At 45.8% G+C, this 72,089-nt stretch overlaps 1 protein-coding gene across 1 annotated transcript; it reads right to left on the bottom strand.

Annotated features, from left to right (window-relative positions):
* Positions 1 to 39,410: 39,410 nt before the first annotated feature.
* On the bottom strand, positions 39,411 to 60,332 carry LOC144753974 (lymphotoxin-alpha-like). The gene is made up of 4 exons (XM_078641494.1): positions 59,695 to 60,332; positions 57,374 to 57,419; positions 52,714 to 52,779; positions 39,411 to 40,224 (listed from the first exon to the last, which is right to left on the bottom strand). Exons 1-4 carry the CDS (start codon positions 59,854 to 59,856, stop codon positions 39,791 to 39,793), a joined length of 708 nt encoding a protein of 235 aa, XP_078497620.1. The 5' UTR covers positions 59,857 to 60,332; the 3' UTR covers positions 39,411 to 39,790.
* Positions 60,333 to 72,089: the final 11,757 nt, after the last annotated feature.

The following is a 72,089-nucleotide window of genomic DNA, read 5'->3' as shown; positions in this document are numbered from 1 at the left end:
GATGCCAAGGAGGCAGTCTCCGCTGGTGTCAGAGATGTCACTGCAGCAGTTATAAGTGAAGACACACCAAGAAGGCAGTCTCTGTCGGTGTGAGAGATGTCACTGTAGCAGTTATAAGTGAAGAGATGCCAAGGAGGCAGTCTCAGCTGGTGTGAGAGATGTCACTGCACCAGTTACAACAAAAGAGATGCCAAGGAGGCAGTCTCCGCTGGTGTCAGAGATGTCACTGCAGCAGTTATAAGTGAAGAAACACCAAGAAGGCAGTCTCTGTCGGTGTGAGAGATGTCACTGTAGCAGTTATAAGTGAAGAGATGCCAAGGAGGCAGTCTCTGCTGGTGTGAGAGATGTCACTGCAGCAGTTATAAGTGAAGAGACACCAATAAGGCAGTCTCTGCTGGTGTGAGAGATGTCACTGCAGCAGTTATAAGTGAAGAGACACCAATAAGGCAGTCTCTGCTGGTGTGAGAGATGTCACTGCAGGAGTTATAAGTGAAGAGATGCCAAGGAGGCAGTCTCAGCTGATGTGAGAGATGTCACTGCACCAGTTACAACAAAAGAGATGCCAAGGAGGCAGTCTCTGCTGGTGTCAGAGATGTTACTTCACCAGTTACAACAAAAAAAGACACCAAGGAGGCAGTCTCTGTTGGTGGGAGAGATGTCACTGCAGCAGTTATAAGTGAAGAGATGCCAAGGAGGCAGCCTCTGCTGGTGTGAGAGAGGTCACTGCAGCAGTTATAAGTGAAGAGATGCCAAGAAGGCAGTCTCTGCTGGTGTGAGAGATGTCACTGCAGCAGTTATAAGTGAAGACACACCAAGGAGGCAGTCTCTGTTGGTGTGAGAGATGTCACTGCAGCGGTTACAACAAAAGAGACACCATGGAGGCAGTCTCTGTTGGTGTGAGAGATGTCACTTCCGCAGTTACAACAAAAGAGACTCCATGGAGGCAGTCTTTGCTGGTGTGAGAGATGTCACTGCAGCAGTTACAACAAAAGAGACTCCATGGAGGCAGTCTCTGCTGGTGTGAGAGATGTCAGGTATAACTGAAGAGATGCCATGGAGGCAGTCTCTGCTGGTGTGAGAGATGTCACTGCAGCAGTTATAAGTGAAGAGTCACCAAGAAGGCAGTCTCTGTCGGTGTGAGAGATGTCACTGTAGCAGTTATAAGTGAAGAGATGCCAAGGAGGCAGTCTCTGCTGGTGTCAGAGATGTCACTGCCGCAGTTATAAGTGAAGACACACCAAGGAGGCAGTCTCTGTCGGTGTGAGAGATGTCACTGCAGCAGTTATAAGTGAAGAGATGCCAAGGAGGCAGTCCCTGCTGGTGTGAGAGATGTCACTGCACCAGTTACAACAAAAGAGACACCAAGGAGGCAGTCTCTGTTGGTGTGAGAGATGTCACTGCAGCAGTTATAAGTGAAGAGATGCCAAGGAGGCAGTCTCTGCTGGTGTGAGAGATGTCACTGCCGCAGTTATAAGTGAAGACACACCAAGGAGGCAGTCTCTGTCGGTGTGAGAGATGTCACTGCAGCAGTTATAAGTGAAGAGATGCCAAGGAGGCAGTCTCTGCTGGTGTGAGAGGTGTCACTGCAGCAGTTATAAGTGAAGAGATGCCAAGAAGGCAGTCTCTGCTGGTGTGAGAGATGTCACTGCAGCAGTTATAAGTGAAGAGATGCCAAGGAGACAGTCTCTGCTGGTGTGAGAGATGTCACTGCAGCAGTTATAAGTGAAGAGATGCCAAGGAGGCAGTCTCTGCTGGTGTGAGAGATGTCACTGCAGCAGTTATAAGTGAAGAGATGCCAAGAAGGCAGCCTCTGCTGGTGTGAGAGATGTCACTGCAGCAGTTATAAGTGAAGAGATGCCAAGGAGGCAGTCTCTGCTGGTGTGAGAGATGTCACTGCAGCAGTTATAAGTGAAGAGATGCCAAGGAGGCAGTCTCTGCTGGTGTGAGAGATGTCACTGCAGCAGTTATAAGTGAAGACACACCAATAAGGCAGTCTCTGCTGGTGTGAGAGATGTCACTGCAGCAGTTATAAGTGAAGAGATGCCAAGGAGGCAGTCTCAGCTGGTGTGAAGGATGTCACTGCACCAGTCACAACAAAAGAGATGCCAAGGAGGCAGTCTCCGCTGGTGTCAGAGATGTCACTGCAGCAGTTATAAGTGAAGACACACCAAGAAGGCAGTCTCTGTTGGTGTGAGAGATGTCACTTCAGCAGTTATAAGTGAAGAAACACCAAGAAGGCAGTCTCTGTCGGTGTGAGAGATGTCACTGTAGCAGTTATAACTGAAGAGATGCCATGGAGGCAGTCTCTGCTGGTGTGAAGGATGTCACTGCAGCAGTTATAAGTGAAGAGACACCAATAAGGCAGTCTCTGCTGGTGTGAGAGATGTCACTGCACCAGTTAAAGGTGAAGAGACACCAATAAGGCAGTCTCTGCTGGTGTGAGAGATGTCACTGCAGCAGTTATAAGTGAAGAGACACCAATAAGGCAGTCTCTGCTGGTGTGAGAGATGTCACTGCAGGAGTTATAAGTGAAGAGATGCCAAGGAGGCAGTCTCAGCTGGTGTGAAGGATGTCACTGCACCAGTTATAACAAAAGAGATGCCAAGGAGGCAGTCTCCGCTGGTGTCAGAGATGTCACTGCAGCAGTTAAAGGTGAAGAGACACCAATAAGGCAGTCTCTGCTGGTGTGAGAGATGTCACTGGAGCAGTTATAAGTGAAGACACACCAAGAAGGCAGTCTCTGTTGGTTTGAGAGATGTAACTGCCGCAGTTATAAGTGAAGAGATGCCTAGGAGGCAGTCTCTGCTGGTGTCAGAGATGTTACTTCACCAGTTACAACAAACAAAAGACACCAAGGAGGCAGTCTCTGTTGGTGGGAGAGATGTCACTGCAGCAGTTATAAGTGAAGAGATGCCAAGAAGGCAGTCTCTGCTGGTGTGAAGGATGTCATTGCAGCAGTTATAAGTGAAGACACACCAAGGAGGCAGTCTCTGTTGGTGTGAGAGATGTCACTGCAGCGGTTACAACAAAAGAGACACCATGTAGGCAGTCTCTGTTGGTGTGAGAGATGTCACTGCAGCAGGTACAACAAAAGAGACTCCATGGAGGCAGTCTTTGCTGGTGTGAGAGATGTCACTGCAGCAGTTACAACAAAAGAGACTCCATGGAGGCAGTCTCTGCTGGTGTGAGAGATGTCACTGCAGCAGTTATAAGTGAAGAGTCACCAAGAAGGCAGTCTGTCGGTGTGAGAGATGTCACTGTAGCAGTTATAAGTGAAGAGATGCCAAGGAGGCAGTCTCTGCTGGTGTCAGAGATGTTACTTCACCAGTTACAACAAAAGAGACACCAAGGAGGCAGTCTCTGTTGGTGTGAGAGATGTCACTGCCGCAGTTATAAGTGAAGACACACCAAGGAGGCAGTCTCTGCTGGTGTGAGAGATGTCACTGCAGCAGTTGTAAGTGAAGAGACACCAATAAGGCAGTCTCTGCTGGTGTGAGAGATGTCACTGCAGGAGTTATAAGTGAAGAGATGCCAAGGAGGCAGTCTCAGCTGGTGTGAAGGATGTCACTGCACCAGTTACAACAAAAGAGATGCCAAGGAGGCAGTCTCTGCTGGTGTCAGAGATGTTACTTCACCAGTTACAACAACAAAAAAGACACCAAGGAGGCAGTCTCTGTTGGTGTGAGAGATGTCACTGCAGCAGTTATAAGTGAAGAGATGCCAAGAAGGCAGTCTCTGCTGGTGTGAGAGATGTCACTGCAGCAGTTATAAGTGAAGACACACCAAGGAGGCAGTCTCTGTTGGTGTGAGAGATGTCACTGCAGCGGTTACAACAAAAGAGACACCATGGAGGCAGTCTCTGTTGGTGTGAGAGATGTCACTGCAGCAGGTACAACAAAAGAGACTCCATGGAGGCAGTCTTTGCTGGTGTGAGAGATGTCACTGCAGCAGTTACAACAAAAGAGACTCCATGGAGGCAGTCTCTGCTGGTGTGAGAGATGTCAGGTATAACTGAAGAGATGCCATGGAGGCAGTCTCTGCTGGTGTGAGAGATGTCACTGCAGCAGTTATAAGTGAAGAGTCACCAAGAAGGCAGTCTCTGTCGGTGTGAGAGATGTCACTGTAGCAGTTATAAGTGAAGAGACACCATGGAGGCAGTCTCTGCTGGTGTGAGAGATGTTACTGCACCAGTTACAACAAAAGAGACACCAAGGAGGCAGTCTCTGTTGGTGTTTCTAGATGTCACTGCCGCAGTTATAAGTGAAGACACACCAAGGAGGCAGTCTCTGCTGGTGTGAGAGATGTCACTGCAGCAGTTGTAAGTGAAGAGATGCCAAGAAGGCAGTCTCTGCTGGTGTGAGAGATGTCACTGCAGCAGTTATAAGTGAAGAGATGCCAAGGAGGCAGTCTCTGCTGGTGTGAGAGATGTCACTGCAGCAGTTATAAGTGAAGAGATGCCAAGGAGGCAGTCTCTGCTGGTGTGAGAGATGTCACTGCAGCAGTTATAAGTGAAGAGATGCCAAGAAGGCAGTCTCTGCTGGTGTGTGAGATGTCACTGCAGCAGTTATAAGTGAAGAGATGCCAAGGAGGCAGTCTCTGCTGGTGTGAGAGATGTCACTGCAGCAGTTATAAGTAAAGAGATGCCAAGGAGGCAGCCTCTGCTGGTGTGAGAGATGTCACTGCAGCAGTTATAAGTGAAGAGATGCCAAGGAGGCAGTCTCTGCTGGTGTGAGAGATGTCACTGCAGCAGTTATAAGTGAAGAGATGCCAAGGAGGCAGTCTCTGCTGGTGTGAGAGATGTCACTGCAGCAGTTATAAGTGAAGAGATGCCAAGAAGGCAGTCTCTGCTGGTGTCAGAGATGTTACTTCACCAGTTACAACAAAAAAAGACACCAAGGAGGCAGTCTCAGTTGGTGTGAGAGATGTCACTGCAGCAGTTACAACAAAAGAGACACCATGGAGGCAGTCTCTGTTGGTGTGAGAGATGTCACTGCAGCAGTTACAACAAAAGAGACTCCATGGAGGCAGTCTTTGCTGGTGTGAGAGATGTCACTGGAGCAGTTATAAGTGAAGAGATGCCAAGAAGGCAGTCTCTGCTGGTGTGAGAGATGTCAGGTATAACTGAAGAGATGCCATGGAGGCAGTCTCTGCTGGTGTGAGAGATGTCACTGCAGCAGTTATAAGTGAAGAGACAACAATAAGGCAATCTCTGCTGGTGTGAGAGATGTCACTGCAGCAGGTATAAGTGAAGAGATGCCAAGGAGGCAGTCCCTGCTGGTGTGAGAGATGTCACTGCAGCAGTTACAACAAAAGAGACACCATGGAGGCAGTCTCTGCTGGTGTGAGAGATGTCACTGCAGCAGTTATAAGTGAAGACACACCAATAAGGCAGTCTCTGCTGGTGTGAGAGATGTCACTGCAGCAGGTATAAGTGAAGAGATGCCAAGGAGGCAGTCTCTGCTGGTGTGAGAGATGTCACTGCAGCAGTTATAAGTGAAGAGATGCCAATAAGGCAGTCTCTGCTGGTGTGAGAGATGTCACTGCAGCAGGTATAAGTGAAGAGATGCCAAGGAGGCAGTCCCTGCTGGTGTGAGAAATTCAACTTTCCCCGTTACTAGTCAGTATATGCAGTTGGCTGTCTCTTATCGTGTAAGATATCTCTAATTTTATACTCACTGGGGCTGGGAACAGTAGTCTGTCTCTTGTATGTCAAAGTATCAATAACAAAAATATTGTGTAAAATAAATATTGTGGCTAAAATGTTTACAAAAATATCTCTCCATTGGGTATAGATTTTCGATGATTAACTCTATTGGGGAAATATTTTTGTAAACGATATTCAGGACACAATATTTGTCAGAATATTTTATCCTCGAGTGGTGTCAAAATTATCCCTATATGTCATTTATGAACAGATTGGAGATATGCATTTGTTTGACTTTACCTTAGTAAAAAAATAAACAGATAAGGAAGGTCATTCTTCAAAAATATTGTTTATTATCAAATAATAAATAAGTAATAAAATATAAATAAACATCAATGTAATTTTCATTTTGTAATAACAACTTCCAGTGTGCATTATACTCAGCTCATTCCCCTCTCATTATCTTTTTGTGGAATTTTGCAGCTCTCATTTTATTGCCCCTGTTGCTGAAATGAAGAAATCTGATTGGCTGAGGACTTTCCAATCATCCTCCAATGCTTTGGCTGGAGGACTGAGTAAGATCAACACATCTTGGAAACCCAAAAGTATTTCACAAATATTATTGTCATGCTCCTTGCTTGAGGAATGAGAATGACATATTAGCTTAATTCAGTTTTTCAGTACATTCAGAATACTTGTGTAATGTTCAACTCTTCCACAGGGGAAACAACCTTTACAACGTGTTTTTTTACCTCGTCGTGCCTTTACCACGCATTTTTAGCATGCACATTTTTACTGTGAATCTCCCCCCCACAAATACTTTGTTTTTAAATCTAAAAACAATGCATGGTACTGGCATGCGTTGTAAATGCATATTCGCGGTAAAAACATGTGTGCAAAAAAATGCACGGCAAAGGCACATAATGTATTTACATACGTTGTACCATCGTTCAAAACTTCCACAGTGGTAGCTTATCTCACGTGATGCGGAACACACCTGCACGTCTCTGTTGGTGGGAGAGATGTCACTGCAGCAGTTATAAGTGAAGAGATGCCAAGGAGGCAGCCTCTGCTGGTGTGAGAGAGGTCACTGCAGCAGTTATAAGTGAAGAGATGCCAAGAAGGCAGTCTCTGCTGGTGTGAGAGATGTCACTGCAGCAGTTATAAGTGAAGACACACCAAGGAGGCAGTCTCTGTTGGTGTGAGAGATGTCACTGCAGCGGTTACAACAAAAGAGACACCATGGAGGCAGTCTCTGCTGGTGTGAGAGATGTCACTGCAGCAGTTATAAGTGAAGACACACCAAGGAGGCAGTCTCTGTTGGTGTGAGAGATGTCACTGCAGCGGTTACAACAAAAGAGACACCATGGAGGCAGTCTCTGTTGGTGTGAGAGATGTCACTGCAGCAGTTACAACAAAAGAGACTCCATGGAGGCAGTCTTTGCTGGTGTGAGAGATGTCACTGCAGCAGTTACAACAAAAGAGACTCCATGGAGGCAGTCTCTGCTGGTGTGAGAGATGTCAGGTATAACTGAAGAGATGCCATGGAGGCAGTCTCTGCTGGTGTGAGAGATGTCACTGCAGCAGTTATAAGTGAAGAGTCACCAAGAAGGCAGTCTCTGTCGGTGTGAGAGATGTCACTGTAGCAGTTATAAGTGAAGAGATGCCAAGGAGGCAGTCTCTGCTGGTGTCAGAGATGTCACTGCCGCAGTTATAAGTGAAGACACACCAAGGAGGCAGTCTCTGTCGGTGTGAGAGATGTCACTGCAGCAGTTATAAGTGAAGAGATGCCAAGGAGGCAGTCCCTGCTGGTGTGAGAGATGTCACTGCACCAGTTACAACAAAAGAGACACCAAGGAGGCAGTCTCTGTTGGTGTGAGAGATGTCACTGCAGCAGTTATAAGTGAAGACACACCAAGGAGGCAGTCTCTGTCGGTGTGAGAGATGTCACTGCAGCAGTTATAAGTGAAGAGATGCCAAGGAGGCAGTCTCTGCTGGTGTGAGAGATGTCACTGCAGCAGTTATAAGTGAAGAGATGCCAAGAAGGCAGTCTCTGCTGGTGTGAGAGATGTCACTGCAGCAGTTATAAGTGAAGAGATGCCAAGGAGGCAGTCTCTGCTGGTGTGAGAGATGTCACTGCAGCAGTTATAAGTGAAGAGATGCCAAGGAGGCAGTCTCTGCTGGTGTGAGAGATGTCACTGCAGCAGTTATAAGTGAAGAGATGCCAAGGAGGCAGCCTCTGCTGGTGTGAGAGATGTCACTGCAGCAGTTATAAGTGAAGAGATGCCAAGGAGGCAGTCTCTGCTGGTGTGAGAGATGTCACTGCAGCAGTTATAAGTGAAGAGATGCCAAGAAGGCAGTCTCTGCTGGTGTCAGAGATGTTACTTCACCAGTTACAACAAAAAAAGACACCAAGGAGGCAGTCTCTGCTGGTGTGAGAGATGTCACTGCAGCAGTTATAAGTGAAGAGACACCATGGAGGCAGTCTCTGCTGGTGTGAGAGATGTCACTGCAGCAGTTATAAGTGAAGACACACCAATAAGGCAGTCTCTGCTGGTGTGAGAGATGTCACTGCAGCAGTTATAAGTGAAGAGATGCCAAGGAGGCAGTCTCAGCTGGTGTGAAGGATGTCACTGCACCAGTCACAACAAAAGAGATGCCAAGGAGGCAGTCTCCGCTGGTGTCAGAGATGTCACTGCAGCAGTTATAAGTGAAGACACACCAAGAAGGCAGTCTCTGTTGGTGTGAGAGATGTCACTTCAGCAGTTATAAGTGAAGAAACACCAAGAAGGCAGTCTCTGTCGGTGTGAGAGATGTCACTGTAGCAGTTATAACTGAAGAGATGCCATGGAGGCAGTCTCTGCTGGTGTGAAGGATGTCACTGCAGCAGTTATAAGTGAAGAGACACCAATAAGGCAGTATCTGCTGGTGTGAGAGATGTCACTGCACCAGTTAAAGGTGAAGAGACACCAATAAGGCAGTCTCTGCTGGTGTGAGAGATGTCACTGCAGCAGTTATAAGTGAAGAGACACCAATAAGGCAGTCTCTGCTGGTGTGAGAGATGTCACTGCAGGAGTTATAAGTGAAGAGATGCCAAGGAGGCAGTCTCAGCTGGTGTGAAGGATGTCACTGCACCAGTTATAACAAAAGAGATGCCAAGGAGGCAGTCTCCGCTGGTGTCAGAGATGTCACTGCAGCAGTTAAAGGTGAAGAGACACCAATAAGGCAGTCTCTGCTGGTGTGAGAGATGTCACTGGAGCAGTTATAAGTGAAGACACACCAAGAAGGCAGTCTCTGTTGGTTTGAGAGATGTAACTGCCGCAGTTATAAGTGAAGAGATGCCTAGGAGGCAGTCTCTGCTGGTGTCAGAGATGTTACTTCACCAGTTACAACAAACAAAAGACACCAAGGAGGCAGTCTCTGTTGGTGGGAGAGATGTCACTGCAGCAGTTATAAGTGAAGAGATGCCAAGAAGGCAGTCTCTGCTGGTGTGAAGGATGTCACTGCAGCAGTTATAAGTGAAGACACACCAAGGAGGCAGTCTCTGTTGGTGTGAGAGATGTCACTGCAGCGGTTACAACAAAAGAGACACCATGGAGGCAGTCTCTGTTGGTGTGAGAGATGTCACTGCAGCAGGTACAACAAAAGAGACTCCATGGAGGCAGTCTTTGCTGGTGTGAGAGATGTCACTGCAGCAGTTACAACAAAAGAGACTCCATGGAGGCAGTCTCTGCTGGTGTGAGAGATGTCACTGCAGCAGTTATAAGTGAAGAGTCACCAAGAAGGCAGTCTGTCGGTGTGAGAGATGTCACTGTAGCAGTTATAAGTGAAGAGATGCCAAGGAGGCAGTCTCTGCTGGTGTCAGAGATGTTACTTCACCAGTTACAATAAAAGAGACACCAAGGAGGCAGTCTCTGTTGGTGTGAGAGATGTCAGGGCCGCAGTTATAAGTGAAGACACACCAAGGAGGCAGTCTCTGCTGGTGTGAGAGATGTCACTGCAGCAGTTGTAAGTGAAGAGACACCAATAAGGCAGTCTCTGCTGGTGTGAGAGATGTCACTGCAGGAGCTATAAGTGAAGAGATGCCAAGGAGGCAGTCTCAGCTGGCGTGAAGGATGTCACTGCACCAGTTACAACAAAAGAGATGCCAAGGAGGCAGTCTCTGCTGGTGTCAGAGATGTTACTTCACCAGTTACAACAAAAAAAGACACCAAGGAGGCAGTCTCTGTTGGTGTGAGAGATGTCACTGCAGCAGTTATAAGTGAAGAGATGCCAAGAAGGCAGTCTCTGCTGGTGTGAGAGATGTCACTGCAGCAGTTATAAGTGAAGACACACCAAGGAGGCAGTCTCTGTTGGTGTGAGAGATGTCACTGCAGCGGTTACAACAAAAGAGACACCATGGAGGCAGTCTCTGTTGGTGTGAGAGATGTCACTGCAGCAGGTACAACAAAAGAGACTCCATGGAGGCAGTCTTTGCTGGTGTGAGAGATGTCAATGCAGCAGTTACAACAAAAGAGACTCCATGGAGGCAGTCTCTGCTGGTGTGAGAGATGTCAGGTATAACTGAAGAGATGCCATGGAGGCAGTCTCTGCTGGTGTGAGAGATGTCACTGCAGCAGTTATAAGTGAAGAGTCACCAAGAAGGCAGTCTCTGTCGGTGTGAGAGATGTCACTGTAGCAGTTATAAGTGAAGAGACACCATGGAGGCAGTCTCTGCTGGTGTGAGAGATGTTACTGCACCAGTTACAACAAAAGAGACACCAAGGAGGCAGTCTCTGTTGGTGTTTCTAGATGTCACTGCCGCAGTTATAAGTGAAGACACACCAAGGAGGCAGTCTCTGCTGGTGTGAGAGATGTCACTGCAGCAGTTGTAAGTGAAGAGATGCCAAGAAGGCAGTCTCTGCTGGTGTGAGAGATGTCACTGCAGCAGTTATAAGTGAAGAGATGTCAAGAAGGCAGTCTCTGCTGGTGTGAGAGATGTCACTGCAGCAGTTATAAGTGAAGAGATGCCAAGGAGGCAGTCTCTGCTGGTGCGAGAGATGTCACTGCAGCAGTTATAAGTGAAGAGATGCCAAGGAGGCAGTCTCTGCTGGTGTGAGAGATGTCACTGCAGCAGTTATAAGTGAAGAGATGCCAAGAAGGCAGTCTCTGCTGGTGTGAGAGATGTCACTGCAGCAGTTATAAGTGAAGAGATGCCAAGGGGGCAGTCTCTGCTGGTGTGAGAGATGTCACTGCAGCAGTTATAAGTAAAGAGATGCCAAGGAGGCAGCCTCTGCTGGTGTGAGAGATGTCACTGCAGCAGTTATAAGTGAAGAGATGCCAAGGAGGCAGTCTCTGCTGGTGTGAGAGATGTCACTGCAGCAGTTATAAGTGAAGAGATGCCAAGGAGGCAGTCTCTGCTGGTGTGAGAGATGTCACTGCAGCAGTTATAAGTGAAGAGATGCCAAGAAGGCAGTCTCTGCTGGTGTCAGAGATGTTACTTCACCAGTTACAACAAAAAAAGACACCAAGGAGGCAGTCTCAGTTGGTGTGAGAGATGTCACTGCAGCAGTTACAACAAAAGAGACACCATGGAGGCAGTCTCTGTTGGTGTGAGAGATGTCACTGCAGCAGTTACAACAAAAGAGACTCCATGGAGGCAGTCTTTGCTGGTGTGAGAGATGTCACTGGAGCAGTTATAAGTGAAGAGATGCCAAGAAGGCAGTCTCTGCTGGTGTGAGAGATGTCAGGTATAACTGAAGAGATGCCATGGAGGCAGTCTCTGCTGGTGTGAGAGATGTCACTGCAGCAGTTATAAGTGAAGAGACAACAATAAGGCAATCTCTGCTGGTGTGAGAGATGTCACTGCAGCAGGTATAAGTGAAGAGATGCCAAGGAGGCAGTCCCTGCTGGTGTGAGAGATGTCACTGCAGCAGTTACAACAAAAGAGACACCATGGAGGCAGTCTCTGCTGGTGTGAGAGATGTCACTGCAGCAGTTATAAGTGAAGAGACACCATGGAGGCAGTCTCTGCTGGTGTGAGAGATGCCACTGCAGCAGTTATAAGTGAAGACACACCAATAAGGCAGTCTCTGCTGGTGTGAGAGATGTCACTGCAGCAGGTATAAGTGAAGAGATGCCAAGGAGGCAGTCTCTGCTGGTGTGAGAGATGTCACTGCAGCAGTTATAAGTGAAGAGATGCCAAGAAGGCAGTCTCTGCTGGTGTGAGAGATGTCACTGCAGCAGGTATAAGTGAAGAGATGCCAAGGAGGCAGTCCCTGCTGGTGTGAGAAATTCAACTTTCCCCGTTACTAGTCAGTATATGCAGTTGGCTGTCTCTTATCGTGTAAGATATCTCTAATTTTATACTCACTGGGGCTGGGAACAGTAGTCTGTCTCTTGTATGTCAAAGTATCAATAACAAAAATATTGTGTAAAATAAATATTGTGGCTAAAATGTTTACAAAAATATCTCTCCATTGGGTATAGATTTTCGATGATTAACTCTATTGGGGAAATATTTTTGTAAACGATATTCAGGACACAATATTTATGTCAGAATATTTTATCCTCGAGTGGTGTCAAAATTATCCCCATATGTCATTTATGAACAGATTGGAGATATGCATTTGTTTGACTTTACCTTAGTAAAAAAATAAACAGATAAGGAAGGTCATTCTTCAAAAATATTGTTTATTATCAAATAATAAATAAGTAATAAAATATAAATAAACATCAATGTAATTTTCATTTTGTAATAACAACTTCCAGTGTGCATTATACTCAGCTCATTCCCCTCTCATTATCTTTTTGTGGAATTTTGCAGCTCTCATTTTATTGCCCCTGTTGCTGAAATGAAGAAATCTGATTGGCTGAGGACTTTCCAATCATCCTCCAATGCTTTGGCTGGAGGACTGAGTAAGATCAACACATCTTGGAAACCCAAAAGTATTTCACAAATATTATTGTCATGCTCCTTGCTTGAGGAATGAGAATGACATATTAGCTTAATTCAGTTTTTCAGTACATTCAGAATACTTGTGTAATGTTCAACTCTTCCACAGGGGAAACAACCTTTACAACGTGTTTTTTACCTCGTCGTGCCTTTACCACGCATTTTTAGCATGCACATTTTTACTGTGAATCTCCCCCCCACAAATACTTTGTTTTTAAATCTAAAAACAATGCATGGTACTGGCATGCGTTGTAAATGCATATTCGCGGTAAAAACATGTGTGCAAAAAAATGCACGGCAAAGGCACATAATGTATTTACATACGTTGTACCATCGTTCAAAACTTCCACAGTGGTAGCTTATCTCACGTGATGCGGAACACACCTGCACGTCTCTGTTGGTGGGAGAGATGTCACTGCAGCAGTTATAAGTGAAGAGATGCCAAGGAGGCAGCCTCTGCTGGTGTGAGAGAGGTCACTGCAGCAGTTATAAGTGAAGAGATGCCAAGAAGGCAGTCTCTGCTGGTGTGAGAGATGTCACTGCAGCAGTTATAAGTGAAGACACACCAAGGAGGCAGTCTCTGTTGGTGTGAGAGATGTCACTGCAGCGGTTACAACAAAAGAGACACCATGGAGGCAGTCTCTGTTGGTGTGAGAGATGTCACTGCAGCAGTTACAACAAAAGAGACTCCATGGAGGCAGTCTTTGCTGGTGTGAGAGATGTCACTGCAGCAGTTACAACAAAAGAGACTCCATGGAGGCAGTCTCTGCTGGTGTGAGAGATGTCAGGTATAACTGAAGAGATGCCATGGAGGCAGTCTCTGCTGGTGTGAGAGATGTCACTGCAGCAGTTATAAGTGAAGAGTCACCAAGAAGGCAGTCTCTGTCGGTGTGAGAGATGTCACTGTAGCAGTTATAAGTGAAGAGATGCCAAGGAGGCAGTCTCTGCTGGTGTCAGAGATGTCACTGCCGCAGTTATAAGTGAAGACACACCAAGGAGGCAGTCTCTGTCGGTGTGAGAGATGTCACTGCAGCAGTTATAAGTGAAGAGATGCCAAGGAGGCAGTCGCTGCTGGTGTGAGAGATGTCACTGCAGCAGTTATAAGTGAAGAGATGCCAAGAAGGCAGTCTCTGCTGGTGTCAGAGATGTTACTTCACCAGTTACAACAAAAAAAGACACCAAGGAGGCAGTCTCTGTCGGTGTGAGAGATGTCACTGTAGCAGTTATAAGTGAAGAGATGCCAAGGAGGCAGTCTCTGCTGGTGTCAGAGATGTCACTGCCGCAGTTATAAGTGAAGACACACCAAGGAGGCAGTCTCTGTCGGTGTGAGAGATGTCACTGCAGCAGTTATAAGTGAAGAGATGCCAAGGAGGCAGTCCCTGCTGGTGTGAGAGATGTCACTGCACCAGTTACAACAAAAGAGACACCAAGGAGGCAGTCTCTGTTGGTGTGAGAGATGTCACTGCAGCAGTTATAAGTGAAGAGATGCCAAGGAGGCAGTCTCTGCTGGTGTGAGAGATGTCACTGCCGCAGTTATAAGTGAAGACACACCAAGGAGGCAGTCTCTGTCGGTGTGAGAGATGTCACTGCAGCAGTTATAAGTGAAGAGATGCCAAGGAGGCAGTCTCTGCTGGTGTGAGAGATGTCACTGCAGCAGTTATAAGTGAAGAGATGCCAAGAAGGCAGTCTCTGCTGGTGTGAGAGATGTCACTGCAGCAGTTATAAGTGAAGAGATGCCAAGGAGACAGTCTCTGCTGGTGTGAGAGATGTCACTGCAGCAGTTATAAGTGAAGAGATGCCAAGGAGGCAGTCTCTGCTGGTGTGAGAGATGTCACTGCAGCAGTTATAAGTGAAGAGATGCCAAGAAGGCAGCCTCTGCTGGTGTGAGAGATGTCACTGCAGCAGTTATAAGTGAAGAGATGCCAAGGAGGCAGTCTCTGCTGGTGTGAGAGATGTCAATGCAGCAGTTATAAGTGAAGAGATGCCAAGGAGGCAGTCTCTGCTGGTGTGAGAGATGTCACTGCAGCAGTTATAAGTGAAGACACACCAATAAGGCAGTCTCTGCTGGTGTGAGAGATGTCACTGCAGCAGTTATAAGTGAAGAGATGCCAAGGAGGCAGTCTCAGCTGGTGTGAAGGATGTCACTGCACCAGTCACAACAAAAGAGATGCCAAGGAGGCAGTCTCCGCTGGTGTCAGAGATGTCACTGCAGCAGTTATAAGTGAAGACACACCAAGAAGGCAGTCTCTGTTGGTGTGAGAGATGTCACTTCAGCAGTTATAAGTGAAGAAACACCAAGAAGGCAGTCTCTGTCGGTGTGAGAGATGTCACTGTAGCAGTTATAACTGAAGAGATGCCATGGAGGCAGTCTCTGCTGGTGTGAAGGATGTCACTGCAGCAGTTATAAGTGAAGAGACACCAATAAGGCAGTCTCTGCTGGTGTGAGAGATGTCACTGCACCAGTTAAAGGTGAAGAGACACCAATAAGGCAGTCTCTGCTGGTGTGAGAGATGTCACTGCAGCAGTTATAAGTGAAGAGACACCAATAAGGCAGTCTCTGCTGGTGTGAGAGATGTCACTGCAGGAGTTATAAGTGAAGAGATGCCAAGGAGGCAGTCTCAGCTGGTGTGAAGGATGTCACTGCACCAGTTATAACAAAAGAGATGCCAAGGAGGCAGTCTCCGCTGGTGTCAGAGATGTCACTGCAGCAGTTAAAGGTGAAGAGACACCAATAAGGCAGTCTCTGCTGGTGTGAGAGATGTCACTGGAGCAGTTATAAGTGAAGACACACCAAGAAGGCAGTCTCTGTTGGTTTGAGAGATGTAACTGCCGCAGTTATAAGTGAAGAGATGCCTAGGAGGCAGTCTCTGCTGGTGTCAGAGATGTTACTTCACCAGTTACAACAAACAAAAGACACCAAGGAGGCAGTCTCTGTTGGTGGGAGAGATGTCACTGCAGCAGTTATAAGTGAAGAGATGCCAAGAAGGCAGTCTCTGCTGGTGTGAAGGATGTCATTGCAGCAGTTATAAGTGAAGACACACCAAGGAGGCAGTCTCTGTTGGTGTGAGAGATGTCACTGCAGCGGTTACAACAAAAGAGACACCATGTAGGCAGTCTCTGTTGGTGTGAGAGATGTCACTGCAGCAGGTACAACAAAAGAGACTCCATGGAGGCAGTCTTTGCTGGTGTGAGAGATGTCACTGCAGCAGTTACAACAAAAGAGACTCCATGGAGGCAGTCTCTGCTGGTGTGAGAGATGTCACTGCAGCAGTTATAAGTGAAGAGTCACCAAGAAGGCAGTCTGTCGGTGTGAGAGATGTCACTGTAGCAGTTATAAGTGAAGAGATGCCAAGGAGGCAGTCTCTGCTGGTGTCAGAGATGTTACTTCACCAGTTACAACAAAAGAGACACCAAGGAGGCAGTCTCTGTTGGTGTGAGAGATGTCACTGCCGCAGTTATAAGTGAAGACACACCAAGGAGGCAGTCTCTGCTGGTGTGAGAGATGTCACTGCAGCAGTTGTAAGTGAAGAGACACCAATAAGGCAGTCTCTGCTGGTGTGAGAGATGTCACTGCAGGAGTTATAAGTGAAGAGATGCCAAGGAGGCAGTCTCAGCTGGTGTGAAGGATGTCACTGCACCAGTTACAACAAAAGAGATGCCAAGGAGGCAGTCTCTGCTGGTGTCAGAGATGTTACTTCACCAGTTACAACAACAAAAAAGACACCAAGGAGGCAGTCTCTGTTGGTGTGAGAGATGTCACTGCAGCAGTTATAAGTGAAGAGATGCCAAGAAGGCAGTCTCTGCTGGTGTGAGAGATGTCACTGCAGCAGTTATAAGTGAAGACACACCAAGGAGGCAGTCTCTGTTGGTGTGAGAGATGTCACTGCAGCGGTTACAACAAAAGAGACACCATGGAGGCAGTCTCTGTTGGTGTGAGAGATGTCACTGCAGCAGGTACAACAAAAGAGACTCCATGGAGGCAGTATTTGCTGGTGTGAGAGATGTCACTGCAGCAGTTACAACAAAAGAGACTCCATGGAGGCAGTCTCTGCTGGTGTGAGAGATGTCAGGTATAACTGAAGAGATGCCATGGAGGCAGTTTCTGCTGGTGTGAGAGATGTCACTGCAGCAGTTATAAGTGAAGAGTCACCAAGAAGGCAGTCTCTGTCGGTGTGAGAGATGTCACTGTAGCAGTTATAAGTGAAGAGACACCATGGAGGCAGTCTCTGCTGGTGTGAGAGATGTTACTGCACCAGTTACAACAAAAGAGACACCAAGGAGGCAGTCTCTGTTGGTGTTTCTAGATGTCACTGCCGCAGTTATAAGTGAAGACACACCAAGGAGGCAGTCTCTGCTGGTGTGAGAGATGTCACTGCAGCAGTTGTAAGTGAAGAGATGCCAAGAAGGCAGTCTCTGCTGGTGTGAGAGATGTCACTGCAGCAGTTATAAGTGAAGAGATGCCAAGGAGGCAGTCTCTGCTGGTGTGAGAGATGTCACTGCAGCAGTTATAAGTGAAGAGATGCCAAGGAGGCAGTCTCTGCTGGTGTGAGAGATGTCACTGCAGCAGTTATAAGTGAAGAGATGCCAAGAAGGCAGTCTCTGCTGGTGTGTGAGATGTCACTGCAGCAGTTATAAGTGAAGAGATGCCAAGGAGGCAGTCTCTGCTGGTGTGAGAGATGTCACTGCAGCAGTTATAAGTAAAGAGATGCCAAGGAGGCAGCCTCTGCTGGTGTGAGAGATGTCACTGCAGCAGTTATAAGTGAAGAGATGCCAAGGAGGCAGTCTCTGCTGGTGTGAGAGATGTCACTGCAGCAGTTATAAGTGAAGAGATGCCAAGGAGGCAGTCTCTGCTGGTGTGAGAGATGTCACTGCAGCAGTTATAAGTGAAGAGATGCCAAGAAGGCAGTCTCTGCTGGTGTCAGAGATTTTACTTCACCAGTTACAACAAAAAAAGACACCAAGGAGGCAGTCTCAGTTGGTGTGAGAGATGTCACTGCAGCAGTTACAACAAAAGAGACACCATGGAGGCAGTCTCTGTTGGTGTGAGAGATGTCACTGCAGCAGTTACAACAAAAGAGACTCCATGGAGGCAGTCTTTGCTGGTGTGAGAGATGTCACTGGAGCAGTTATAAGTGAAGAGATGCCAAGAAGGCAGTCTCTGCTGGTGTGAGAGATGTCAGGTATAACTGAAGAGATGCCATGGAGGCAGTCTCTGCTGGTGTGAGAGATGTCACTGCAGCAGTTATAAGTGAAGAGACAACAATAAGGCAATCTCTGCTGGTGTGAGAGATGTCACTGCAGCAGGTATAAGTGAAGAGATGCCAAGGAGGCAGTCCCTGCTGGTGTGAGAGATGTCACTGCAGCAGTTACAACAAAAGAGACACCATGGAGGCAGTCTCTGCTGGTGTGAGAGATGTCACTGCAGCAGTTATAAGTGAAGACACACCAATAAGGCAGTCTCTGCTGGTGTGAGAGATGTCACTGCAGCAGGTATAAGTGAAGAGATGCCAAGGAGGCAGTCTCTGCTGGTGTGAGAGATGTCACTGCAGCAGTTATAAGTGAAGAGATGCCAATAAGGCAGTCTCTGCTGGTGTGAGAGATGTCACTGCAGCAGGTATAAGTGAAGAGATGCCAAGGAGGCAGTCCCTGCTGGTGTGAGAAATTCAACTTTCCCCGTTACTAGTCAGTATATGCAGTTGGCTGTCTCTTATCGTGTAAGATATCTCTAATTTTATACTCACTGGGGCTGGGAACAGTAGTCTGTCTCTTGTATGTCAAAGTATCAATAACAAAAATATTGTGTAAAATAAATATTGTGGCTAAAATGTTTACAAAAATATCTCTCCATTGGGTATAGATTTTCGATGATTAACTCTATTGGGGAAATATTTTTGTAAACGATATTCAGGACACAATATTTGTCAGAATATTTTATCCTCGAGTGGTGTCAAAATTATCCCTATATGTCATTTATGAACAGATTGGAGATATGCATTTGTTTGACTTTACCTTAGTAAAAAAAGTAAACAGATAAGGAAGGTCATTCTTCAAAAATATTGTTTATTATCAAATAATAAATAAGTAATAAAATATAAATAAACATCAATGTAATTTTCATTTTGTAATAACAACTTCCAGTGTGCATTATACTCAGCTCATTCCCCTCTCATTATCTTTTTGTGGAATTTTGCAGCTCTCATTTTATTGCCCCTGTTGCTGAAATGAAGAAATCTGATTGGCTGAGGACTTTCCAATCATCCTCCAATGCTTTGGCTGGAGGACTGAGTAAGATCAACACATCTTGGAAACCCAAAAGTATTTCACAAATATTATTGTCATGCTCCTTGCTTGAGGAATGAGAATGACATATTAGCTTAATTCAGTTTTTCAGTACATTCAGAATACTTGTGTAATGTTCAACTCTTCCACAGGGGAAACAACCTTTACAACGTGTTTTTTACCTCGTCGTGCCTTTACCACGCATTTTTAGCATGCACATTTTTACTGTGAATCTCCCCCCCACAAATACTTTGTTTTTAAATCTAAAAACAATGCATGGTACTGGCATGCGTTGTAAATGCATATTCGCGGTAAAAACGTGTGCAAAAAAATGCACGGCAAAGGCACATAATGTATTTACATACGTTGTACCATCGTTCAAAACTTCCACAGTGGTAGCTTATCTCACGTGATGCGGAACACACCTGCACGTCTCTGTTGGTGGGAGAGATGTCACTGCAGCAGTTATAAGTGAAGAGATGCCAAGGAGGCAGCCTCTGCTGGTGTGAGAGAGGTCACTGCAGCAGTTATAAGTGAAGAGATGCCAAGAAGGCAGTCTCTGCTGGTGTGAGAGATGTCACTGCAGCAGTTATAAGTGAAGACACACCAAGGAGGCAGTCTCTGTTGGTGTGAGAGATGTCACTGCAGCGGTTACAACAAAAGAGACACCATGGAGGCAGTCTCTGTTGGTGTGAGAGATGTCACTGCAGCAGTTACAACAAAAGAGACTCCATGGAGGCAGTCTTTGCTGGTGTGAGAGATGTCACTGCAGCAGTTACAACAAAAGAGACTCCATGGAGGCAGTCTCTGCTGGTGTGAGAGATGTCAGGTATAACTGAAGAGATGCCATGGAGGCAGTCTCTGCTGGTGTGAGAGATGTCACTGCAGCAGTTATAAGTGAAGAGTCACCAAGAAGGCAGTCTCTGTCGGTGTGAGAGATGTCACTGTAGCAGTTATAAGTGAAGAGATGCCAAGGAGGCAGTCTCTGCTGGTGTCAGAGATGTCACTGCCGCAGTTATAAGTGAAGACACACCAAGGAGGCAGTCTCTGTCGGTGTGAGAGATGTCACTGCAGCAGTTATAAGTGAAGAGATGCCAAGGAGGCAGTCCCTGCTGGTGTGAGAGATGTCACTGCACCAGTTACAACAAAAGAGACACCAAGGAGGCAGTCTCTGTTGGTGTGAGAGATGTCACTGCAGCAGTTATAAGTGAAGACACACCAAGGAGGCAGTCTCTGTCGGTGTGAGAGATGTCACTGCAGCAGTTATAAGTGAAGAGATGCCAAGGAGGCAGTCTCTGCTGGTGTGAGAGATGTCACTGCAGCAGTTATAAGTGAAGAGATGCCAAGAAGGCAGTCTCTGCTGGTGTGAGAGATGTCACTGCAGCAGTTATAAGTGAAGAGATGCCAAGGAGGCAGTCTCTGCTGGCGTGAGAGATGTCACTGCAGCAGTTATAAGTGAAGAGATGCCAAGGAGGCAGTCTCTGCTGGTGTGAGAGATGTCACTGCAGCAGTTATAAGTGAAGAGATGCCAAGGAGGCAGCCTCTGCTGGTGTGAGAGATGTCACTGCAGCAGTTATAAGTGAAGAGATGCCAAGGAGGCAGTCTCTGCTGGTGTGAGAGATGTCACTGCAGCAGTTATAAGTGAAGAGATGCCAAGGAGGCAGTCTCTGCTGGTGTGAGAGATGTCACTGCAGCAGTTATAAGTGAAGAGATGCCAAGAAGGCAGTCTCTGCTGGTGTCAGAGATGTTACTTCACCAGTTACAACAAAAAAAGACACCAAGGAGGCAGTCTCTGCTGGTGTGAGAGATGTCACTGCAGCAGTTATAAGTGAAGAGACACCATGGAGGCAGTCTCTGCTGGTGTGAGAGATGTCACTGCAGCAGTTATAAGTGAAGACACACCAATAAGGCAGTCTCTGCTGGTGTGAGAGATGTCACTGCAGCAGTTATAAGTGAAGAGATGCCAAGGAGGCAGTCTCAGCTGGTGTGAAGGATGTCACTGCACCAGTCACAACAAAAGAGATGCCAAGGAGGCAGTCTCCGCTGGTGTCAGAGATGTCACTGCAGCAGTTATAAGTGAAGACACACCAAGAAGGCAGTCTCTGTTGGTGTGAGAGATGTCACTTCAGCAGTTATAAGTGAAGAAACACCAAGAAGGCAGTCTCTGTCGGTGTGAGAGATGTCACTGTAGCAGTTATAACTGAAGAGATGCCATGGAGGCAGTCTCTGCTGGTGTGAAGGATGTCACTGCAGCAGTTATAAGTGAAGAGACACCAATAAGGCAGTATCTGCTGGTGTGAGAGATGTCACTGCACCAGTTAAAGGTGAAGAGACACCAATAAGGCAGTCTCTGCTGGTGTGAGAGATGTCACTGCAGCAGTTATAAGTGAAGAGACACCAATAAGGCAGTCTCTGCTGGTGTGAGAGATGTCACTGCAGGAGTTATAAGTGAAGAGATGCCAAGGAGGCAGTCTCAGCTGGTGTGAAGGATGTCACTGCACCAGTTATAACAAAAGAGATGCCAAGGAGGCAGTCTCCGCTGGTGTCAGAGATGTCACTGCAGCAGTTAAAGGTGAAGAGACACCAATAAGGCAGTCTCTGCTGGTGTGAGAGATGTCACTGGAGCAGTTATAAGTGAAGACACACCAAGAAGGCAGTCTCTGTTGGTTTGAGAGATGTAACTGCCGCAGTTATAAGTGAAGAGATGCCTAGGAGGCAGTCTCTGCTGGTGTCAGAGATGTTACTTCACCAGTTACAACAAACAAAAGACACCAAGGAGGCAGTCTCTGTTGGTGGGAGAGATGTCACTGCAGCAGTTATAAGTGAAGAGATGCCAAGAAGGCAGTCTCTGCTGGTGTGAAGGATGTCACTGCAGCAGTTATAAGTGTGAAGACACACCAAGGAGGCAGTCTCTGTTGGTGTGAGAGATGTCACTGCAGCGGTTACAACAAAAGAGACACCATGGAGGCAGTCTCTGTTGGTGTGAGAGATGTCACTGCAGCAGGTACAACAAAAGAGACTCCATGGAGGCAGTCTTTGCTGGTGTGAGAGATGTCACTGCAGCAGTTACAACAAAAGAGACTCCATGGAGGCAGTCTCTGCTGGTGTGAGAGATGTCACTGCAGCAGTTATAAGTGAAGAGTCACCAAGAAGGCAGTCTGTCGGTGTGAGAGATGTCACTGTAGCAGTTATAAGTGAAGAGATGCCAAGGAGGCAGTCTCTGCTGGTGTCAGAGATGTTACTTCACCAGTTACAATAAAAGAGACACCAAGGAGGCAGTCTCTGTTGGTGTGAGAGATGTCAGGGCCGCAGTTATAAGTGAAGACACACCAAGGAGGCAGTCTCTGCTGGTGTGAGAGATGTCACTGCAGCAGTTGTAAGTGAAGAGACACCAATAAGGCAGTCTCTGCTGGTGTGAGAGATGTCACTGCAGGAGCTATAAGTGAAGAGATGCCAAGGAGGCAGTCTCAGCTGGCGTGAAGGATGTCACTGCACCAGTTACAACAAAAGAGATGCCAAGGAGGCAGTCTCTGCTGGTGTCAGAGATGTTACTTCACCAGTTACAACAAAAAAAGACACCAAGGAGGCAGTCTCTGTTGGTGTGAGAGATGTCACTGCAGCAGTTATAAGTGAAGAGATGCCAAGAAGGCAGTCTCTGCTGGTGTGAGAGATGTCACTGCAGCAGTTATAAGTGAAGACACACCAAGGAGGCAGTCTCTGTTGGTGTGAGAGATGTCACTGCAGCGGTTACAACAAAAGAGACACCATGGAGGCAGTCTCTGTTGGTGTGAGAGATGTCACTGCAGCAGGTACAACAAAAGAGACTCCATGGAGGCAGTCTTTGCTGGTGTGAGAGATGTCACTGCAGCAGTTACAACAAAAGAGACTCCATGGAGGCAGTCTCTGCTGGTGTGAGAGATGTCAGGTATAACTGAAGAGATGCCATGGAGGCAGTCTCTGCTGGTGTGAGAGATGTCACTGCAGCAGTTATAAGTGAAGAGTCACCAAGAAGGCAGTCTCTGTCGGTGTGAGAGATGTCACTGTAGCAGTTATAAGTGAAGAGACACCATGGAGGCAGTCTCTGCTGGTGTGAGAGATGTTACTGCACCAGTTACAACAAAAGAGACACCAAGGAGGCAGTCTCTGTTGGTGTTTCTAGATGTCACTGCCGCAGTTATAAGTGAAGACACACCAAGGAGGCAGTCTCTGCTGGTGTGAGAGATGTCACTGCAGCAGTTGTAAGTGAAGAGATGCCAAGAAGGCAGTCTCTGCTGGTGTGAGAGATGTCACTGCAGCAGTTATAAGTGAAGAGATGTCAAGAAGGCAGTCTCTGCTGGTGTGAGAGATGTCACTGCAGCAGTTATAAGTGAAGAGATGCCAAGGAGGCAGTCTCTGCTGGTGCGAGAGATGTCACTGCAGCAGTTATAAGTGAAGAGATGCCAAGGAGGCAGTCTCTGCTGGTGTGAGAGATGTCACTGCAGCAGTTATAAGTGAAGAGATGCCAAGAAGGCAGTCTCTGCTGGTGTGAGAGATGTCACTGCAGCAGTTATAAGTGAAGAGATGCCAAGGAGGCAGTCTCTGCTGGTGTGAGAGATGTCACTGCAGCAGTTATAAGTAAAGAGATGCCAAGGAGGCAGCCTCTGCTGGTGTGAGAGATGTCACTGCAGCAGTTATAAGTGAAGAGATGCCAAGGAGGCAGTCTCTGCTGGTGTGAGAGATGTCACTGCAGCAGTTATAAGTGAAGAGATGCCAAGGAGGCAGTCTCTGCTGGTGTGAGAGATGTCACTGCAGCAGTTATAAGTGAAGAAATGCCAAGAAGGCAGTCTCTGCTGGTGTCAGAGATGTTACTTCACCAGTTACAACAAAAAAAGACACCAAGGAGGCAGTCTCAGTTGGTGTGAGAGATGTCACTGCAGCAGTTACAACAAAAGAGACACCATGGAGGCAGTCTCTGTTGGTGTGAGAGATGTCACTGCAGCAGTTACAACAAAAGAGACTCCATGGAGGCAGTCTTTGCTGGTGTGAGAGATGTCACTGGAGCAGTTATAAGTGAAGAGATGCCAAGAAGGCAGTCTCTGCTGGTGTGAGAGATGTCAGGTATAACTGAAGAGATGCCATGGAGGCAGTCTCTGCTGGTGTGAGAGATGTCACTGCAGCAGTTATAAGTGAAGAGACAACAATAAGGCAATCTCTGCTGGTGTGAGAGATGTCACTGCAGCAGGTATAAGTGAAGAGATGCCAAGGAGGCAGTCCCTGCTGGTGTGAGAGATGTCACTGCAGCAGTTACAACAAAAGAGACACCATGGAGGCAGTCTCTGCTGGTGTGAGAGATGTCACTGCAGCAGTTATAAGTGAAGAGACACCATGGAGGCAGTCTCTGCTGGTGTGAGAGATGCCACTGCAGCAGTTATAAGTGAAGACACACCAATAAGGCAGTCTCTGCTGGTGTGAGAGATGTCACTGCAGCAGGTATAAGTGAAGAGATGCCAAGGAGGCAGTCTCTGCTGGTGTGAGAGATGTCACTGCAGCAGTTATAAGTGAAGAGATGCCAAGAAGGCAGTCTCTGCTGGTGTGAGAGATGTCACTGCAGCAGGTATAAGTGAAGAGATGCCAAGGAGGCAGTCCCTGCTGGTGTGAGAAATTCAACTTTCCCCGTTACTAGTCAGTATATGCAGTTGGCTGTCTCTTATCGTGTAAGATATCTCTAATTTTATACTCACTGGGGCTGGGAACAGTAGTCTGTCTCTTGTATGTCAAAGTATCAATAACAAAAATATTGTGTAAAATAAATATTGTGGCTAAAATGTTTACAAAAATATCTCTCCATTGGGTATAGATTTTCGATGATTAACTCTATTGGGGAAATATTTTTGTAAACGATATTCAGGACACAATATTTATGTCAGAATATTTTATCCTCGAGTGGTGTCAAAATTATCCCCATATGTCATTTATGAACAGATTGGAGATATGCATTTGTTTGACTTTACCTTAGTAAAAAAATAAACAGATAAGGAAGGTCATTCTTCAAAAATATTGTTTATTATCAAATAATAAATAAGTAATAAAATATAAATAAACATCAATGTAATTTTCATTTTGTAATAACAACTTCCAGTGTGCATTATACTCAGCTCATTCCCCTCTCATTATCTTTTTGTGGAATTTTGCAGCTCTCATTTTATTGCCCCTGTTGCTGAAATGAAGAAATCTGATTGGCTGAGGACTTTCCAATCATCCTCCAATGCTTTGGCTGGAGGACTGAGTAAGATCAACACATCTTGGAAACCCAAAAGTATTTCACAAATATTATTGTCATGCTCCTTGCTTGAGGAATGAGAATGACATATTAGCTTAATTCAGTTTATCAGTACATTCAGAATACTTGTGTAATGTTCAACTCTTCCACAGGGGAAACAACCTTTACAACGTGTTTTTTACCTCGTCGTGCCTTTACCACGCATTTTTAGCATGCACATTTTTACTGTGAATCTCCCCCCCACAAATACTTTGTTTTTAAATCTAAAAACAATGCATGGTACTGGCATGCGTTGTAAATGCATATTCGCGGTAAAAACATGTGTGCAAAAAAATGCACGGCAAAGGCACATAATGTATTTACATACGTTGTACCATCGTTCAAAACTTCCACAGTGGTAGCTTATCTCACGTGATGCGGAACACACCTGCACGTCTCTGTTGGTGGGAGAGATGTCACTGCAGCAGTTATAAGTGAAGAGATGCCAAGGAGGCAGCCTCTGCTGGTGTGAGAGAGGTCACTGCAGCAGTTATAAGTGAAGAGATGCCAAGAAGGCAGTCTCTGCTGGTGTGAGAGATGTCACTGCAGCAGTTATAAGTGAAGAGATGCCAAGAAGGCAGTCTCTGCTGGTGTGAGAGATGTCACTGCAGCAGTTATAAGTGAAGAGATGCCAAGAAGGCAGTCTCTGCTGGTGTGAGAGATGTCACTGCAGCAGTTATAAGTGAAGACACACCAAGGAGGCAGTCTCTGTTGGTGTGAGAGATGTCACTGCAGCGGTTACAACAAAAGAGACACCATGGAGGCAGTCTCTGTTGGTGTGAGAGATGTCACTGCAGCAGTTACAACAAAAGAGACTCCATGGAGGCAGTCTTTGCTGGTGTGAGAGATGTCACTGCAGCAGTTACAACAAAAGAGACTCCATGGAGGCAGTCTCTGCTGGTGTGAGAGATGTCAGGTATAACTGAAGAGATGCCATGGAGGCAGTCTCTGCTGGTGTGAGAGATGTCACTGCAGCAGTTATAAGTGAAGAGTCACCAAGAAGGCAGTCTCTGTCGGTGTGAGAGATGTCACTGTAGCAGTTATAAGTGAAGAGATGCCAAGGAGGCAGTCTCTGCTGGTGTCAGAGATGTCACTGCCGCAGTTATAAGTGAAGACACACCAAGGAGGCAGTCTCTGTCGGTGTGAGAGATGTCACTGCAGCAGTTATAAGTGAAGAGATGCCAAGGAGGCAGTCGCTGCTGGTGTGAGAGATGTCACTGCAGCAGTTATAAGTGAAGAGATGCCAAGAAGGCAGTCTCTGCTGGTGTCAGAGATGTTACTTCACCAGTTACAACAAAAAAAGACACCAAGGAGGCAGTCTCTGCTGGTGTGAGAGATGTCACTGCAGCAGTTATAAGTGAAGAGACACCATGGAGGCAGTCTCTGCTGGTGTGAGAGATGCCACTGCAGCAGTTATAAGTGAAGACACACCAATAAGGCAGTCTCTGCTGGTGTGAGAGATGTCACTGCAGCAGGTATAAGTGAAGAGATGCCAAGGAGGCAGTCTCTGCTGGTGTGAGAGATGTCACTGCAGCAGTTATAAGTGAAGAGATGCCAAGAAGGCAGTCTCTGCTGGTGTGAGAGATGTCACTGCAGCAGGTATAAGTGAAGAGATGCCAAGGAGGCAGTCCCTGCTGGTGTGAGAAATTCAACTTTCCCCGTTACTAGTCAGTATATGCAGTTGGCTGTCTCTTATCGTGTAAGATATCTCTAATTTTATACTCACTGGGGCTGGGAACAGTAGTCTGTCTCTTGTATGTCAAAGTATCAATAACAAAAATATTGTGTAAAATAAATATTGTGGCTAAAATGTTTACAAAAATATCTCTCCATTGGGTATAGATTTTCGATGATTAACTCTATTGGGGAAATATTTTTGTAAACGATATTCAGGACACAATATTTATGTCAGAATATTTTATCCTCGAGTGGTGTCAAAATTATCCCCATATGTCATTTATGAACAGATTGGAGATATGCATTTGTTTGACTTTACCTTAGTAAAAAAATAAACAGATAAGGAAGGTCATTCTTCAAAAATATTGTTTATTATCAAATAATAAATAAGTAATAAAATATAAATAAACATCAATGTAATTTTCATTTTGTAATAACAACTTCCAGTGTGCATTATACTCAGCTCATTCCCCTCTCATTATCTTTTTGTGGAATTTTGCAGCTCTCATTTTATTGCCCCTGTTGCTGAAATGAAGAAATCTGATTGGCTGAGGACTTTCCAATCATCCTCCAATGCTTTGGCTGGAGGACTGAGTAAGATCAACACATCTTGGAAACCCAAAAGTATTTCACAAATATTATTGTCATGCTCCTTGCTTGAGGAATGAGAATGACATATTAGCTTAATTCAGTTTTTCAGTACATTCAGAATACTTGTGTAATGTTCAACTCTTCCACAGGGGAAACAACCTTTACAACGTGTTTTTTACCTCGTCGTGCCTTTACCACGCATTTTTAGCATGCACATTTTTACTGTGAATCTCCCCCCCACAAATACTTTGTTTTTAAATCTAAAAACAATGCATGGTACTGGCATGCGTTGTAAATGCATATTCGCGGTAAAAACATGTGTGCAAAAAAATGCACGGCAAAGGCACATAATGTATTTACATACGTTGTACCATCGTTCAAAACTTCCACAGTGGTAGCTTATCTCACGTGATGCGGAACACACCTGCACGTCTCTGTTGGTGGGAGAGATGTCACTGCAGCAGTTATAAGTGAAGAGATGCCAAGGAGGCAGCCTCTGCTGGTGTGAGAGAGGTCACTGCAGCAGTTATAAGTGAAGAGATGCCAAGAAGGCAGTCTCTGCTGGTGTGAGAGATGTCACTGCAGCAGTTATAAGTGAAGAGATGCCAAGAAGGCAGTCTCTGCTGGTGTGAGAGATGTCACTGCAGCAGTTATAAGTGAAGACACACCAAGGAGGCAGTCTCTGTTGGTGTGAGAGATGTCACTGCAGCGGTTACAACAAAAGAGACACCATGGAGGCAGTCTCTGTTGGTGTGAGAGATGTCACTGCAGCAGTTACAACAAAAGAGACTCCATGGAGGCAGTCTTTGCTGGTGTGAGAGATGTCACTGCAGCAGTTACAACAAAAGAGACTCCATGGAGGCAGTCTCTGCTGGTGTGAGAGATGTCAGGTATAACTGAAGAGATGCCATGGAGGCAGTCTCTGCTGGTGTGAGAGATGTCACTGCAGCAGTTATAAGTGAAGAGTCACCAAGAAGGCAGTCTCTGTCGGTGTGAGAGATGTCACTGTAGCAGTTATAAGTGAAGAGATGCCAAGGAGGCAGTCTCTGCTGGTGTCAGAGATGTCACTGCAGCAGTTATAAGTGAAGAGATGCCAAGGAGGCAGTCCCTGCTGGTGTGAGAGATGTCACTGCACCAGTTGCAACAAAAGAGACACCAAGGAGGCAGTCTCTGTTGGTGTGAGAGATGTCACTGCAGCAGTTATAAGTGAAGACACACCAAGGAGGCAGTCTCTGTCGGTGTGAGAGATGTCACTGCAGCAGTTATAAGTGAAGAGATGCCAAGGAGGCAGTCTCTGCTGGTGTGAGAGATGTCACTGCAGCAGTTATAAGTGAAGAGATGCCAAGAAGGCAGTCTCTGCTGGTGTGAGAGATGTCACTGCAGCAGTTATAAGTGAAGAGATGCCAAGGAGGCAGTCTCTGCTGGTGTGAGAGATGTCACTGCAGCAGTTATAAGTGAAGAGATGCCAAGAAGGCAGCCTCTGCTGGTGTGAGAGATGTCACTGCAGCAGTTATAAGTGAAGAGATGCCAAGGAGGCAGTCTCTGCTGGTGTGAGAGATGTCACTGCAGCAGTTATAAGTGAAGAGATGCCAAGGAGGCAGTCTCTGCTGGTGTCAGAGATGTCACTGCCGCAGTTATAAGTGAAGACACACCAAGGAGGCAGTCTCTGTCGGTGTGAGAGATGTCACTGCAGCAGTTATAAGTGAAGAGATGCCAAGGAGGCAGTCTCTGCTGGTGTGAGAGATGTCACTGCAGCAGTTATAAGTGAAGAGATGCCAAGAAGGCAGTCTCTGCTGGTGTCAGAGATGTTACTTCACCAGTTACAACAAAAAAAGACACCAAGGAGGCAGTCTCTGCTGGTGTGAGAGATGTCACTGCAGCAGTTATAAGTGAAGAGACACCATGGAGGCAGTCTCTGCTGGTGTGAGAGATGTCACCGCAGCAGTTATAAGTGAAGACACACCAATAAGGCAGTCTCTGCTGGTGTGAGAGATGTCACTGCAGCAGTTATAAGTGAAGAGATGCCAAGGAGGCAGTCTCAGCTGGTGTGAAGGATGTCACTGCACCAGTCACAACAAAAGAGATGCCAAGGAGGCAGTCTCCGCTGGTGTCAGAGATGTCACTGCAGCAGTTATAAGTGAAGACACACCAAGAAGGCAGTCTCTGTTGGTGTGAGAGATGTCACTTCAGCAGTTATAAGTGAAGAAACACCAAGAAGGCAGTCTCTGTCGGTGTGAGAGATGTCACTGTAGCAGTTATAACTGAAGAGATGCCATGGAGGCAGTCTCTGCTGGTGTGAAGGATGTCACTGCAGCAGTTATAAGTGAAGAGACACCAATAAGGCAGTCTCTGCTGGTGTGAGAGATGTCACTGCACCAGTTAAAGGTGAAGAGACACCAATAAGGCAGTCTCTGCTGGTGTGAGAGATGTCACTGCAGCAGTTATAAGTGAAGAGACACCAATAAGGCAGTCTCTGCTGGTGTGAGAGATGTCACTGCAGGAGTTATAAGTGAAGAGATGCCAAGGAGGCAGTCTCAGCTGGTGTGAAGGATGTCACTGCACCAGTTATAACAAAAGAGATGCCAAGGAGGCAGTCTCCGCTGGTGTCAGAGATGTCACTGCAGCAGTTAAAGGTGAAGAGACACCAATAAGGCAGTCTCTGCTGGTGTGAGAGATGTCACTGGAGCAGTTATAAGTGAAGACACACCAAGAAGGCAGTCTCTGTTGGTTTGAGAGATGTAACTGCCGCAGTTATAAGTGAAGAGATGCCTAGGAGGCAGTCTCTGCTGGTGTCAGAGATGTTACTTCACCAGTTACAACAAACAAAAGACACCAAGGAGGCAGTCTCTGTTGGTGGGAGAGATGTCACTGCAGCAGTTATAAGTGAAGAGATGCCAAGAAGGCAGTCTCTGCTGGTGTGAAGGATGTCACTGCAGCAGTTATAAGTGAAGACACACCAAGGAGGCAGTCTCTGTTGGTGTGAGAGATGTCACTGCAGCGGTTACAACAAAAGAGACACCATGGAGGCAGTCTCTGTTGGTGTGAGAGATGTCACTGCAGCAGGTACAACAAAAGAGACTCCATGGAGGCAGTCTTTGCTGGTGTGAGAGATGTCACTGCAGCAGTTACAACAAAAGAGACTCCATGGAGGCAGTCTCTGCTGGTGTGAGAGATGTCACTGCAGCAGTTATAAGTGAAGAGTCACCAAGAAGGCAGTCTGTCGGTGTGAGAGATGTCACTGTAGCAGTTATAAGTGAAGAGATGCCAAGGAGGCAGTCTCTGCTGGTGTCAGAGATGTTACTTCACCAGTTACAACAAAAGAGACACCAAGGAGGCAGTCTCTGCTGGTGTGAGAGATGTCACTGCCGCAGTTATAAGTGAAGACACACCAAGGAGGCAGTCTCTGCTGGTGTGAGAGATGTCACTGCAGCAGTTGTAAGTGAAGAGACACCAATAAGGCAGTCTCTGCTGGTGTGAGAGATGTCACTGCAGGAGTTATAAGTGAAGAGATGCCAAGGAGGCAGTCTCAGCTGGTGTGAAGGATGTCACTGCACCAGTTACAACAAAAGAGATGCCAAGGAGGCAGTCTCTGCTGGTGTCAGAGATGTTACTTCACCAGTTACAACAAAAAAAAGACACCAAGGAGGCAGTCTCTGTTGGTGTGAGAGATGTCACTGCAGCAGTTATAAGTGAAGAGATGCCAAGAAGGCAGTCTCTGCTGGTGTGAGAGATGTCACTGCAGCAGTTATAAGTGAAGACACACCAAGGAGGCAGTCTCTGTTGGTGTGAGAGATGTCACTTCAGCGGTTACAACAAAAGAGACACCATGGAGGCAGTCTCTGTTGGTGTGAGAGATGTCACTGCAGCAGGTACAACAAAAGAGACTCCATGGAGGCAGTCTTTGCTGGTGTGAGAGATGTCACTGCAGCAGTTACAACAAAAGAGACTCCATGGAGGCAGTCTCTGCTGGTGTGAGAGATGTCAGGTATAACTGAAGAGATGCCATGGAGGCAGTCTCTGCTGGTGTGAGAGATGTCACTGCAGCAGTTATAAGTGAAGAGTCACCAAGAAGGCAGTCTCTTTCGGTGTGAGAGATGTCACTGTAGCAGTTATAAGTGAAGAGACACCATGGAGGCAGTCTCTGCTGGTGTGAGAGATGTCACTGCAGCAGTTATAAGTGAAGACACACCAAGGAGGCAGTCTCTGTCGGTGTGAGAGATGTCATTGCAGCAGTTATAAGTGAAGAGATGCCAAGGAGGCAGTCTCTGCTGGTGTGAGAGATGTCACTGCAGCAGTTATAAGTGAAGAGATGCCAAGAAGGCAGTCTCTGCTGGTGTGAGAGATGTCACTGCAGCAGTTATAAGTGAAGAGATGCCAAGAAGGCAGCCTCTGCTGGTGTGAGAGATGTCACTGCAGCAGTTATAAGTGAAGAGATGCCAAGGAGGCAGTCTCTGCTGGTGTGAGAGATGTCACTGCAGCAGTTATAAGTGAAGAGATGCCAAGGAGGCAGTCTCTGCTGGTGTCAGAGATGTCACTGCCGCAGTTATAAGTGAAGACACACCAAGGAGGCAGTCTCTGTCGGTGTGAGAGATGTCACTGCAGCAGTTATAAGTGAAGAGATGCCAAGGAGGCAGTCTCTGCTGGTGTGAGAGATGTCACTGCAGCAGTTATAAGTGAAGAGATGCCAAGAAGGCAGTCTCTGCTGGTGTCAGAGATGTTACTTCACCAGTTACAACAAAAAAAGACACCAAGGAGGCAGTCTCTGCTGGTGTGAGAGATGTCACTGCAGCAGTTATAAGTGAAGAGACACCATGGAGGCAGTCTCTGCTGGTGTGAGAGATGCCACTGCAGCAGTTATAAGTGAAGACACACCAATAAGGCAGTCTCTGCTGGTGTGAGAGATGTCACTGCAGCAGGTATAAGTGAAGAGATGCCAAGGAGGCAGTCTCTGCTGGTGTGAGAGATGTCACTGCAGCAGTTATAAGTGAAGAGATGCCAAGAAGGCAGTCTCTGCTGGTGTGAGAGATGTCACTGCAGCAGGTATAAGTGAAGAGATGCCAAGGAGGCAGTCCCTGCTGGTGTGAGAAATTCAACTTTCCCCGTTACTAGTCAGTATATGCAGTTGGCTGTCTCTTATCGTGTAAGATATCTCTAATTTTATACTCACTGGGGCTGGGAACAGTAGTCTGTCTCTTGTATGTCAAAGTATCAATAACAAAAATATTGTGTAAAATAAATATTGTGGCTAAAATGTTTACAAAAATATCTCTCCATTGGGTATAGATTTTCGATGATTAACTCTATTGGGGAAATATTTTTGTAAACGATATTCAGGACACAATATTTATGTCAGAATATTTTATCCTCGAGTGGTGTCAAAATTATCCCCATATGTCATTTATGAACAGATTGGAGATATGCATTTGTTTGACTTTACCTTAGTAAAAAAATAAACAGATAAGGAAGGTCATTCTTCAAAAATATTGTTTATTATCAAATAATAAATAAGTAATAAAATATAAATAAACATCAATGTAATTTTCATTTTGTAATAACAACTTCCAGTGTGCATTATACTCAGCTCATTCCCCTCTCATTATCTTTTTGTGGAATTTTGCAGCTCGCATTTTATTGCCCCTGTTGCTGAAATGAAGAAATCTGATTGGCTGAGGACTTTTCAATCATCCTCCAATGCTTTGGCTGGAGGACTGAGTAAGATCAACACATCTTGGAAACCCAAAAGTATTTCACAAATATTATTGTCATGCTCCTTGCTTGAGGAATGAGAATGACATATTAGCTTAATTCAGTTTTTCAGTACATTCAGAATACTTGTGTAATGTTCAACTCTTCCACAGGGGAAACAACCTTTACAACGTGTTTTTTACCTCGTCGTGCCTTTACCACGCATTTTTAGCATGCACATTTTTACTGTGAATCTCCCCCCCACAAATACTTTGTTTTTAAATCTAAAAACAATGCATGGTACTGGCATGCGTTGTAAATGCATATTCGCGGTAAAAACATGTGTGCAAAAAAATGCACGGCAAAGGCACATAATGTATTTACATACGTTGTACCATCGTTCAAAACTTCCACAGTGGTAGCTTATCTCACGTGATGCGGAACACACCTGCACGTCTCTGTTGGTGTGAGAGATGTCACTGCAGCAGTTATAAGTGAAGAGATGCCAAGGAGGCAGCCTCTGCTGGTGTGAGAGAGGTCACTGCAGCAGTTATAAGTGAAGAGATGCCAAGAAGGCAGTCTCTGCTGGTGTGAGAGATGTCACTGCAGCAGTTATAAGTGAAGACACACCAAGGAGGCAGTCTCTGTTGGTGTGAGAGATGTCACTGCAGCGGTTACAACAAAAGAGACACCATGGAGGCAGTCTCTGTTGGTGTGAGAGATGTCACTGCAGCAGTTACAACAAAAGAGACTCCATGGAGGCAGTCTTTGCTGGTGTGAGAGATGTCACTGCAGCAGTTACAACAAAAGAGACTCCATGGAGGCAGTCTCTGCTGGTGTGAGAGATGTCAGGTATAACTGAAGAGATGCCATGGAGGCAGTCTCTGCTGGTGTGAGAGATGTCACTGCAGCAGTTATAAGTGAAGAGTCACCAAGAAGGCAGTCTCTGTCGGTGTGAGAGATGTCACTGTAGCAGTTATAAGTGAAGAGATGCCAAGGAGGCAGTCTCTGCTGGTGTCAGAGATGTCACTGCCGCAGTTATAAGTGAAGACACACCAAGGAGGCAGTCTCTGTCGGTGTGAGAGATGTCATTGCAGCAGTTATAAGTGAAGAGATGCCAAGGAGGCAGTCCCTGCTGGTGTGAGAGATGTCACTGCACCAGTTACAACAAAAGAGACACCAAGGAGGCAGTCTCTGTTGGTGTGAGAGATGTCACTGCAGCAGTTATAAGTGAAGACACACCAAGGAGGCAGTCTCTGTCGGTGTGAGAGATGTCACTGCAGCAGTTATAAGTGAAGAGATGCCAAGGAGGCAGTCTCTGCTGGTGTGAGAGATGTCACTGCAGCAGTTATAAGTGAAGAGATGCCAAGAAGGCAGTCTCTGCTGGTGTGAGAGATGTCACTGCAGCAGTTATAAGTGAAGAGATGCCAAGGAGGCAGTCTCTGCTGGTGTGAGAGATGTCACTGCAGCAGTTATAAGTGAAGAGATGCCAAGAAGGCAGCCTCTGCTGGTGTGAGAGATGTCACTGCAGCAGTTATAAGTGAAGAGATGCCAAGGAGGCAGTCTCTGCTGGTGTGAGAGATGTCACTGCAGCAGTTATAAGTGAAGAGATGCCAAGGAGGCAGTCTCTGCTGGTGTCAGAGATGTCACTGCCGCAGTTATAAGTGAAGACACACCAAGGAGGCAGTCTCTGTCGGTGTGAGAGATGTCACTGCAGCAGTTATAAGTGAAGAGATGCCAAGGAGGCAGTCTCTGCTGGTGTGAGAGATGTCACTGCAGCAGTTATAAGTGAAGAGATGCCAAGAAGGCAGTCTCTGCTGGTGTCAGAGATGTTACTTCACCAGTTACAACAAAAAAAGACACCAAGGAGGCAGTCTCTGCTGGTGTGAGAGATGTCACTGCAGCAGTTATAAGTGAAGAGACACCATGGAGGCAGTCTCTGCTGGTGTGAGAGATGTCACTGCAGCAGTTATAAGTGAAGACACACCAATAAGGCAGTCTCTGCTGGTGTGAGAGATGTCACTGCAGCAGTTATAAGTGAAGAGATGCCAAGGAGGCAGTCTCAGCTGGTGTGAAGGATGTCACTGCACCAGTCACAACAAAAGAGATGCCAAGGAGGCAGTCTCCGCTGGTGTCAGAGATGTCACTGCAGCAGTTATAAGTGAAGACACACCAAGAAGGCAGTCTCTGTTGGTGTGAGAGATGTCACTTCAGCAGTTATAAGTGAAGAAACACCAAGAAGGCAGTCTCTGTCGGTGTGAGAGATGTCACTGTAGCAGTTATAACTGAAGAGATGCCATGGAGGCAGTCTCTGCTGGTGTGAAGGATGTCACTGCAGCAGTTATAAGTGAAGAGACACCAATAAGGCAGTCTCTGCTGGTGTGAGAGATGTCACTGCACCAGTTAAAGGTGAAGAGACACCAATAAGGCAGTCTCTGCTGGTGTGAGAGATGTCACTGCAGCAGTTATAAGTGAAGAGACACCAATAAGGCAGTCTCTGCTGGTGTGAGAGATGTCACTGCAGGAGTTATAAGTGAAGAGATGCCAAGGAGGCAGTCTCAGCTGGTGTGAAGGATGTCACTGCACCAGTTATAACAAAAGAGATGCCAAGGAGGCAGTCTCCGCTGGTGTCAGAGATGTCACTGCAGCAGTTAAAGGTGAAGAGACACCAATAAGGCAGTCTCTGCTGGTGTGAGAGATGTCACTGGAGCAGTTATAAGTGAAGACACACCAAGAAGGCAGTCTCTGTTGGTTTGAGAGATGTAACTGCCGCAGTTATAAGTGAAGAGATGCCTAGGAGGCAGTCTCTGCTGGTGTCAGAGATGTTACTTCACCAGTTACAACAAACAAAAGACACCAAGGAGGCAGTCTCTGTTGGTGGGAGAGATGTCACTGCAGCAGTTATAAGTGAAGAGATGCCAAGAAGGCAGTCTCTGCTGGTGTGAAGGATGTCACTGCAGCAGTTATAAGTGAAGACACACCAAGGAGGCAGTCTCTGTTGGTGTGAGAGATGTCACTGCAGCGGTTACAACAAAAGAGACACCATGGAGGCAGTCTCTGTTGGTGTGAGAGATGTCACTGCAGCAGGTACAACAAAAGAGACTCCATGGAGGCAGTCTTTGCTGGTGTGAGAGATGTCACTGCAGCAGTTACAACAAAAGAGACTCCATGGAGGCAGTCTCCGCTGGTGTGAGAGATGTCACTGCAGCAGTTATAAGTGAAGAGTCACCAAGAAGGCAGTCTGTCGGTGTGAGAGATGTCACTGTAGCAGTTATAAGTGAAGAGATGCCAAGGAGGCAGTCTCTGCTGGTGTCAGAGATGTTACTTCACCAGTTACAACAAAAGAGACACCAAGGAGGCAGTCTCTGCTGGTGTGAGAGATGTCACTGCCGCAGTTATAAGTGAAGACACACCAAGGAGGCAGTCTCTGCTGGTGTGAGAGATGTCACTGCAGCAGTTGTAAGTGAAGAGACACCAATAAGGCAGTCTCTGCTGGTGTGAGAGATGTCACTGCAGGAGTTATAAGTGAAGAGATGCCAAGGAGGCAGTCTCAGCTGGTGTGAAGGATGTCACTGCACCAGTTACAACAAAAGAGATGCCAAGGAGGCAGTCTCTGCTGGTGTCAGAGATGTTACTTCACCAGTTACAACAAAAAAAAGACACCAAGGAGGCAGTCTCTGTTGGTGTGAGAGATGTCACTGCAGCAGTTATAAGTGAAGAGATGCCAGGAAGGCAGTCTCTGCTGGTGTGAGAGATGTCACTGCAGCAGTTATAAGTGAAGACACACCAAGGAGGCAGTCTCTGTTGGTGTGAGAGATGTCACTGCAGCGGTTACAACAAAAGAGACACCATGGGGGCAGTCTCTGTTGGTGTGAGAGATGTCACTGCAGCAGGTACAACAAAAGAGACTCCATGGAGGCAGTCTTTGCTGGTGTGAGAGATGTCACTGCAGCAGTTACAACAAAAGAGACTCCATGGAGGCAGTCTCTGCTGGTGTGAGAGATGTCAGGTATAACTGAAGAGATGCCATGGAGGCAGTCTCTGCTGGTGTGAGAGATGTCACTGCAGCAGTTATAAGTGAAGAGTCACCAAGAAGGCAGTCTCTGTCGGTGTGAGAGATGTCACTGTAGCAGTTATAAGTGAAGAGACACCATGGAGGCAGTCTCTGCTGGTGTGAGAGATGTTACTGCACCAGTTACAACAAAAGAGACACCAAGGAGGCAGTCTCTGTTGGTGTTTCTAGATGTCACTGCCGCAGTTATAAGTGAAGACACACCAAGGAGGCAGTCTCTGCTGGTGTGAGAGATGTCACTGCAGCTGTTGTAAGTGAAGAGATGCCAAGAAGGCAGTCTCTGCTGGTGTGAGAGATGTCACTGCAGCAGTTATAAGTGAAGAGATGTCAAGAAGGCAGTCTCTGCTGGTGTGAGAGATGTCACTGCAGCAGTTATAAGTGAAGAGATGCCAAGGAGGCAGTCTCTGCTGGTGTGAGAGATGTCACTGCAGCAGTTATAAGTAAAGAGATGCCAAGGAGGCAGCCTCTGCTGGTGTGAGAGATGTCACTGCAGCAGTTATAAGTGAAGAGATGCCAAGGAGGCAGTCTCTGCTGGTGTGAGAGATGTCACTGCAGCAGTTATAAGTGAAGAGATGCCAAGAAGGCAGTCTCTGCTGGTGTCAGAGATGTTACTTCACCAGTTACAACAAAAAAAGACACCAAGGAGGCAGTCTCAGTTGGTGTGAGAGATGTCACTGCAGCAGTTACAACAAAAGAGACACCATGGAGGCAGTCTCTGTTGGTGTGAGAGATGTCACTGCAGCAGTTACAACAAAAGAGACTCCATGGAGGCAGTCTTTGCTGGTGTGAGAGATGTCACTGGAGCAGTTATAAGTGAAGAGATGCCAAGAAGGCAGTCTCTGCTGGTGTGAGAGATGTCAGGTATAACTGAAGAGATGCCATGGAGGCAGTCTCTGCTGGTGTGAGAGATGTCACTGCAGCAGTTATAAGTGAAGAGACAACAATAAGGCAATCTCTGCTGGTGTGAGAGATGTCACTGCAGCAGGTATAAGTGAATAGATGCCAAGGAGGCAGTCCCTGCTGGTGTGAGAGATGTCACTGCAGCAGTTACAACAAAAGAGACACCATGGAGGCAGTCTCTGCTGGTGTGAGAGATGTCACTGCAGCAGTTATAAGTGAAGAGACACCATGGAGGCAGTCTCTGATGGTGTGAGAGATGTCACTGCAGCAGTTATAAGTGAAGACACACCAATAAGGCAGTCTCTGCTGGTGTGAGAGATGTCACTGCAGCAGGTATAAGTGAAGAGATGCCAAGGAGGCAGTCTCTGCTGGTGTGAGAGATGTCACTGCAGCAGTTATAAGTGAAGAGATGCCAAGAAGGCAGTCTCTGCTGGTGTGAGAGATGTCACTGCAGCAGGTATAAGTGAAGAGATGCCAAGGAGGCAGTCCCTGCTGGTGTGAGAAATTCAACTTTCCCCGTTACTAGTCAGTATATGCAGTTGGCTGTCTCTTATCGTGTAAGATATCTCTAATTTTATACTCACTGGGGCTGGGAACAGTAGTCTGTCTCTTGTATGTCAAAGTATCAATAACAAAAATATTGTGTAAAATAAATATTGTGGCTAAAATGTTTACAAAAATATCTCTCCATTGGGTATAGATTTTCGATGATTAACTCTATTGGGGAAATATTTTTGTAAACGATATTCAGGACACAATATTTATGTCAGAATATTTTATCCTCGAGTGGTGTCAAAATTATCCCTATATGTCATTTATGAACAGATTGGAGATATGCATTTGTTTGACTTTACCTTAGTAAAAAAATAAACAGATAAGGAAGGTCATTCTTCAAAAATATTGTTTATTATCAAATAATAAATAAGTAATAAAATATAAATAAACATCAATGTAATTTTCATTTTGTAATAACAACTTCCAGTGTGCATTATACTGAGCTCATTCCCCTCTCATTATCTTTTTGTGGAATTTTGCAGCTCTCATTTTATTGCCCCTGTTGCTGAAATGAAGAAATCTGATTGGCTGAGGACTTTCCAATCATCCTCCGCATTGGCTGGAGGACTGAGTAAGATCAACACATGTTGGAAACCCAAAAGTATTTCACAAATATTATTGTCATGCTCCTTGCTTGAGGAATGAGAATGACATATTAGCTTAATTCAGTTTTTCAGTACATTCAGAATACTTGTGTAATGTTCAACTCTTCCACAGGGGAAACAACCTTTACAACGTGTTTTTTACCTCGTCGTGCCTTTACCACGCATTTTTAGCATGCACATTTTTACTGTGAATCTCCCCCCCACAAATACTTTGTTTTTAAATCTAAAAACAATGCATGGTACTGGCATGCGTTGTAAATGCATATTCGCGGTAAAAACATGTGTGCAAAAAAATGCACGGCAAAGGCACATAATGTATTTACATACGTTGTACCATCGTTCAAAACTTCCACAGTGGTAGCTTATCTCACGTGATGCGGAACACACCTGCACGTGGCACGTTAGCTGAAGCCAAGCCCCGGTCGGAGTGTCCCTCCATTTTGTTTTCAGTTTTTGTCTAAATAAATAAATAAATTAAGTCAGGTGACATAAATATGCGCTCAAACGTGGCTGGTGGTATTTCCTCTGCCTCTACCCCTTAGCTGGCTTTTTAGACTGCAAACAACCCAAAGTAAGTTGAATCATAGGAGACCACCAAGTTAGAGAATTGGTGTTCCATCTTTGTGGACAGCTGATCCCCCTTATCCAGGCGGAACACCGCGCCCTGGTATATGGTGCGGAACCAGCGGCTGGTTGGCCTCTTGCCGTGTGCTGGTGTTGCATCAACGCATGTTGTCTTCTGGGCGCTCATCAGGGGCGAGGGCTCAGGGTAAGACTTGGAGAAACGCATTATGTTGTGTGAGATGTAGAGAGACCCAGCTTCGGGGCAGCTGCTGCCACTGAACACCACCTGGGCGTAGACGAAGTACATCCCTGTAGACGGGATCACCAGGGAGTTGTTCTGAAGTTGAACGTGACCACGTGTGAACGCATGCGAGGTGCTGTTTGACCACTTTACTGATCGCCCATTCTTCTCAGTTATACCTGCAACCAATCATAAAACAGAGAAGAGTACAGGGTTAAATAATGAATTTTGGGTTATTTTGAGAATACAAGGCCTAGACAGGTATAAACAAATCACAATTATCAGTGGTGTTCAACATCAACACCATGAATAACAGTAGCCGTTAACCCAACATCGACATCGCAAAAAACTGGAGAGCATTTGTTAAACAGAGATACCTGCTCTTGGGTTCCATCAAACCATCAATGCTTGACTTGGAGGTACCTGCTCAAATTTCATAATATACCATCAATACTTCCCTTAGAGAAACTCACTCTAGTGCCCCACCAGTCCATCCGTAGATGATGAGGAGATGCCAGCTCCTGAGTTCCATCAGTGCTTGACGCGGGAATACCACACTGTAGTGCTTGATACAGAGATACACTCTACAGTACCCACCCATCAATCAAGGCTTGATACACAAATATTTTCTCTACTGTAGCACCAAGCCAATAAATGCATGTATCACAGATGCCTGACTATTCTGCCTGAGGCCCAGATACTCGCTGTACTGTACCACCAATCCATCAATGCCTGATGCCCATATACCTGCTGTACTGTACCACCAATCCATCAATACTTGATGCCCAGATACCTGCTGTACTGTACAACAATCCATCAATGCTTGATGCCCATATACCTGCTGTACTGTACCACCAATCCATCAATACTTGATGCCCAGATACCTGCTGTACTGTACAACAATCCATCAATGCTTGATGCCCAGATACCTGCTGTACTGTACCACCAATCCACCAATGCTTGATGCCCAGATACCTGCTGTACTGTACCACCAACACATCAATGATTGATGCCCAGATACTGCTGTAACAATCCATCAATGCTTGATGCCCAGATACCTGCTGCACTGTCCCACCAATGCATCAATCCTTGATGCCCAGATACCTGCTGGACTGTACCACCAATCCATCAATGCTTGATGCCCGGATACCACCTGTACTGTACCACCAATCCATCCATGCTTGATGCCCGGATACCACCTGTACTGTACCATCAATCCACCAATGCCTGATGCCCAAACACCTGTTGAACTTTAACGCCAATCTATCAATGCATGATGCCTAGATATCTGCTGTACTGTATCAATCCATCAATACTTTATGCCCAGCTACCTGCTGTACTCTACCACCAATCTATCAATGATTGATGCCCAGATACCTGCTGTATTGTACCACCAACGCATCAATGCTTGATACACAGTTACTCGCTGCACTGTACCACCAATCCACCAATGCCTGATGCCCAGATACTTGCTGTACGGTACCACCAATCCATCAATGCTTGATGCCCAGATATTTGCTGTACTGTACCACCAATCCACCAATGCTTGATGCCCAGATACCTGCTGTACTCTACCACCAATCCATCAATGCATGATGCCTAGATATCTGCTGTACTGTATCAATCCATCAATACTTTATGCCCAGATATTTGCTGTACTCTACCACCAATGCATTGATTGATACACAGTTACTCGCTGCACTGTACCACCAATCCATCAGTGCTTGATGCCCAGATACTTGCTGTACTGTACCATTCCATCAATGCTTGATGCCCAGATTTTGCGTACCCAGTCTTCCATTGTCCCTATGTTAGGGGGCCAAAAAAAGAAATGGTGGAGGGTGAAACAACTACTTGAATTCTCCTGCCATTAATGTCAAGGAGGCAAAAATGTGACTGCGAGACTTGTCAACCTACAACCAGGGCTTTAAGTGGGAAAAAACACTCAGGGTGCTCAAAAAGGGGCATGGCAAACCTCGTTAAGGGGTTTGGCCTATCCAATTAGGCGTGTGGTCTAAATCATGGCTAAAACGCATTGCCAAATCCAATAGCTCCAGCATAGGCAGGAGCTATTGGCTTTGCCACTGCTTGTTTGTTATACCACCATGTGATTTGGACTATGCCCGTGTGTACAGTGAGCTTGCATGCTTATTTTGGACTCCCTCTTGGAAGATATTGCAGCAATCTGAGCGTTCAGCCAAATGGCACATGTTCCTGTATTCCGGGAAATGACTGATATGTGTTTGCCCGGCGTTCCTCTCTGCTCTAATTCATGTGAATGTTTGATTAGTCACCAGGTGTATTGCTGATAGGCAGGTTTGTCAAATGAACTTTGTAAGTGTAGTATAAGTTTGAGGTCTATGGATTTCTTCCAAATATTTGGGTAATGTGATAGTAGTGGCGATGTGTTGTTAATGTGTTGTCCCACTTCCAGAATGTTTACACATTCTACAATCCTGAGACTTCGGCAGCAGTATAGTGGCATCAGTTCACTGGACTTGTGAAGCGCAGACCTAGTCACAGCGCAGAAGAGTGCTGGCCATGGGCAGGGCCCTGGGAGTGAGCTCCTTCATAATGAACGTGGGCGCTGGGTGTTAGTGGGCTGACTGCTCAAGTGCACGAGTGAGAAGTGAGCAAAATGAGCATGCGCACATCGATGTGCATGCTTCTACTGCAGTCCGCAAACAAGCATTGGCAATGCAATAGGTCTCGCATTTACGCAGGTTTGAGCTATTGGCATTGTAAATGACACTGAATTTTATTTATGTGTTGATTTTTAAAACATAAATAAAGTTGAGTTGTACAAATTAAAAAACACTGATTACAATTATTATACCAGCTCATCTGCCGATGAGGCTAATTGCAAAGGATGGGCATTCACAGTCTATATAGGGGCGTAGACTTGTTTTAATCATCATACTTTGACGGGGGAAAGGGAAAGAAAGTCAGAGCAAATGGTGGAGCCGTGCTGCTGGCAGAGCGCTTTCCAGGCAGACGAGTGAGGGGAAGTATTCTCACAGAGGTGCTCGAAGGAGGAGCAGTCGGTGAAACCCTTCGGGTTGGCGAGCGTGCAGCTGAAGGGGTGTTCCGCTGAGCTGGTGATTGGAATCAGAGTTAAGAGGCAGGAGGGAGGAAATCAAACGAAATTAGGACTCGGAATGTGCCATGTAACTGACCTCACGGGCTTTTTTAAATGTGAATACCATAATTTATATGGCCACCTTAGCTGTTTTCTGCTTTTGGCCACGAGAGCTCCATACCAACCATAACCACACAGCATGAAAACGCACTCACCTTACAGGATTACAGCTGGATAAAATATGCTGCGCCCTGCTGAAGAAAATAAAGGAGCGCAACCGCCTTTTTTAAAGATTTAGGGGCCTATTACGATGGAGGATTTTCCGCATCCTCCGGGCCGGCGGAAGCTACCGCCGGCCCGGAGGATGGAAAAGCATGTGTAACTTCACTGCGGGGCCCGTTGCGGGCCCCCTGGGTGAAGGGCGGGGTGGGGGTACACATGTGGGGTACCTATGGTACCCCCCTGCATTTGTATGCAGAAATCGGCAGGCACCGCACGGTGCATACAAATGCAATGTATGCATTTTTACCATTGCGGCGGATGCAGCTTGAAGCCGCACCCGCCGCAATGGTAAAAATAGAGGATGTGACTGCCAGGGTGGCGGTCACATCCTAATTGCACAGGAGGGAACTCCGCAGTCCATGCGGAGGTTCCCTCCTACTCTATGGTGGCGGACGGACTCAGGTCCGTCCCCCATCATAATCGGCCCCAAAATGTGGAAAAATCGCAGATCTCGCTGAGGTGACCCGTGTAGGCATAAACAAATCATGTGTTCTAAATAAAAGTGAAAGCGCGCATGGCACTCTGAATGTTGCAGAAAAGCACGTCGAGCCTGCAGTACCAGAAACTCATTAAGCAAAATAGTGCTTACCGACTAAATAAGACGTACCATGTAACAACCGAAGTAAAAGGGTCAGTCTTCATGGGAGGTTACGAATTAAGACAAAGCGGTACAAAGGATGGACTAACAAGTCTATTAACCAATCAGAAGCCAGCGTTTACAAAGGACAATAACACAAGTACATACTTCAATGCAGCATGGCTCGCAGAGCATGCGCTGCCCAGGTTTGACCTAAAAAACTGACTTCCTGTGCTAGGCCGTAAAACAGAGCCCGATAAGGACCCCTTCCGAGGCCCCCTTTAAAAAACTGCTGGCGTTCAGCCAGTCCACTTAAAGCCCTGCCTGCAACCTTATACAATAAACTCCCATACACATGCATTGAACTTTAGCGAGTGGGTCGCTTCTAAAGCGATGATCAAAGTGCAGATCGTAGTTGTCGAACCAGTATATTATGGTTTACACACACCCGTCTGGACACGCCCTCCGCACATCTGGATGTTACTTCTATTCTTAGTGAGCTCCGTCATTCCCAGCCGTCTGTTTCCGCACACACCAAAGCGCCCCGCGTCACAGTCATCAGACCTGTTTGTAGATGCCAGTCTGTTGCATCCCTCATCCGCTAGTACCGAAATCTGTCTGTCCTTTTCTTCATACACTAACTCACTCCTCCATTACAAACAAACCAGCCACCAAACCAAGCAAAAACTGTCCATTCATCCACTACTTCTCTTAGTCATTCATCCTTCCTGTCACCCACAGCCAGAACTGTCGAATGTTGGAACTGAGGTCTAAATGGAGTTGCACACGGGCATCCGGTAGAGTGAGGGGTGTATATGTATGTGTGTGTGTGTGCGTGTGTGTATATATATATATATATATATACAAACACACACACACAGTCACCCACCACCCATTTGCCCACCTCACCACTCTCTAGTGCTGCCAGCTGCCACTGCTCTTGGGTTGATTAAGGATCAGTTGATGATAAAAGTCATTATAACGTGTGAGGCCTCTACAGACCATTGACAGAAATTTTATCAGCATAAGTACTCGGTTCTTAGCTCAACCAGAAGTCAGAATTTCAAAATTTGATCTTGACAACATCTTTGAATAGGATCACCACACTATTTATTTCCTCCACCCTGATTCCTGGTTACTGCCATATTAGCAAAAGTTTAACACATTTGAAACCCTACGCTGCCCTCAATAACATTCTGAGTTACTTCAAGTGTCTGGGAATGCACCTTGCATTCAGACAACTCGCTTCTCATTCTCAAAAATCCATCCACAGATTGACCGTCTGTGGTGAAAAACAGGCACACCTGTCACATTTATGTTGGTGGTGTTATCAATCAATGTCATGTGTAAAACAAAGCATCCTAATAAAAACAATTTGCCGACATTTTATCTAGGAAAATGGTGGTTTGAGCTATGTAATAATCTGTCATTTCAGCACACCCACTCACAAACCTGCACTTAACTAAAGACTCTTATTATGTTGGACATTATATGCTGGATATGGCCCTGGATATGCGCGGGGCGGTCAATTATATAGTGTACCAGATTACAGAAATTTCTGTCGGGTATTGGTAGGGGCCAACAACTGAAAAAAGTGAGCTGGGGGGGCTCAACCTACAAAAGTTTCAAGACCTCTGCTCTAAGACATGGGGACCACATCCTGGAAGGAAGCATGCAACCTCCCTGTCACAAAGACCATCCCATCAGCCCTCAACCATTACACTGCATGAAAAGGTTGCAGAATTGGGTAGAGGCTGGGACTCCATCCATTGTTTTAAAAGCATATTTAATGTGACTTTATCTGACATTGCCATTTCTGTCGCTAGTGTGTTTTAATCATAGCAGTAAAGCCTGCTGTGGCTGACTTACTGATAAATGTATTTAGTTATTTTGTTACATTGAATTCTTTGTTTTTATTTCTTAGTACACTTCTACAAGATTGTGTTCAAAAGGCGGTAGCTCGTGCCCCTAGGCCACATCTCCTCCTAATACCTAAAAGCATAGTGTTACATGAATTCACCGGAAACTTTCAAAGAGGTGAAGAATGAGGGTAGATGCAAACATTTACCACAATTAACCACAATGTGGCCCAGAATAAGAACAGTAATGTAATAATATTCATAAAACCCCCATAGCAATCGTCTTGCAACAGTGATGCATTCTCCCTTCCTCCTCTGTGCACACCTACACACTTCCTTCTCTCTCAGAATCTGATCAGTGAGGGCAAGTCTGGATTCTGAATTAACAGAACTAAAGTTCAAGGGACCCGATAGTCACAACATTAATCTTGAAGTTGTTAAAATGCCAGTTTTGTGTTGTTGGTATGTAGGCCTGGGTGACTTTCACCTAAGCCAGTACAATCTCGCATCATTTCTAGCATTGCGATTGTTACGTGAAACGCCTAAGATTTTGCCATTACCACCACAACACCTAATTGAGTGGTGTGGCACGCTGGTTAGAGGCGGCAGACCCAGAAGCAGAGGACGGCCCGGGGCCAGGGTTCAATTCCTGACGCGGCAGGGTCATGGACCAGGGTCAGCGGACTCGATAATTCTTGCCTCTGTGCCTACTCTAACCAGGGATCACACTCAGCAACTCTGGGCATGAGCTTGCCTCATCTCCACAACGGCCCCCCACATACACCGGGGATGCCTGGCTTCACCTTGGAGATACCCAGTAGGGACCATCTCACAGGGAAAGCCAGGACGGGTTCCCCAGCGGTCTACAGCGCGGAGATACCCCATGTGGGGTGATTCATTCGCTTTACAAGACACCATTACATTACATTACATTCAGTTGGGTAAAAATCCTATTGAGGAAGCACAGGAAGAATGTGAGTGAACCATTTACAAATGGTTTGCACTGGATGCATTTGTAGCTCACTGGGTGTGGATAACTCCTAACCTGCTTTGGAGAATATCCAGGGGTTCCAATTCCAAGTTGAAACTGGTTAATTGTATTTATTGGGATTGGGTGGTATTTTTATTTAAATGGTAGAATTTCTGTTTTTCCTTTAACCATATGCAGGTTATTACCCCAAGATGTTGCTGCAAACTGACAGAATACATGTAACTACAGTTTGCGACCGCGAAACCTTTTCTACTCCTCTCACACATGAAGAGAGCTGTGGGTAAAGTTCCTGAAGTGATATCACAGTTTCACAGCACTTTCATGAAATTGAAGTGAAGTCATAGTCTGACGTCAGATTCCTGGCATGAGGTCACAGGAAGTCATCAGGCTTTGGAGTACTGCAGTCTCACATCAAGGTTCTGAGGTGGTGTCAGATAAGGTTCCAGGAGTGACGTCAGAGTCTGGCACCTGGATACTTGAGTAAAGTAATAATCTCACTTCACGTCACGATCCTGGAGTGATGTGTCAGTCATGGCCGGGAACTCAGTTTATTGTATATTTCATTTTTTCTATTTCCTTATTCAACCTGAAGCATCACTCCACACTCCCTGGCTGATGAGTCCATAATTAGAGCGAAACTGATCCTGGGTTGCTTGTTTTCTAGTTGTGGGAGGACATGGCCTGGCAGTTCGGTATGGACTGTTCCCATTGGAGCAGGGTTAAGGCAGATTTGCCTATGGCTGGGTCCAAATTGAGGTGGCATGGTGGACGAAAAACGATGGATTGGGATGCAGCCCGAGTAATCCCCAGCGGCTGAGACTAATTCAAGCATTCCATCCATCACTGTATGTTTTGATGCCCTAAGTGGAACAGATATGTCCAGATGTGGGACCCGTGCTCACTGTGCCACTGGAATTGAGCTATACCTGGCAGATGAGCACATAATAAGAGTGAAACTGGCCCTGGGTTGCTTGTTTTCTAGTTCAAGGAGGACAAACTATGGAATCGGCACTCATCAGGAAGTATCATTCATAATGATAAATGTCCTTCAATCAAAAGTTAATCCACTTCAAATGAACAGGTCCGAACTTGATCACGGTAATTTTGCAATTCTTTAATGTAGTTTTCACACAATAGAAAAATGTTCCAAATCACAGCAGGTTTATTCCTTTTTCTTTTTTTAGCCTTTAGCCAACGCGTTTCGTCTCAAAAATGAGACTTCTTCAGGGCTAAAATTAAAATATACAGAAATTCCTATTAATACACATCTATAGACAAAAGAAATTACAAAGTGAGACTTACACAAAGAAATATTAACATCACTCTAAACCAAAATTACAAAAGAAAACACTATATTAGTCCGAGTAGTATATACAATAGAATCACTTTTGAAACACCGACATTTGTTTAAAAAAATTGTTTATATTTTATCCATGGAAGGCCTACTGCACATAACCTTACATGTCAGATCCATATTAACATTGGAGTGAACATTGGTTGTGAGGAAAAACATCATTTATTTACAAACAAAAAATCAAAAAATCAATCATATATAAAAACCATACCTCAAGAACCTGTTTTTAAGGAGTATGACGTGAGTTGCACAATATTTCTTAGATCATGTATCAGTTAGAAAGGTCTGAAAATATACATAAGTCATATTTAGGATAACACTTCTATCACATGTTCATTCAAATTCGTGCTTCAATACTAATAAAGAGAGAGAAACTGAGCCTCATCTTCAATATTTAAGCATTTGAGTTTGTACTGATGACAAATAGTATTCATACAATGATCAGAAAAGTAGAGATATTTTGTATATATCTCAAAAATCTGTGTTGTTTAAAATTGTTTATGGAAGATAACTACATATAGACATCTTGAGGAAAATTATGGTTAAGAATTGTCATTTTTTTTAACATCATATATCCGTGGATTGCAAAAAGTATTAACACAACATTTTTGTCTAATGGTCAAAATAATCTGATTGTCCTCTCTAAGCAATATAGAACCACAGATACCTGTTGTCTTTAATGAGTATCCAAAAAGAACTGTTGAGAAAACAAAAAGGGTATATACATATCTATTAACGAGTGATCTTGAGAATAAAACTTATATAGTGACAGTAACTAACCAAAATTAATGCTGTGGGCTATATTTTAAAATATGTCCTCTGAATTGATATTCAAATTACTCATAATTGGTTTTTTTCTTTTGAAAGCACATAGCAGAAATGACACGACATTCAATACCCATGAAATCTAATTTTAAACGTCTCCAGTGAAAAGGAGGAATGAAATTAAATTAAAATAGCCTATCTTATGTGACTGTCCAAAATTCGTCAAACATTTCTTAGTTAAAATGGGGTCACATTCCAGAAAATTATTCATTCAGCCCATTTCTCTATTGAGTAAAAACCAGATCTAATATGTCATGCAAACGTCTAAAACATAATTTGATACTAGCGTCATAGTGTTGCATGACGAGTATTCTCACTGTTAAACAGAGAACCAAGAGCCCTATAGAACGTCGGACATCTTGGAATGATTAAATAACTATGAAATTCGATCTATTTTATGTTTTAAAAACACAAGTGGCAAGATACCACCGTGATAGTTAAGTTTAAACTTAACTCTAGTAAGAACTCCAGTTAAGTAAACAATTCTTTACAAGCAACGAAAAAATACAAGTCCGTGTTACCACTTACCTAAAGAGACGGCATGGTAGCCAGCAAAGAAAAACGACCAGTGGAGATTCTGTATGGCGAACAACTGACTAACGTGTCTTCAGTTTATATAGGCAAGCAAATGACTTGATTAAAGACACCTGTTAGGCACTAATTCCATTTTGCAGCAAACCGGAACTGGTTTTGCTTGCACGTCGAAGAGGCGAAATGAAGCCCTACATTGGGTTTATGTCTAACGAAGATACATAGAGTGTGTGTCCTTTAAAATTAAAACCGATTGACACACAAAACGGGATAATTTAATGGAAATATATAAACTAATGAAAATCCAAAAAACGTGAAAGACAATAAAAAATAAAAAATACCTAATTGGATTACGGAATCACTATCCATTTAGTCTATCTAATGCCCCTCGAAATTACGCAATTGAGGGCTGTATGTGTTAAAATATTTGGCGGAGTTGTAGCGATGTAATGTTCTGAGGAAAAGGACATTGGAGGATTACATCGCTACAACTCCGCCAAATATTTTCATTAGTTTATATATTTCCATTAAATTATCCCGTTTTGTGTGTCAATCGGTTTTAATTTTAAAGGACACACACTCTATGTATCTTCGTTAGACATAAACCCAATGTAGGGCTTCATTTGTTTGAAATATATTGGAAATATGTATCCAAACGGACATTTTAAGATGGCCGCCCATTTCGCCTCTTCGACGTGCAAGCAAAACCAGTTCCGGTTTGCTGCAAAATGGAATTAGTGCCTAACAGGTGTCTTTAATCAAGTCATTTGCTTGCCTATATAAACTGAAGACACGTTAGTCAGTTGTTCGCCATACAGAATCTCCACTGGTCGTTTTTCTTTGCTGGCTACCATGCCGTCTCTTTAGGTAAGTGGTAACACGGACTTGTATTTTTTCGTTGCTTGTAAAGAATTGTTTACTTAACTGGAGTTCTTACTAGAGTTAAGTTTAAACTTAACTATCACGGTGGTATCTTGCCACTTGTGTTTTTAAAACATAAAATAGATCGAATTTCATAGTTATTTAATCATTCCAAGATGTCCGACGTTCTATAGGGCTCTTGGTTCTCTGTTTAACAGTGAGAATACTCGTCATGCAACACTATGACGCTAGTATCAAATTATGTTTTAGACGTTTGCATGACATATTAGATCTGGTTTTTACTCAATAGAGAAATGGGCTGAATGAATAATTTTCTGGAATGTGACCCCATTTTAACTAAGAAATGTTTGACGAATTTTGGACAGTCACATAAGATAGGCTATTTTAATTTAATTTCATTCCTCCTTTTCACTGGAGACGTTTAAAATTAGATTTCATGGGTATTGAATGTCGTGTCATTTCTGCTATGTGCTTTCAAAAGAAAAAAACCAATTATGAGTAATTTGAATATCAATTCAGAGGACATATTTTAAAATATAGCCCACAGCATTAATTTTGGTTAGTTACTGTCACTATATAAGTTTTATTCTCAAGATCACTCGTTAATAGATATGTATATACCCTTTTTGTTTTCTCAACAGTTCTTTTTGGATACTCATTAAAGACAACAGGTATCTGTGGTTCTATATTGCTTAGAGAGGACAATCAGATTATTTTGACCATTAGACAAAAATGTTGTGTTAATACTTTTTGCAATCCACGGATATATGATGTTAAAAAAAATGACAATTCTTAACCATAATTTTCCTCAAGATGTCTATATGTAGTTATCTTCCATAAACAATTTTAAACAACACAGATTTTTGAGATATATACAAAATATCTCTACTTTTCTGATCATTGTATGAATACTATTTGTCATCAGTACAAACTCAAATGCTTAAATATTGAAGATGAGGCTCAGTTTCTCTCTCTTTATTAGTATTGAAGCACGAATTTGAATGAACATGTGATAGAAGTGTTATCCTAAATATGACTTATGTATATTTTCAGACCTTTCTAACTGATACATGATCTAAGAAATATTGTGCAACTCACGTCATACTCCTTAAAAACAGGTTCTTGAGGTATGGTTTTTATATATGATTGATTTTTTGATTTTTTGTTTGTAAATAAATGATGTTTTTCCTCACAACCAATGTTTACTCCAATGTTAATATGGATCTGACATGTAAGGTTATGTGCAGTAGGCCTTCCATGGATAAAATATAAACAATTTTTTTAAACAAATGTCGGTGTTTCAAAAGTGATTCTATTGTATATACTACTCGGACTAATATAGTGTTTTCTTTTGTAATTTTGGTTTAGAGTGATGTTAATATTTCTTTGTGTAAGTCTCACTTTGTAATTTCTTTTGTCTATAGATGTGTATTAATAGGAATTTCTGTATATTTTAATTTTAGCCCTGAAGAAGTCTCATTTTTGAGACGAAACGCGTTGGCTAAAGGCTAAAAAAAGAAAAAGGAATAAACCTGCTGTGATTTGGAACATTTTTCTATTGTGTGAAAACTACATTAAAGAATTGCAAAATTACCGTGATCAAGTTCGGACCTGTTCATTTGAAGTGGATTAACTTTTGATTGAAGGACATTTATCATTATGAATGATACTTCCTGATGAGTGCCGATTCCATAGTTTGTGCTTTGTATTAGGACTTTGTCCTTAAAGGAACAGATAGGGTTGTGTTCCTTGGTTTCGTGAGCACCATCTAAATATTGACAAGTCACAACTCAGAACAGGTGCAGGTCTTTTGCCTCAACCCTTTTTTCTGTTTGAAGTTCTTCCTAGTTCAAGGAGGACTTGACCTGGCAGTTTGGGCTGGACTGTTCCCATTGGAGGAGGGTCACGGTTGATTTGCATATGGTTGGGTCCAAACGGAGGTGACATGGTGTGAATTGTGATGTGGCCCTGAGCGACCAGCACTGGCTGAGGTTAATTCAAGCATTCCATCCATCACTCCGTATTTTGATGTATCACTACAAAAACCTAAGTAATTACCATGAAAAATCGAAGTCCCGCTCTTGTTGTGAAGAAAACAATTATGAGGCTTTACCATTAAATGTGCATTTCTCAAACTGTTAGCAGAGCAATTATTCACTATTGCTTACAGAGCTTGGATCAATTTTTGGTCAGCATAATGCCAAACAAATAAAACATCTCCACTTCCCAGCCTGACCAGTGCTGGAAACTGTTTTGGGGGAAGCAGAGGTCCTTATGTTGAGACCTACCTTGTAGGTGTGCTGCCGGCTTCTCTGGACTGCTGGCTTCGTGTCTGCTCGCCAGGAGGTAGGAGGCTGCGGAAAAGAACAACATGATGTTAAACATGGGGTGCAGCACGGCAGGCGTCTGCCCCTCACACATTCACAATGCTATCAACAGTGCAGCATTTGCTCAGTGCTGGCTGCCACGAACCAGCCCCCTGGGCACTCATCTAATTGCTGCCCCTAATATTCAATTTACTTTTAGTCTCTTCAACTATTCAAATGTTTTCTTTCCCTCAAATTTGATGCCAGCTTAATCTAGGGTCCCGTTGTTATCCCTTGTTTGCCTATATCGATGGATACACATAGGCCCAGATTACTAAATAAACGGAGCGGTATCTCTGTGAGGGATGTCACTCTGCTCATTAACACCTTCCATGCGGCCGCGATTTTGCGGAAGTGCGGCACTTCCGCAAAACGGGCAGGGCCACGTCGCCCATTGGCCGACGGCAGCACCCGGCAGCATGGAAGGGGTTAATAAATAGTCCGGGTGGTTTCATGTCGAAAGGTAGACCACAGAAACATCCTGATACCAGAATATCGTGTCAAAAATATCGAGGACCAAAATATCAAGGAAGTAAGTGCATATAGGTAAATATAGATGTACTATTCTTTACATACGCATACCTTGAAGATACATGTATCCTCAAGCTACAGTTAGGTGGTCCTCAATGTTTTGTTAATGGTATTTTGAAGTCCATAGAATTCCCATTCCTGGATTTTCTGGGCGCAGGAACATTGGACCCGATTTTACAGACCAAAAAATCTGGCAGGTAAAATTGCTTATGTTGTAGCCACCGGCCCCTGGCCCCTGGTGTAACAATAGCGCCTGTAGCCCTTGTGGGGAGGGGGTCGCGAACTCCAAGGGGCCCCCTCCGGCACTGTGCATGGGCAGCGGGCCCTTGACCTGAAAGCTCCTGACTGTGTCTGATGTATGGGGGCCCCTCTAAGTATTTTGCAGGGGGGCCTCAAGTCCCACTCTGTTATACTTGCTGCTCAGCCAGTGTGATTGGGGTGTGGAATGTTGGTGTGGTGATGCTGTGGAATGTTGGTGAGTGAGAGACTCAGTTGGTGTATGGGCTGAGCCACAGGAAGGCTGCTTCTGGCGGGGCTCTCTGTACTTTTAGGGTCCGATTCACGGAACTAACTTAAGGCAAAATCCTAAACTTACTACTTTTGGTATTCACAGAATGCACTTACTACCTTTGGTATTCACAGAATGCACTTACTACTTTTGGTATTCACAGAATGGATTTACGATTACAACTTTACGTCCGCACTCGATTCCGGCCCGGAGGCGGAGATTCTGTCCCGTAGGTGGGACCTCCGGCCCAGAGGCGGAGATTCCAGCCCGTAGGTGGGACTTCTGGCCCGGAGGTGGAGATTTCGGCCATGGCTAAATCTCCGCCACTGGCCAGAATCCCCACCTCTGGCCCGGAAGTCCCACCAACGCGCTGGAAGTCCCACCTACAGGCCGGAATCTCTGGCCCCGGACCAGAATCGCCAGCCCGAGTGCGGACGTAAAGTTAGTAGTCGTAAATCCATACTGTGAATACCAATAGTAAGAGCATTCTGTGAATACCAAAAGTAGTAATTGCATTCTGTGAATACCAAAAGTAGTATCTTTAGGATTTTGTCTTAAGTTAGTTCTGTGAATCGGGCTCGCTCTATTCATCTTACCATCTTAATAAATACTACTTAAGCTACCCTGGAGTCAGATCTTTGTTTCATTACAACACATTCCTATACCCACCCTTAGCTCATATGTACCACCTGCTTGGGGAAAGTGACAAATGTGAGCGTTAAACAGGTTAAAGCCAAATAAGCAGCAACAATACACACACACGCACACACACGCTCACACACATGCATAGGGCACCAGTTTAAGTTGATCACCAAATTCTAATAAAAAAAAAATAAAGAAACATGAAAACAAATGGTGGCTTTGCCAAAAACATGATTTGACTATATTTATTAGTTACTTTTAGCTAGACTAGCGCAACCCCGCACATACCTGCACACAGAGCGCTGCAAGTTATTCACATAACGGGAAGCAGAAGTGCAAGGTGCACACACACACTTGCAGCAAAGGAACCCTTTGCTGCAAGCTACCCTCACAAACACATAACAGAGAGTAGATGTGCAAGGTGTACACAAACACACACACACACACACACACAACTGCAGCATAGGTAGAAGCAGTGCAAGCTTCCCTCACACACACATTACAGAAAGTAGATGTGTAAGGTGCACACACACCTGCAGCATAAGAAGAAGCAGTGCAAGCTTCCCTCACACACATAACAGGAAGTAGATGTGCAAGGTGTACACAAACGCACACACCTGCAGCATAGGAAGAGGCAGGGCAAGCTTCCCTCACACACACATAACAGGAAGTAGATGTGCATGGAACACATTAACACACACCTGCAGCATAGGGAGAAACAGTGCAAGCGTCCTTCACACTCACATAACAGGAAGTAGATGTGCAAGCTGCGCACACACACCTGTAACATAGGAAGAAGCAGTGCAAGCTTCCCTCACACACACATAACAGGAAGTAGATGTGCAAGCTGCGCATACGCACACACCTGCAACATAGAAAGAAGCAGTGCAAGCTTCTCTCACACAGAGAATAGGGTACAGCATACATTAGCAGCAGTACAACAACCCTCAGACTTTGAAAATATACAATAGGGGCAAAATAATAAAACAGGTGCAAAAGCTGCACAAACCTTTACAGAAATATTAGGTACCACACAAAATAGCAGCACTGCAAGCATTCCTCAAATCTGAACAAGTTCAACACAGGCAGCATCAGCACAACCATCCCTAAAAAATACCCCGCTTATAGCGGTAGTGCATTCATCATACATGTAAAGCACAGAACAAGTCATTGCAAACAGCTGTAGCACTCTTCTGCCATAACTCTGGCTTTGTGATGTTGCTGGCTTCCTGAAAAGCGTATTGTTTATAAGTTGTGTAAGTCATTCCACAACATAGTCTGGAGGAGTGTGGTGTCTGCGCTGTCCAGTTCTTCCAGGGTGTCCTGTAACTTCATATAGTATCACCTTGTGCTAAATCTGAGGGTTGATGGAGGGGGGAAGTTATTGACTCTGGAGCCAAGAGATCAGAGTAACTACCCCAGGAATACAAAGTGAATCTTATCTTAGGCACTGAACCTGTGTGTCCATAGTGAATATGCTCCCACCCGCCTTGTGATTTCTGGCCATGTCCTACTCATGCGTAGATACAGCAGATTGGTATTGTCATGTGGTGACACGCTGTTTGCAAGGACCCTTGCCTCTGCCTTCTCCGACCACGGTACTCATTTTAGCTACTTCTAGCCTCAATCTGGGGCCCCTCCCTGTGGCTCTTCAAGTGGCTGGTACCCAAGCGAGCGTCAAAGTATCACTGACCGACAATTGGAGTACCTCTATGGTCGGCTTTGAACACATAGAACACGATTCATCTAGGAGTGGTGGGATTCCATCATGGCCACCCCTGAAACCCAAGATGTCTCCCAAATCCTGATCCATGATCTTGTCTGTGTCTACCGCGGAAGTCAGTGCTTAGGGAGGTAGGTGTCTCAGTAGGGACCTCCAAATGTATATTTCTTTCTTTTTAGGTCCTTCGTAAAGTGTAGACAAGGCATTGTAAGGCCAGAGTTGTGAGCCAGAAGAACTTAGTTCACGCCAGATTTTCATGATATCCACGTATTTAGGAAACAATGAATAAAAAGCCCTCGTTATGAGTGGGCTGGTAAGTAACTGCTGCCAAGCACCAAGACTCCCATGGGTATTCGAGTGCTTTAGAAACATTTTAACATAACATATTTATTGCACCTGATAACATTTGCCTTTGCTGGGATAATAATTACCACCCAATTAAGAGTTTTTTTCCCCTGATAATGAGGAACAACATGCTAATTTTGGTGCTTACAGCACCAAAATGTGCATATACTGGTATTTGCCAGTCATTGTCCTTCAAATCAATGTTGGGAGGGTTGACCTGCCAAGATTCATCCGATGCATGCGATTTTTATTGCAATACTTATAATTCTGATATGTAAATTTACAGGAATTATCGCACATATCAGAAATTAACAGGAAACGTGCAATAAGGGTTTAAATGGGAATCCCTAAAATGAGTCACTGGTTATCCTGAAAGCCTGGTAAACGTCCAGCCCTGAGGATGCTCTTGGTCTACAGTATCGATACGGATCTGGGAGAATGGCAATGGGACCTTTAAGGCCATCCTTTACATAATCAGAACTCCATTAGAAAGCCAGAACACGGTGCACACTGGATGAGAAACTCAGGTCAGAATCACCATATGGGGCCGGAAGCCTCTAATGTCGATGGGTCCGGCGACACAGGAGAGCAAGCAAAGTAAGGCATTATAGAAACAAATGGCATTGGCTCCTCAGGGTGGGGGACTAACGGGCTGGCTCAAAGTTCCATGAACACCCTTCTTTTCATTGATGGTGACCTCAAGAATAGGTCTTAGCCTTCAAATATTGCCTAAGTGGGAGTATCAGAGGGTGAGAAAAATGCTCAGTTCCACAAGTTTTGATATGTGTCATGAATTGCGCATCCAGGAAATGTGGTTTGCTGAGTCAACCTACCTTCCGAGTGGGCGTGGGCATGTGGATCTTTGATGCTGGATTCTTTCTGCAAGAAATGTAAAGAATGCAACTGTTAAGTACAGGTATTAAAGTGACACTACACCAGTAAATTAGCCAACAAGATGCACGCACACATTTCAATATGTAGTGTAAACTAGTGGTGATGCAAGCTCTATCTGCAGAATGTTGGTTAACATGTCGTGTTTTCTTGCATTTCAACTGCAGCTGTTGTAAACATTAGCTGAAAAATAAAGGTAGCTGCTGAGTCAATGCAAATATATAAATATATGTATATATAGCTCGCACACCCTTGCTAGAGTAGAGACATCCTTCCTACTCGTTTTATGACCATTCTGAGCTTTTTTGGGAGGAGGGGACACCTCCCAAAGGCTCATCTGCCTTAATAATAGCAATAACAACTATCCACTGTGTGATCCTGCAAGAACTCCAGTGGAAACTGGAAAACGCATGTCTCCTGCACTGTAAAATCCTGCAAGAATTAACTCTTTTTGTAGCAGAAGCAGGAGAGGTAGCCTGCCTTCTGCACTCTGAGGTCCGGCGGGGACTCCTCCTTCACTCTGGGAATCTGCATGGGAATCAGCCTTCCTGCTGGGGATGGAGTCTGTCTTCTCAGCTGAGATACTGCAGGAATGCATTCCATCCTGATGGCGAGGGAGTCTGCCTTCTGCTCTCTGAGATCTTGCAGGAAGTCCAGCCTTCTTACTGGGAGGGAGCCCGCCTTCTGCACTCTGAGATCTTGCAGGAAGTCCAGCCTTCTTGCTGGGAGGGAGCCTGCCTTCTGCACTCTGAGATCTTGCAGGAAGTCCAGCCTTCTTGCTGGGAGGGAGCCTGCCTTCTGCACTCTGAGATCCTGCAAGAAGTCCAGCCTGCCTGCCGGCGAGGGAGGCTGCTTTCTGCGCTCTGAGATCCTGCAAGAACTCCTGCACTCTGAGATCCTGCAGGAAAACCACCTTCCTGCTGGGGAGGGAGTCTGCCTCCTGCACTCTGAGGTGATGCGGGGACTCTTACTTCACTCTGGGAATCTGCAGGAAGTCCAGCCTTCCTGTTGGGGATGGAGCCTGCCGTCTTAACAGAGATCCTGCAGGAATGCATCCCATCCTGCCGGGGAGGGAGCCTGCCTCCCGCACTCTTAGATCCTGCAGGAATAACATAACATAACAAGTGTATTTGTAAAGCGCACGATTACCCTAAGGTTCCTGGCTCTGAATAACAGATTTTATTGTTACCCAACTCAATGGTACTCATTTTATTAACCTCAAATGGATGAAAGGCTGAGTGGACCCGCCGGTATTTGAACCTGTGACCATGAGGTCGAACACAGGCCCCTGCAGTGGCTGCTTTAGTCCACTGAGCCACCAGACTTGGGAATGACTGCCTTTTTGCTGGTGAGGGAGTCTGCCTTCTGCACTCTGAGGACCTGCAGGAGGTGTAGCTTTCCTGCTGGTGAGGGAGCCTGCTTCCTGCACTCTGAGATCCTGCAGAACCTCCTCCCGCACTCTGCGATCCTGCACTCTGAGATCCTGCCGGAACTCCTCCTGCACTCTGTGATCCTGCCGGAACGCATCCTGCACTCTGTGATCCTGCCGGAACGCATCCTGCACTCTGCGATCCTGCCGGAACTCCTCCTGCACTCGAAGATCCTGCAGGAACTACTCTTAGGAACTCATCCTGCACTCTGAGATCCTGCATGAACTACTCCTCCACTGAGATCCTGCAGGAATTCCTCCTCCACTGAGATCCTGCAGGAATTCCTCCTCCACTGAGATTCTGCAGGAACTCCTCCTGTATTCTGAGATCCTGCAGGAATTCCTCCTCCACTGAGATCCTGCAGGAATGCCTGCCATCCTGCTGCTGAGGGAGGCAGCCTCCTGCACTTTGAGATCCTGCAGGAATGCCACACATCCCCTAGTAACAACAGGAGAGGGTCTCATTACACTGTGTGAATAGTGACGCACCTCTCGGGAGGAGGAGTAAGCAGAAGGGAAGCCCCTGCGTCAGAATGGGCATCTTGTGTGAATAGAGGCGCTAGGTGCCCTGGGTGATTCCACACTGTACGGAAGCTGGGAGAGTTCACAACTGAACCAGCGACGCCTCTCCCCAGCCCGCTGTGTATCAAGCGCCTACCGGGTCCTAATGAACACAAGGAAAATGAAACCACCCCCTGGCTGGGCAGTAAAAGAGAGCTGTATGGGCAGTCGAGAGTCCGGTGCCACTGCACCTACTGGACTCATTACAGCAGCACCTCTGATTCTATCATTACGTCGTGCGCAGTGCCACGAAGTGGGCTTCTCGGCTCCTACCTTGTTGTTGCGGTGCGCGAGGACCAGAAGCGTGGTGGCCGTGCCTAGCGCCAAGAGGCACATGAGGCTGATGAGCTGCCAGCAGCGGTCCTGCGCCCTGGGCTGCACGCGGGGCCGCCCGTGCTCCGCGTCCGTCACGGCGGGGTCTGTATGGTGCTCCATGGTGGTTATTACGGGTGTCTTCACTTAGCGCCTAGTGCCGGCTGGGCTCTGGCCTCCGTCTCCTCTGCGCTTTATAGGTGACCATCCCTCTCGGAAGCTGTGACGTTTCAAAGGGGGAACCCCACAGCGAGGAGGAAGCAAGCACGCCAGGGGGCGGGGCCTGGCACTGAAAGCGCCAGGAAGAGGATGCTGAGAGTTTCAGAGAAAGTGCCGAAAACGGAGAGAGTGTTAGGCTGTTGAAATGCGGGGAAATGCAGGGGGTGGGGGCGGTGTTTGAAGGTCAAGATAAAGAAAAGCACCCATATGGAGGGGAAAAAAACGCTGGGAAAAAACCGAGTGTAAGTGAAAGGAGAGGAGAAACGAGCACTGCCCGAGACAGGTAGAGAAGAGAGATAAAAGGGTAAAGACATGAGGAGCTATGCACAGAGATGGAAGTGGGTTTGAGGGGTCAAGTGTCATAGGAGTGTTGACTAATAGGGCAGGTTAAATGCAGCAGGAGAAGGGCGGGTGAAAGGGATAGAGATGGTGAGGAAAGATCCTAAAACCCCTCCAATGCAGGGGCGTAGGAGACACTAAAGTTCTGGGGGCTCAGGGACAACCTTGTGGACTTTCCAGTGGCCCTATACAAATCAACCATTGTGTGAGACCGTAAATCTGTTAAACAAATACAATTGCACAGTTTTGAAGTGAAATATTGAGAAAAGCAGGCATATAGCCACAGTTTGCAAGTATGTTTTATTGTTATTTACATTCATAGTAATTAGACCAAATGTGAAAAAAATGCACATGAATCTTTCTTCTTCATGTACCAAGCAAACAAAGGTCGCTGACTTTGGTTGGGGGTGTGGTGTTTGCAACTGCGTGATGGTTTGGAAAGTACCTGCTTCTGCATTCCTGCTGTCCAGCAATTTTCAGGCAACAATAAAAATGTCAAGATAACTCCAGTGGTTAATGTTCTTCATTGAGAGAGATCAGAGGTTTGTGTAGTGGAAGTTTTGACTCATAGTAAGGTGGGCACAGTGGGTTAATATGCCTGCTGCAAAGAACGTGTACCATGCAGGTCACAATAGGGTGACCAACCGTCCGTAAATTTCACGAACTGCCCGTTATTTGGGCCTCTTGTCCGTTGTCAGTGAGCATTTCTTTGACGGACGTCTTTTGTCTGTATTTTTGGGGATGGCAGCAAGCTGTGCCAGCTCGCACCTCTCTGAGGCTGCAGCAGCCCCTCCCCGACCTCGCTCAGTCTTTGTACAGGCCTATTGTCATTCTGGTGTGGCTGATTATCACCTAAAGAATGACAACGGGCCAAAGGTGCAGGGAAGCAAGGGGTAGGGGGTATGGGGGGTGTCATAAGTGTTTAATGGCCCTTCCTTTGATCTGTGACTCTCAGATCAGCACAGGACAGAATGACAAACAAGTAAATAAAAAGCAAGAATAATCACTGTGATGCAGCTTGAGAGAGTGTGTGTATGTGTGGGGGGGGGGAGCTGCAGAGGATGCCAAAGTAGCCAAAAGCTGCGAAAGAAAGAGAAATTATGATAATGGTAAATCAAAAAAAGCACAAGGCATAATGCACCTCTTGTAAAGCACAAAGTGTAACATGTAAAGTATTTATTTGTATTATAATTGTAAAGACAACCCCCACCACTATGTTGTGTATATCCTCAGTTTGTATTTTGGCGTCACTGGAATTATGCAATTGTGTGGGTTCAACAGTTTTTGCATGATTATGGATTTTTCGCATGTGCCTCATAATCCATCATTAGCTGAATATAGCTGAATATTCTAATTTTAAAACAGTTGCTACCTCAAATGGTTAAACAATAACTAAAAAGGCAGTGATGTATTGCAAAGGATCTTTGTAAAGGTTGACTGGTCACCTTCCTTTGCATATTACTATATTTGGGTGTTATACGGGTACTAATGAGGTGCAACTTATGACCAGAAAGTGTTAAAATGTGCAAAAATGAGAAAATAATATGGTAATACTATGACAAAATGTGCAGCATTATGCTGCATAAATTCCCTTTTCTTGCCAAATAATTTAGTCAACCCTGCAGCATAACTCCAGTGGCCCTGCATGTAGTACCTACGAGTATGGATGCCATGTGACTCCTACACCTTGTAGCCCTCCTTGTCTTAAGTAACATTACCTATGTATTGATTTACTAGTCATTGTCTCTGAACAATAAGCGTGTGAGCTAAAACGCTCAACACCCTACATTGGGCTGAGCAGCACTGTAAACTAAATGACATACACATGAGCGAGGGTCTATATAGTGATGAGGGGCACCATGGGAGGTTGATAGTGAGGGAATCTGTACAGAGGGAGGTCTTTGGTGAAGGGGTGTCATGAAAACTGAAGGACTCTGCATCCCCTGCAGTGCAGGTGGAACAACACTTCAAAGGAACCCCAAACTGTAAACAAAATATCATATGAAATACCACAAAAAGACCTGCACAGTTGCTCAAAACTGTGCACATACTAAAACGGCGAGTTGCACGATTGTCTTAACTTAATATAAACTTATTTTGATGTGTACTTACGTTGCTTGTCTATTTACTTACTCATACACAATTGTACGACCTCCTCCGATGTGTCTGAAAACTTACCTTTCGTCCCAAATTTGTGTCCTGAATTTGGACCCTTTGTCCTGAATTTTTACACTCACTGTCCTGAATTTGCACCTATGCCAGTTGGTCACCCTAGGTCACAAAGTATATATAATGTAAATAGGTCAGTGGGTTAGTGCTTTTGTCTGAGAGATTCTTTTGTTACTTGCAGCTTATAAGTTAAAATTCTAGCATAGAACAATGTCATCTGGTACCATTACTAGGCTTCATTAGTGAAGTAAGAAGGCACAGGATAAGTGCATTATGCAGTCCGTGATTCCTAATTTCAAGCCAACTGTGATCTGCAACTGCTGTGATTAACCCCACAGTCAGGCTACGATAATAGTTCAGTTCATGAGGACTCGACATTCAAAACACAATAAACAGGAAGCAGTGGTCGAAGTGGGGGAAAGGAGTAGAAAAACTGTGGGCTGAAAATCAGAGGGCTAGAATAACCTGAGATTTGGGTCTGTGGGAGCAGTCAGAGATGTGGACAGAAAGAGCAAAACCTTCCTATTTTTAGTGTTTGTTTGGCGATTCACTGACCAGTTACAGCGCATTACGTTATTTATTTAAACCAAAACACATGTTTATTTAAGGTTTAATATGAGTTATTGACGTTAAAATACATTAACAAAGTGGGATACGCTTCCGATCACAGAATATGACAAATATGCTTAAAAGTGAAATTACAAACCATCTGTCTCCGAACCAAGGAGTTTCTGTCATTTGCACTTCTCCCTTTTTCCACAAGAGCAGCTCAAACATAAATGGCAAAATATCCTAGTTTACAAATGTTTTCCACTTAATTATGGCTGTACCATATTTGCTGTACAATACATCATCTGCTGCATAATATAACAATTTAACAAAATAATTGTTTGCAGCTCAAACGGATCAAAAATTACAAAAACAATTGCGACTTATGTTGCTGTGAAGTGGAGGGCCCTTTGAAACGGTTGACTGGTCACCTTTGTCACTGATGCATTTTTATATTACACAGGTACCAATGAGGCAAAATCTTTGCAGGGGCTGTTAGTGTATATACAAGAATGTGAAAATAATAAACTATCATAAAATATACCGCATTACACGGCAGTCTTTTTTTTTTTGCTGCATATTTTAGTTAACACTTTGACATCATTTTGTCCTTCATTGATGCATAATTCCAGTGGCCCCAGAGCAGACAGCAGATGTTTAAAGTGCTAATGCATGAAGCAGAGAACCCATGAAGTTTGCAAACTAAGGGTCCCATTAGGATGGCAGGGGCAATCCGCCCGCCATCCGTGTAGAAAAGCCCCCCAGCCATATTATTATGGCTGGGTGGTCCGCGGCGGACGGAAAGACTGTCTGCCACATTTCTGCCCCGGTCGACTTGCGACCAGGGTGGAAAAGGCTGCAATATGGTGGCGGTGTCTTTCAGACACCGCCAGCCATATTACAATGTGCGTTTAGGAATGCCTTTTCGGGGTGGCAACGCCACCAAGGGAAAGGCATGCGAAGTCTGCTAGTGGGGCCCGTTGCGGGCCCCCAAGGACTCCAGCAGGTTGGGGGGTGCACATTGGGGGGTACCTATGGTACCCCCTGCAGTTCCATGCACAACATGGTGCCTGCCATGTTGTGCATGGAAGTGCACAACATGCCTCCCTAACATTGTGGCAGGCGGTGCTGAGTGCACCGCCCGCCACAATGTTAGGGATGCAGGATGCGCCCGCCACTGTGGCGGATGCATCCTAATGGCAGGCACCGGACCCCCACCCTTGTGGCGGGTGGTCCCTCTATACGACGGGATGGCGGGTGGACAAAGTCCGCCCGCCATCCTAATGTGCCCCTTAGTTTGGTGTGTGTGCAAATCCTGGATTGCCGATCCCCAGTGAATTGCTCTACTACTGCTGAAAAAGGCCAATGGAGATACCAATGGGTGAGGTGGACTGGCCTCAAGCGTCTTGTTATGTTTCCAAACAGAGGTTCAGAGTGTACATCAATCAATAACATACCATAAGGACAATAAAGTTATACAGAGAAAGAAAAAGTAAAAAAGGGAAGAATAAAAACTTTTGGTCCAAGGAAAAAGTAATTCTGAAAAAATTATATATGCATGTGATTATAGAAAAGTACAAAATTTATTTAGATTTAAAAAGTTTACATAAAGCTCAGATGGGTTCTCGGTATAACAAGAGCATTATAAAACATATACATAAATCCAGACAAGTGGCAAACACATAGATGTTACATAAACATAAGAGTTCTATCACCACATAAGAACTCCTATACACAAAACACTGTGTCCTCCTTAATTTGTGGCCACAATATCGTCAACGGCGTTTCGACCGTTGTCATAAGTACATGGTCATTAGGCGTTCACGTCACATTACAAGTCCCTGTATAGCTCACGGCTGCGGGCCACTGTGGTGGAGATTGTGGACTATCTAACGACTCTACGGCTCCCAACAGCTACTGCTGCCCACCAGACTGAATTGGGCGCTGCGCTCACCGGTGAGGAATTACGGGAAGTGATTTTCTCCCTTTCCAATAGCAAAGCGCCGGGCCCTGACGGGCTCCCGGCAGAATTCTATAAAGCCTACTCACTGGTTTTGATACCGGAACTGCTGAGCATGTATAAGGCGGCATTGGAGGATGCTGAGCTCCCGGCGTCCCTGAACGAAGCTAATGTGGTCTCTCTACTGAAGCCGGGTAGGGACGCGTCCGAACTTGGCTCATATAGACCCGTGGCACTCCTCAACACCGATTATAAAATATTGGCCGCGACGCTGGCTCGGAGACTTGCACCGCTAGTCCCCACGCTGGTGCACGCTGATCAAAATGGCTTCGTGCCCACCCGGAGCACGTCCTACAATCTACGCCGTTTTTTTAGGATCCAACAGTATGCAACCCCCACCTGGCCACGTTCAGGGTGTATCGTGCTCGATCTGGAAAAAGCGTTTGATTCGGTGGAATGGCCGTATCTCCTCCGAGTCCTCGAGAAATACGAACTAGGCGAGGCCTATATCCAGATGGTGGGGCTCCTTTATCAGGCGCCCGAGGTACGCGTCCGGACTGGACGATTGTTCTCTGACAGGATCCGCATAGGGCGGGGTACCTGGCAGAGCTGCCCCCTCTCCCCTATGATATTCGCCCTGGCGATGGAGCCATTGGCGGAGCTGCTCCGCACCTCCGGCGCCACATGGGGCATCCCGCTAGCGGACGCCGTACACTCGGTGTCTCTGTATGCCGACGATCTACTACTGTATGTCAGGGACCTCACGCATGTACCCGAAGCAATCGCGGACATCTTCCGTACATTCGGGGATATGTCGGGCCTCCACGTTAACTGGGCCAAATCGGGAACTTATGCATTCAGTGGCGAGCTGCCGCAATGTGAGGTGCGCATGATGGGGGAGACGCTCCGGTGGCACCCGACGGTATTCAGGTACCTAGGGATCTTGATATATCGAGACCCCGTGGATCTCCTGGAGGGTAACCTGTTGAGAGCTATATCCTCGCTCACGGCCCAGGTCGCGTTCTGGAACTCCCTCCCACTGAATGTGCCGGCCAGAGTGGCGCTGACTAAAATGATAATGCTCCCCCGGCTCCTTTATTATTATGCTAACCTGCCAGTGTATGTGCCAGCGCACATCTTCAGAGGACTGGAAACTCTCACCAGGCGCCTCATTTGGAACAAAGGGAGGCCCCGGGTAGCGTTAAGGACCTTATATGCTGCCAGGACGCTGGAGGCTTGGCAGTCCCCAATCAAGAGCTATATTACTTAGCGGCCCAGCTACAATGGGTCGCTTACTGGCTGAGCGGCAAGAACCTGATGGACACGGCCACGGCCGACACCATCCTGTCCCCCGTGCGGGTGCTAACACTCTTCCACCCCCTAACGCAGGGACGGCACCTCACACAAGTCCATGTGGCGCTTGCAAGGCGGTGCTTTGCGCGGGCCCTCAGACTCACCAAAGGTACCATACCCTATGCCCCGAACCTACCTCTACTAGGGACTCCCTTAGGCACGGGCATACTGTCCTCGACTGAGCTACGCAGCTGGACTGTGGCAGACCTAGACGACCTGAGCGGCCTGTATAGCGACGGAGAGCTGCTGCCCTTCGAGACCCTGGCCGCAGATTCCGAGCTACCGGTGGGTCAATTCCTGACACATGCCAGACTCCTCCATGAGCTGACGAAGGCATGGGGTGACATGGGCCAAGAACCGCCCACTCATCTGCTCATCCAGTACCTACACGTGATGGGCGATGGGTCTCACATAGTGCACTGGCTGGCACAGGCTCTACACACCCATACCCAATTCTCCTCCCAAAGATTGAGGGAGAAGTGGACGGCCGACCGGGGCTCCGGCTGGACGGACAAACAATGGGTCGCGATACTAGCGGGCGCTAGAAATGCTCCCCGCAACGCGCGATTTCAAACCATCCAGTATTATATCGTTCACCGAGCGTATTTGTCTCCTGACAAACTGAATCGCTATTTTGGACTCACTTCGTCGGCGTGTCCCCGATGCGGCCTCCTGGACTCAGACTTCCTACACGCACTCTGGAATTGTGCCCCCCTCGCCTCGTACTGGTCAGCGGTCACTAACACGCTGTCAGCGGCCACAGGCGAAACTCTCCCCAGGACGTGGGAAGTATGCCTATTGGGACTCTACAAGAAATCCAAGCAGACCAAGCTGCGGGCACGTTTTTGGGACTTAGGCCTCATCACGGCCAAGCGCCTCATCACGAAACGGTGGAAAAGCGCCACTCCACCGCGCCCTGCGGACTGGCGTCGCTCTTTTGGCAACTGGGCCTGTGCGGAGAGTGTGTCACTGCACAGGGAGGAGACCGCTGGCCTACGGAAATACCCGATCGCCCAAGACTGGGACGCTACCCTGATCGCGTACCATCGGGCGTGCGCCCAGGCCGGTATAGAATGCCGCCTCGACGCAGACTAGACAGGACCCAGTTCATTGCTGTCCATGTAGGGCACGGAATTTACCCCCCCCCCGCTGCCGCGCACCCCCCCCCCCTCCCCCCCCTCCTCCCCCCGCCGCCTGCCCTGACTGCTGAGATTTTACACAACGTGGGATGTCCCCTGCCGCTCCCCGCCGCTGCCCTTCCCCCCCCCGCCTCCCCCTCCCTCTCCGCCCTGCAGCAGCAGCGACCCCACATCCTCATTTACACCCGCCCCCGCGCAGCCCACATAGGGTGCACCACACACAGCTAGGGACCTAGATACACACTACCACACGCACATATACTAGTCCAACAGTTGTTGAAATATTTTCCCTCTCCCTCTTCTTTTATTTCCCAGTTATATCTTTTGGTTGACGCAGAGATTGTTGATAACCAGGGAACGCAACTTCATACAATGACTGTTGGACTTCTTGGACACCCTGGCCTTTGCGCAGTGCTACGAGTCGCGAGCACTGCGACACGAGACATTTCCTAGCACCGCCACTTGTGAACTAATGCCTCTCCACTGGCTACTGTTTATTTTCACTTGTGTATATTTGACATGTCATTTTGTGCTGATAGCCAAGTACCGTTTGTAGTAATGTTTCATTGGTATGACACTGTATGATTACTGCTTACCTCATCTGTGAAACTAAATAAAGTTTGGGACCGTTGGTCTTAAAAAAAAAAAAAAAAATAAGTACATGGTCATCCTCAGGACAATACATTTTCTGAGCTTGTCATCAACCAATAAAATAGCCAACTGCTGTGGAGTCAGTTTAAAAGTTCCACTGACTACTATTAAGTTCGCCCATAACTGGTCACTGAAATTTCGCAACAATCTTTTTAAGAAAGTCGCTGCCTCCAATCGGCAATATCGTGACAACCAAACGAATATAAATTGGGTTTGGGTCGATTCTCATTCCGACGAGCCGCAATTTGGACTGCGTTTTGTGACAGCAGTGACAGAGTCACTATCGCTCTAGGATGTGCTGTTTCAAATGCCTGCCCACAAGACTGGAGGTGAACTTCAGTATGGATTGTGGTGGACAGGCCTTCAAGGTTAACCCACATTTGCCAACGCAAGGGTCCACCTACTGGTGCTAAGACACCATGGTTTCTAAGGTCTGTGGGGCCTTCTAAGGTGTAGCATGGGAATGTGTTCCATCAGGAGAGTGTTCTGGTGGACTGGTCATGAAGGCTGAACCTGGTTCTCCAGTTCCAAATTTTGCAGATCTGGCCAGAGTGCCACATCCTCTCTCCCACTGACATCATACTGCCCCACTGAGAGAAACGTGCACTCCCTTCAGCTACAACCTAACTGTGCTGCGACTCAATTCAAATTATGTACTAGACAAGAGTAATATCCTGCCAGAAGAAAAAAAGTATTAACATCTTGGAAAAAGCAAACACTCATAGGGAATGCAAGAATAAGTAAAGCATGTGAAATCTAAGCACGAACAACATGGTCACCTTAACGCTTTTACCCTAATTATTCAGAAATCAGTAAGTGCTTTTGCCTCAAAAGTTCAGGACATGACTACAGGGCCCGGACGGGACCTGTTCCAATGTCCATTTCATATATCCTTACAAAACGTAAGAAGTTTGGTTTAAAAAGACCACATCCCTGAACACAGAGCCACTGTACACATTTTATAAACTAAAATAATTACAACAGTTGAAAAGGATCACATTAAACGTTTTCCACTCACACATCAACCAGGTATTGCAGTCCCTCTAGGAATGGTGCACTTCCCCACCCTGATGGCAATGTTATTCAAAGAAAGAAGATAAAAAGAAAGTAGCGCTTGACTGGCAAAGTATGTAAAATGGCGCTAATGTGTGTGGGTGTGAATAAGACCAATCTGGCCTGTCTGCAAGCACTCTGTATTGCTTTATTTAGTTATTTATTTTTCGTCTTTTGATCCTTCTTTTTCTCTTGGTCTGGAGGTTGCACTTTGGAATAGAATAAGGTCAGAAAATGGCAACATTTCCAGCCAAAGTGTTTCTTTCTTTTTTTGAGTCAATTTCACAGTGTCTTTTTTCCTTCTCTGCCTATCTGATCCATATCCATAGGCATTGGCTATTTCTGTGGAGGGTGCAGCATAACAAAGGGCAGGTGGTCTCTGTGACTGGAGGAAGGTCACAGTGGCCCTGCTAATCTCGGCCCTGCTAATCGTGGAAGGGAGAGGGGAAATTATTTTGTTTCCTCGTCCCCAAAATCTTGTACCCCGTGTCCCCCCCACTCCAAAATCTGGGGGGATATATCCCCCACGTCCCCCACACTTCCTACGCCCATGCTCCAATGGCTCTCATAATGTACCTCTATTCTGACCTGCACCGTGCACTGCTATCTGTTCTGAGATATCCTGAGAGCTCTCCCAATACATCTCTATTTTGACGTTCAAGAGGTATGAAAAATCTACCCCTTTCCCCAAGGCCCCTCTGCCTTAACAGGGTAGGTTATTTTTAACTACAATGGTCCCTAGGCAAATAGGGATAAACGTACATAAATGAATATAGACCCAATCAGTACTATATTGGTTAAACTTGTCCAGCCGGACAGAGGTCTAATATTTAATATTTAGCAATACTTTGAAATGTGTACAAACGAAAATACAGAGAGTGGGACACAAGCCCGCATCCTACTACAGAAACAGAGACAAAACCGTGAGGAAACACTTAAGGGGGCTCAGGCAACGCTCACAGTTTGTTACAGACAAAATTCTCAATGGAATAAACAAATCGCAAGGAACACCTTTACATAGTCAATGATAACATTTCTGGTGTCGTATAAGGTGTCTTATGGTGTTGACGCGTTTTTATCCATGTGAACAATGCGTGGATTATCATCAGGACATTTAATTAAGCATGCCTGTGTATTATTGCCTTAATTAACTATAATCAATTACAATTGGAGGAAGGAAAAGGGTGGGGGGGGAATTCAGAAACATGGGGTTAGAAGAGGTATGTTAGGATTACACAACCTCAACCATAATGACAAGCTAGTCAGAGCAATCTTTCGGCACACCATGCAATTATATGCGTCATGTACTTCAAACTTATATGTATAGAGTTATTCAAAGTGGAATACTAGTCAGGACAGCTTTTGGCACAATGACTTGGTGGTCAAGAGAGATATACACAACATGCTGTGACAAGTACTTCTCTGTGTGCGACTAATGAAGGTAACATTCTGGTCATGGTGCATTTTGGTGCAGTGACAAGGGAAACTAAAAGGCTAAAACAATTAGGAATCAGACAAGAGGATAAAAGGTGAGGGCATAGGTGTTGATGTGGCGTATGCGTGGCTGGGTTGACCCAGATATCAGGCTAGTGAATGCAGTAAATGGTGAGATTGAGGGTGGAAAGTGTGACTTAATAGTGCGTAGCTAAGGTATAAAAACGTCAGGAACCCTTACTTATAAGGTACATGTGAAAGGCCAAGTTTCAGGACTGCGAGCAGTGCTCCGCTACGTGGCGGTCCTAGAGAGAGAAAGTGAACACGGTTGGACAAGGTTGTCGTAATCAGGAGTTTATGAGTGATCCAGAGATGGGGCAAAAATGCTTACCGGTGGCGGCGGAGAAATAAGGGGGGATGCGCTGTCGGAGCCACAACCGTGTTCTCACAGGAAAACCTATAAGGAAGAGCAGAAGGGTGTAATACGAATAGCGGTGAGCAGGCGGATGTTTGAGATCTCACGCAGTTAACTCACCGAAGTGCATGAATATCCTTAGATTGCTTGAATAGAAGAATTTGGGAGTGAGGTGGGAGCCACAGACGTGTGCTCACTCAGTCGGCGTAATGGCCTGAAAAGGAATTAGAGGGTCAAGGAGAGGGACAAGAGCTGGGAAACAGTTGAGCCCATGTGTGAGGCGGAGACGCTCTTGTTGTATTTCTATCTAGGACCCTAATTCGATATTCCTGATTTATGCCCTTATGTAGTTATAATAAATAATATCCTTATAAAGGCATAAGAATCATATCCATATTTAGTCGTTAGTCGTAGCCCATGCAGTCCAAATTAAGCAAGGCTACTTCCCCAGACTCCTAGAGAGTACAACGCATTCTTTAAACAAAGCAAACCTCCAGCAACCTGGGAAATCCCCATGCTTCTGTTTTGATTTGTCCTAGAACTCCTGCGAACACTGAAAGAACGGCCAGTTCTTAGTGACATCTTTATTGACGTCTTATGTCCAACCTTACGTCAAACCCGGCACCTTTCAGGTATAAATATACCAACGTTGCCTTAAGCAAACACACAGTGGTTTGGAGCAGAGCGGCTATCTACTTGCCCGAGAGCCCAGCTGATGCGAGAGCCCACGGACACCGCCCCTCCTTTTTGACGCACTGAGAAAGACGCTGTCTTTTTCTCCAGCCGAGAAAATCCAGCTCCGGTGTTTCCAGCCGCCCTCGCGGGTTGCTGGGATATCGAGTCCTGAGAGAGCGATACCAGACCTCCTGCTTTCTATTACCCAGGTACGGAGCTGACTAAACCCTTAAGAGAATTCTTGACTCAGTTTCTTGGCAAAAACCAACTTAACTTAAACTGCTACTTACTTACTCCTTCCCACGTATTAGGCTTAGGTCAGGTACACCGGGGTAGGCGTATTTAGAAGCACCAGTTGAGGACGTTAGTCAATATATTTATGTATGTATATATTTTATCC

Source organism: Lissotriton helveticus, chromosome 5_1 (genome assembly GCF_964261635.1).
Source record: "Lissotriton helveticus chromosome 5_1, aLisHel1.1, whole genome shotgun sequence".
Lineage (NCBI taxonomy): Eukaryota > Metazoa > Chordata > Amphibia > Caudata > Salamandridae > Lissotriton > Lissotriton helveticus.
This window is presented reverse-complemented; position numbering and strand designations above follow the sequence as displayed.

What these genes read in the sequence shown, in the direction of transcription:
- LOC144753974 (XM_078641494.1), bottom strand. Translation starts at nt 59,856, where the DNA reads ATGGAGCACCATACAGACCCCGCCGTGACGGACGCGGAGCACGGGCGG. An exon ending in TCGCGCACCGCAACAACAAG is followed by an intron (nt 57,420 to 59,694) that starts GTAGGAGCCGAG and finishes CATTTCTTGCAG; the next exon opens with AAAGAATCCAGCATCAAAGA. An exon ending in GCCGGCAGCACACCTACAAG is followed by an intron (nt 40,225 to 52,713) that starts GTAGGTCTCAAC and finishes GATTGGTTGCAG; the next exon opens with GTATAACTGAGAAGAATGGG.